The sequence below is a fragment of the Symsagittifera roscoffensis genome, chromosome 9 (genome assembly GCF_963678635.1).
Source record: "Symsagittifera roscoffensis chromosome 9, txSymRosc1.1, whole genome shotgun sequence".
In the NCBI taxonomy this organism is placed as follows: domain Eukaryota; kingdom Metazoa; phylum Xenacoelomorpha; order Acoela; family Convolutidae; genus Symsagittifera; species Symsagittifera roscoffensis.
In genome coordinates this window covers 46,621,556-46,693,644 of record NC_087070.1, presented here as the reverse complement: position 1 = coordinate 46,693,644, position 72,089 = coordinate 46,621,556, and the positions used below count along the sequence as shown (strand labels likewise).

The window sequence follows — 72,089 nt, the reverse complement described above, 5'->3', positions numbered from 1 at the left end:
GTATCCGAAGAAATAAACATGGACTCATCCGAAGCAAGATGACCTGGGGGGGGGAGGGGTTGTTGACTTCTTTGACAGGCGAGTTTGCCTCCGAGAGGATTAAGAGGAGGGCCTCGGCACACGTGTCCTTATCAAATTGTCTGAGGATCCTATTTCGACCTGTCTACGGGTCCTTGGTTGTGGCTTTCGGGGCTTAGATTTACGTCTTGAACTCTCCTGCTTCTGACCTACTTCAACATTAGGGAATTAAATATTTCCTTTAAAAGGTCTAATCTTAGTCGAGTTTGATTTAGGAATCGCGATGTCTGATTTTCGGATTATTTTTCCGTCGGATAGTTCTACTGTCGAAGTAGACGAATTTATGATTCTTTTGTTAAGTTCCTTATAGAAAGGGTCTCTGTTGATGGTTCCGTTTGTTTTCTGAAGGATTTTACCTTTGAGGGAACTCTGAAGGGGTACTCTATCAGTAAGGGTTTTCGAAGTTGTGGCATAGTCTGTCATAACCCTTCTCTGATGCTGGTTGATTTTTCTTCGAAATCAAATCGTCTTTCTACCCGTCTTCAAATCTATCATCCGTGTTTCAATCATTCGCCCTTTCCTTCGATAGTATTGATTCTACTTTGTCTGAAATTCCAATGGATGATTTACCGGAAGCTAATTGTTTCCAAATAATATTTGGTTTTCTATTAAAATGAATTCCGAAGGGAGAACATTTGATTTTAGCTTGATAAGATGATCGTAGGTTCCAGATAATTTTTAAAACTGCGTTTTGTAATGTACATTTTTGTTGTTGTAATATAGCTAACAGTTTGATTTTTACAGTATGTACAAATTTTTTAACTAATCCGTTGGAACGATGGTCGCCTACTGTAGAAAATATTATTTTAATATTGTTAGAATCGCAGAATAATTTAAAACCTTGACTTGTAAAGCAAATTGCGTGGTCTACTCTTATTGAATAAGGTATACCGTGTAAGAATATGTAATCTTGGAGAAATTCGATAACTGTTTTTGCAGAGGTAGATGAAGTAATTTTTGCCGAAGAAAATTTTGAAAATCGATCGATGCAAAGTAAAATATATTTGTTTGACCCCCAATATGAGTCTAAAGGTCCAGCGAAGTCTAGGTTAAGTTCTTCGTTTGGTTCTAATAGGGGGAAAGTTCACTGATTTGCGATTTTGGGATTTTAGTTTTCAAATTCTTACCCGCCATTGTGCATTTTCAGCAGTTTATGCCGTCGAAATAAATTTGCCTGTTAATATGAGGCCAGCAGATGTATTGGTCTGAATACTTCATTCCAAATTGACCAGGATGAGTTTCATGGAGAGTTTTCATCATAGCATTTCTCAGGGTAAAAAGTATAACAAGTTTACCGTCCATGTATAATAATCGGTTGGATTCATGTAAATCTCTGGCAAAGTGCTTGAAGTAAGAGGAATTTGCGTTAATCGCCTCCAATTTATTTTGAAGTGCCTTTACGATAGGGCTCAACATAGGATCATCTTCGGTTAAGAGAGCTACAAGCTTGGCATTAAAAAGAATATTTAAATCCAATTGTGGATCTGGCAACTTCAAGTTTTCACGGTATTTTTTACGAGACTCGCGTGATCTGGCAATAAAGGGAAATCCCATTCTAATGAAATACCGGCAGTAGAGGGATTATTAACAATTTTTTATTATCCATATTAACAGTGTCTACATTTTTTTATCTACAGGCGAGTTAATTAATCTACAATTAAGAGTTAAGAAATAAAGAAATGCGGAATTAGAAATGGAAGTAATTATTGGGTTAATGTTCGAATAATCCGTTGGAATACAATTTGGAGTGCAAAATTCGGTTCTATTGTGATTAGATGAACAAATTGGAAAATTCGAGTTAATTAGTTTTAGTACTGACGCTATCAGGTAATTACGTAACTTTGCGTAATTGGAACTTTCCAAATTTGAACCAATGGCTGAGCAGGTAGTTCTTTGTTTCTCCGACGGATTGATTGATTTATTCATCGTCAAGGGGTATCGGGAGGGCTTTTCCAGATGGAATTCTAGAGATTAGATCAGTGAATCCCATATCTTTTCCTGCGAGATGTTTAATTGTAAAATTGAAAGGTAATATTCTATCCACCCATCTTGTTAATCTGCTATGATATGTTTTGTTTCCGTGATTAGGTGATAGGGCTGAAAGTAGTGCTTTGTGATCTGTGATTATTTCAAAATCTGATCCGTAAAGGTAATTTTTATAATGTTCAACGGCCCATACAACTTCTAACAGTTCGAGTTCGTTAGTGGAATATTTTGACTCATGCAGGTTTAAAAACCGAGAGGCAAAAGAAATCGTTTTCCAATCAATCCGGTGGAGTTGTTCAAGGGAAGCCCTCAACCCATTGTGTGAAGCGTCAGTTTTTACTTTAGTATTACGATTTACGTCGAAATGGATATTTTCCGTGAGGTTAATGATTTATTGTTTAATTTTCTCAAATGCTTTGGTATGGTCGTCATTTCATCGACTTCTTATTTAAGAAAGGACGAAGTGGGCTCCCTAAGGAAGCTAAGTTCGGAACGAATTTGATGTACTGATTTACAGATCCGAAAAATGATCTTAACTCTTTCAAATTTTTTGGAATAGGTAAGTCCTTTATTTCCTTCGTTTTATCAAATAAAGGAGCGATTGCTGTTTTTGAGATTTTAAATCCCAGCCATTCGGTTTCTTTTTGAAAGAATTTGCATTTTGTCCATTTAACTTCGAAGTTATATTCGTCTAATGTAGATAAAATTTTTAACACGATATTTTTGTGGTCTGAGAAAGTTCTTTTGGAAGCAATTAAAATGTCATCTAAGTAACAATTGGTAAATGGGAGAGAACCTAACGTTGAGTCCATTACTCTTTGACATTCGTTAGGCATATCGACTATATCTAAAAGCCAGTTAAAAATTGGTATGTACCAGTAATATCGCCGCCCAAAATACTAAAATTACATTGATTGCTGGTAAACTTGTCTAATGCAAGATGGCAGTATGCATTTTTTAAATCCAGGTTAGTAAACCACACTTCTCCCACGGATTCACTTGTAATTGTGCCGCAAAATTGTCTACCAATTCATGAATATTCGGCATTTGGTATTTGTTCTTGTATGTTTGTTTATTAAAAAACTTTGAATCCAGAGCTAACTTGATAGATTTGTCTTTTTTACAAGTAATAACTATTGGACTTATAAAACGATCTTCGTCGTAGTTTTCTAATTTCTTAATATGTCCTTTGTCTTTTAGTCTGTTGAGTTCGGTCGTAACTGAATCCAGTAAGTGAAGGTGGACTCGTCTTCCTTTTAATTGGATCGGTTTTAGAGGTTCGTGAAAATGGGTAATTTTCATCTGGTTTTTTTATTTTTCCAATCCGAAGGAACACTTATTTAAATGTTTTTGATATGTTTAGGATTTCACTATCTTTGTCTGTTGGTGAAATAGAATTTATGGAGTTACACTGCTTGTTTGTCTGGAAGTGTGGGAAATACTTCTGCGAGACTTCTATCCCCACTTTGGGCAGGTTGTCATTTCCGAGAATGTTTCTCTCGTGTCCCTCGGTCAAGACGAAGTGACAGTCGTTGTGTGACCAACCTTTAGAGAAGATCGGAAGTATCACCTTTCCAGAAATATTTATAGCGTTGTCAGTAAATCCACAGTAAAGATCCTTTTCAAGTAAGGATTTCGAAGTTTCAGTTCGTGTAATACATTTTTCGTGAGAAAACCAACCGGCCTCGTTGAGTTCACTTGTATATTTAAAATTACTTGATTTTCTTTTCCGAGGCCAATATTTAATAACTTTCAGTTCTTTTCCGTCGTTGTCGAAGATTGTAGTGACGTTTAATAAAGAGTAATCATCCATTTCACTTTGTCCAGATTCCGACCATGCGTTTATGACGCCAGAACGTTTTCTATTTACATGGTCTGTATTTACATCCGGAATATCCGACGGATTAAAATCTGTATTTTCTACAATTTAATTATTTACAATGTTTACATTTCTACGACGAGATTTACAAAGTCTGGTAAAATGGCCTTTGTATTTACAGGATGTACAAGTAGTATCTTTCGCTGGGCAAACTGCTAGATGTTCTTTTGAGAAGGTTCTGCCGCACTTCATACGGGTGTTGTTCGTTTCTATATTGAGAGTTGGCTCTTTTTCTACAGTAAAATGGCTGTGCGGTTTATGTACAGATGATTCGTTGAATTTCAAATTGTTTGTAAGTTTTAAGTGGTTTAAAATTCCCTTTTCGTCGATGAGTGCTACGTTTAGTGCTTCACGTGGTGGAATAGTTCCTGTTAAAAGCTTCCGTTGAATGTCATAGTTTTTCATGTTGTTTATGAAAACATCTCTAATCCATTCTTCTTCTCCCGCGGCTATGTCACACTTTTTAGCCATTTCTGCTAAGGCTATGTCGTAGTTTTCTATCTGCTTCCTCTAGTCGCATTCCATTGAATTTCTTGGTTTCTGTTTTAATGGAAGCCGTTTCCTCTTCGTCGTAACGTCTCTGAACGTTCCTGTCAATTCTCGACTTTCTTTGGTTTTCCGTTTCGCCATCCAACGGATTTTCCAAATTTGGAGGTTGACGATGATGTCTCTCCGAAGGATTTAATAGATTTTCAATATCTATATTTTCTTTAGCGATGATCGCTAAGTGAAAAAGATCGCTCCAATCTTCCCAGGGAATTGGGGGATCTATGGTATGGTTTTGCCAAAATGATGGTATTCCTCTCACGTTAGATTTGTTATTTGACTGCGCCATGATAAAATATTACTTTGTTGCAGCTAATTCTACTTTATACAATTAAAAAGCATAAAAGTGAATTAGTCTTAAGTTAAAACATTAAAAAGTAAAGAGAATATTCTCTCCGCCGGTAAGTGACCTGTTAACTGATTAAGCTAAGTAGTGTTTGCAGTAAGTGCAAGATAAAGTACGAATTACAACAGTTTCAAGTTTTATTTGTTTTGTCCGGATAAATTAAAGCAGCACTGGTTTAATTTATCCGGACAAAACGAATAAAATATACGTCTTGCCTTTTCTTGCAAGATTTTCCTTCTTTCACATGAATCTGCGCGCATAAAGCGTGAAGCAGAATGATAAATGGGCACAATTGTAGTGATAGTCCCTACAATTGTCGGTACTAGTTTACTTGTTTGGTCCCTCAAAAATGCCGTAGTCCCAAATAAAAACCGTGGTACAATATGTGGCTAATTCTAACAGTAAGCATTTTTTTCTCTACCACGCTGTCGAAAAGTGCCTAGTTAGTCTAGCAGGTACGAAACCGGTTACCAACACAAAGGCGTAGGTTCAAATCTCGTGCTGGTTGTTTTCTTTTTAGAAAATAGGCGGGACCATTCATCTAAACTAGTACCCAATTGTCCCAACGACCCGATGACGTTGAAATGCAATGCGTTGAACTTCAACATTATCGGATCTGGGGAAAAAAACGGATCCTTTTACTAATTCCGCCCAAAATTGTTGTTTCAAATTCTTAAATTGAAACTATAGTGCTGGAATTTGATTGACTGAAAATAACTGATCAGATTCAAGCGCCAATTCGAAATTTTCTATTTGCAAATTGTTGAAATATTCTATTTGCAGGCAAATAAATCAGTCAAAATGACCAAAAATGTTGATGTTCTGTCAAATTATCCAATTTAACTCAAATCATCTGTTTATTCTGGTCTGGGAAATAGTTTCGAGAGGAAAAAATCATTTTGAACACCCTCACATCTGCTGGAATACATTAGCTAGTTCGGCCATGTTGGCAACCGGCTAAATTTAAAATCAGCGATTTAGTATTACCGTTGTTACTACTATTATTAGGTGGTATAAAACCAGCCGAAGTATAAACCAGCCAAAGTATCAACAGTCGAAAACGTCAAGTTTATACAATAGTGATGTAACAATTATGTTACAATTACGAAAGTTATGCAAAGTTCATTCACATGATGTAACTCTTCGGCTGGCTCATATACTCCGGTGCGCAATTTCGGTTGGTTTATACTTTGGATGGTTTATTGTCTCTCTATTTTTACAAACAGTTATACATTGACATCACAAATTACAAAATTTGGGCCGAATAAGTAAAAATACCCGAAAAAACTTGAAAAAATAAAACGTACCGCGTTTTCTATCAGAGCTGTAGATATGAAGTTTGATACTGCTGCGGCAGAAAATTTCGATTAGCAAGACGCCTCACTTTTTATATAACTCCAATCTATATCGACCTTCAAATATGCCAACGCACAGCTTGAAAATAAGGAAATCACGAACAGTCGAAAGTACTTAGCTGTTATTAGTGACTGTTGTGTGTGAATATTTATTTGCGCGTGAAGGGGAATACAGGATAAAATTTCGGCATGAACAATAAAACAGGATACGGAATAGAGTTGGAACGTAAACTAGCCGAAGCTTCAACCAGCAGAAAATGCATTTTCGGCTGCTGTGTTACACTTAAAGGAATTCAGCTGCAAAACAAACTATATTAACAGATAAGTGTTCTGTCTACTTTTAGAGGCAGCCAATAAGCAGAAAAACGTGCGGACAGAAACAGAAAATAACGATCTGGAACTTACCTGAGGTGAAAAGCCTCTAATTACAATAAAATTAGGCAAAATTACGCATACAAAACCATTTCTAGCGTAAAAACAATTGGCGAATTGGAATATTCGAAGCGGAGCATTAAGGCAAAACGTTTCAAATAACAAAAAACTTATGTTTTCGTCAAACTTTTGATTCCAAAAAATCCAGCACAAGATCATTTACTTAAAAAACGGATGCTGCAAGTTATTTTGCAACTCTTGGAAATCTCTTTTCTAAGAAGCTTCTGCATCTAGACCGCAAATTGTTTCACTTATTCAAGGCATTTGTCTTTTGTTCCTAGACCCCAAATTGTTTTTCAGAATAAAACGTTAAAAGAAACGGTGTACCAGACAGATCAATACAAAGCGAAATCTATTGTGCATCAATTATCCCAAATTGCTGGCCGAAATTGTAAGCGATCATAACTTTACTTTCAAAAAAATCACATCTTTATCACACAAGTAACATATCTTTTTAAACTTGAGCTCAGGACATTAGCTTTCGAACAAAAATCTACGCAAAAAAAGGTTAAATAAACTCAAAGTTTTTCTGGAGAAAAAAAACCACCCCAAAAAATACTCAGTCACTTTCTTCGGAAGTCGGAACAATGATAGATTCATTTACAATCGATTGCATTAATACAATTTATCAATGTCAAGTGAAAAATTTTTGTAGCGTCAACTCGAACTAACAAGGTAAGGCTACTAAAGCCTGTTTAAGAGAAATTTGAAAAGGAAATTTCTAGAGAAATTTAAATTAAATTTAAGAGAAGTCTGCCATTTAAGAGAAATTTAAGAGAATTTAAAAGAAACTTGAAAAATTGTCTCAATTTTTTTAGTCGAATAAACTCTCAGAATTCATGAACACGGTTTTTGCTGAAATGGAAGCAAAGATACAAATTGGGCAGTTTAGACAACAAAATAGTTTCCTAAATATCAAAAAAGTAGCGTATTCAAATTTTCACCAAAAAAGTTAACACACAGTTAACTACCTCATAGATATAACTCTATTATTTTTTATACCAGACGATGGACAATCATAATCTGGCATTGTAAGAGCTACAAAAATAAATAATTGTCAAAGCTTAAAAAATTTTGAAAAAAGTCCGATCAACCGTGTAGTTGGTGAAAAGTACCATTACACATTGTTCTGATCCATGTATAGCATTCAACGCACGTTTAATAATATCTTCAGATTTTCAGATAAAATACATCTTTACTTAATTGCAGTGTTTAGAGATTTGATGTATGCTATTTGCACGTTGAAGAAACTTCGTTTTCTTTTTGTCAATCATAATTCTGCGTTTTTTCCTTTTTCCGGTAATTATCACATCAAGAAAGTCAGCGCGTTGTTTTGGCAGATGGCCTAGATTTTCTTGAAGTGGAGATTTAAACAACTATTCCAAGATGATAAAGTGGTTTTATGAAGCTGTTGTACACTCTTACATAGGCGAAACGGAGCTCCGCACCACTTGCGTTACAGCAAAAAATGGGACGGTGGCTAACCCAACAGTTTTTTTTAACGTTTGTCTGGAATGCGGGTAAATTTAAGGGAAAATACAACTGCCAGTGTTAAATAAGCATTAAGAACGAAGTTCACTAAGCGGATACTGAGCAGACAAAACTTGGGTAGACGACTGATGAGCCGACAAAAATCAAACTTGAGCTATAAAACGTTTGAGCCAAAAAAATCCTAAGTTTATCCCCCCCCCCCAAACCACCCTTCCGTAAGCACAAGACCAATTTGAGAAATTAGGTGCTTCATACAAAGAATTAACAGGCAAATAAACAGAAATGCATTCGCCGAATTCATTTCAGTCAAAAACAACTTAATATTTTGAATGGAACGGCCATTTAAAAGGCAGACATGCTCAGAAAAAATCTCCTGACAGGCATTCTGTTCTGTTGCTATCAGCTATCTTGGCTGTGGCTAACAGCCGAGCTAACTGATTCGACTGGTTTTGTTAAACTGGTTGCATACTAGAAAAAATCTATATTCGTTTAATAACGCGTTGCTTATAGCAAACGTAATAAATTGTTCATTGGTCAAGTTCTGGTTTCTCAAGAAATGAGATAAAATTAGCCAGCTTTATTTTTTTAAATCTTTCTGGTCATTTCATTTAAGCTTTATAGTGTGATCACACTAAAACCCAAAATTGTTCACTCCATTTTTTGATAGGTTTCAAAATCTTTCAGATAAATCCATTCCAAAAACAGATCCATTCCAAAAACATAAATCCAAAAACAGATCAGAGTTGTATAGTTTTTCTGTTAGTTTTTTTTTCATATCCAGGTCTTGCTTTTTTCAAAAACTTCCCCATCTTTATGTTAAGCCGCAAAAGGGACTGTAATACTTTGCTACACAACAACAATTCAACAATTGTTGATCCGCGGATCTCCGAATTTAATCTTCTGCGGCGTTTTTCAAATTTAACGAAAACTAAAGATGGTTAATTTTAGTTTAAAAAGGAGTTCATTATCCCTCTCAATCAATGTAGTGGGCACTTCCGGAGCAGTGTATCCTATTTTAGACTGTTCAACTTTTGCGACAAATCAAAAAGGGCTTAAACTATTTATCCTTTGGAAATAAAACTGCTAACTGATAAAAAATAACTAGTCATACTTACGTTGTCAACTTTAAAAAATTCGAAAATGTTTTCTTAATGTTATTTTTTATGGTAAAACTCAAGAAAAATCCACTGCAACAATTCTTTTTGAAAAAGTTTGTCAGTTTTGGTAGAAAGACCATTGGTCCAAAATAATAATGTTGGTTTTCTTCAAGTAGTCCATTAAGTAAAACTGTTTACGTTGTGCAAACTTACTTTTCATTCTAAAAAACAAGATTTTTGATATACATAGGCAGAATCAGAGGAAATCCGAAGAAAGAAAGGAATAGTTTATGCTTCTAGAGACTTTCACTGTTCAGTTCGTTCCTAAATCTTCAACAATTTTGAGGATTTGGGTCCAAGCTTCGGTAAGAAGTTGGTAAAGTATTTGATTTTGTTGCGTAGGAATTGGGTATTTTAGGGGGCATATCGACAAAACTTTGATGCAATGTCATGTCTTCAATGAGTTAATGAGTTTCCAAGTAAACACTGGTTTAAATGTTCATGATCAGTTCATCTGCCAAACCAGGCAACTTTATTTTGCTGCATCTCAAACAGTGTTTCAATAGCATGTTGCGATTAATATTGGACTGATCTTTGATAAAATCGTCATCCAAATTGGCGAGGAAAAAGTCGATCGCTCTAGCTGAGCATACTTTGTCTGGAAGGTTGCAGCGATGTCGCGGGATATATCCTGAGGTTTCTGTACGGGGTATTTTTATTTAATTATCGACAAAAAAACCTCGCACCAAAGATTTCCAGCTTGTTTCGAGATCCAGTATTTAATGAAACAACGTTTCCAAGGACGTATCAAATGAATGTAGTGACGCTTTATATAACACTAAAATTTCAGCTTTAGTTATTCATCATGAGTATATAAATTCTATCAGATGTTTGTGATACAACTTCGCAATTCAGACCTATTCTTGAAAAAATTGCTACTCTTTAGCATCCCACGATTGTTCTAGTGACTTGTGACATAACTGACTAGTGTCACTAAGCAATTATGTAGGCTCATTATTGGCGTGCGTCACTTAAGAAATTTTGTAGACTCAAAGTTTTACTCAGTTTTTCCCAGTAGCGTTATCGGTCATATTTTTGTTTGTGTATGCGAAGTGCAACTTCGCCTATGTGTAAAATATCTACATGCACGTTCACTAGATTAAATATGAGATGCATAAGCGTAGCTATTTTTTTAAAAGAAAAGGTCTGATTTGCGAAGTTGTTTCACAAACATCTACTGATAGAATTTAGATACTCATGATAAATAGGTGACAGGACAAAATATCCCATACGAAAGTATTCTTTTACAAAATATCCCATACCAATATTTCACAATAGGCACAATAACCATGCCAATATAGCCTACGTCAATTGAAATATCCCATAGAGGATTAAAATTTAACTTATGATATAAATTACCTAAAATTGGTGCATATATCTATATCGCAATTAAAAAGAGACTTAATTCAACTGCCTCAATTATTTCGAGACGCCATATAGAGATAGTGGTAATGGTAAAAGACTCTTTTCTAGGGATTAAATTTTGTTTTTCAACCTGTTAATGGAGTCAAAATTGAGAAAATTTTGATAATGAAACACAACGCAAAGACATCATTACACACATAGCACCAATACAATGAACACCAATATGACACAATTTATCCACGGTAAAACTCAACAAGGCGAAGCGCTGCTTATCTTGGACAGACACGAGTTCACTAAAAAGGTTACCCAGTACAGGGGGGTTTAGGGAACAATTTTTATCGATTTCGTCCTGATACTTTTGATCCACCGTGATAGTCTTTAACTATATTGCCAAGTGAGCTTAGAAAGTCAGATCTTTATGCTTTGATAGTTCAAAAGATTGGTAGATTTAAAACGTGCGTTGAAACTTTCACGCTTTGAACTGAATTTGATTTCACGCGCTTTTTCAAATGTTAGCATTGCTTTGATCAGTTTGTTCAATTTCGGCATCTTGGGTTTTAATTCCTTTTATTATTCTATTGTGATATTTTAATTAATTCGATTAATCAGATGGGACATTTTAATTTGCGTGGGCTACTTTGTCCTGGGCTATTTTTACTTCTGAGTTATTTTTGACTGGGATAACTTCGCCTGGGATAAAAAGGAAAGGGATAATTTGTCATGAAACCAATCTATATCATAAATTAATTTTTAATCCGCTATGGGATATTTTAATTGACGTGGGCTATATTGGCATGGGCTATTGCGTCCAATGGGATATATTGGCTCGGGATATTTTGTAATGGTATACTTTCGTGCGGGTACTTGTCCTGTTTCTTAAGTGAACGCACGCCAATTATGTCACAAGGCTACATAATTGCTAAGTCACAAGCCAAAGTGCAAGCAAATTACGACGCATGAGCAGTACGAGTCAATTTAAAAAAAAGAAATTTAAGACCAGGTTCGAACCCTCTTATTTTGTTGCGGGTCCCCTTCCCTACCTCTACGCTACAGATCCATGATACCTAGAAGCTCAAGTGCTACTTGTAACATAATAGTCTGTCTTAATATCCTTAGCATTGGCTGTACTTAATAGCTGTTTATTGATCAAAATGAACACATTTTATCGCAACAAAATATCCGTCGCAACAATATTTACGACTTAGGTTGGAAAAAAAGTTCACACTATAAAGAATACATATTTCAAAAATCCTATGTTCAACTAACTATTTTATATTGCCGTTGAAACTAAAGCCACTGGTCTTTCAAGATTGTTCACTTCTGCTTCAAGTATCCCCAAATTCGGAGATCATGTGCTCCGCATCATAGTGTTATTTCGTTTCATTAATCGTTACATGATCCTTTTTCTACACTAATTCGGAGATTAAGAAATTTTTCTGGACAAATTTCATAAAAATACATCCTTAATTGCCGTGGTTTTCAACTAAGTGTCATTAAGTGAAAACTCAATCATTTCAGCGAAAAAATCTGCAAATACTTATTACTAAAGAGGTTGAATTTAGCCTAGAGGTGTGTAAATCCTTACTGTTTTCAATTTATTACCGTTGATTCTACTTGGATATCTTTTTTTAGATGGGCAATTTTTTGCGTTCGATATCAAAACATAACTTGGGTCAAATAACCAAGTTAGTAAGCCAAGTTTAGAAAGCTCAAAACAGTTTTTATTAGGAATTTGAATTCTAGTAAAATTTATAAATCTATGCAGAAAAATATGATCAAATAACCCTAAAATGTTATGAAAATATGGCCACAATATTAAGAAAATATACAGCAAATATAATTTTAAAAATTCGGGCAAAATCATTGGGCAAAAGAAGCAATTAAAATTTGTAATCGCTAAAACTGTAATCGCTAAAAATTCACTGGCTCAAAACTTGACCTCTATTTTTACAAGCTTCTATTTTTTGATGAAAACATTCAGTGTAAGTTTTGATTAGCCTTGAAAATGTTAGCTGCTAATATGAATGCGCTTAACGAACAACTTGAACAACAAGTTGACCGACCATACTTAGGTAAACATGATAACTTCACTGATTATTTTTACTAAACTGAGAAACTTTTCAGTTTCACACTTCATGTTTGCCTCGGAAGCATTCATGCGCGCGTAGCAATGATCGTAGAAATGTATCATAGTTGAGCAAAATTTGAAAATATAGTTAGAAAAGTTACGAAAAACAGGAATGTCTTTGTCTGATTTCAAATCTTGAAACGAGGGTCACAAAACAGCAGCTGGTAATCGGCTTCAGTATTCATAAACAGCTACTAACAACAGCACAACGATTATGAAGAGTCTGCATTTGTATTTGTCGTAAACCATCAAATGTGCCACGGGGGAGGTGGAAAACTCCAAAGCCCCACAGAAACTCAATGAGGCTGATGGTATTTGTTTGTGGGATGTCTAGTTTGAAGATGTTTTCGGTGATGCAGCTGATGGTTTACTGCCACACCTTGACTGAGGCATCGCAGCTGCCTGAGAAAATGAGGCCCCTGGATACTGTGATGCAGGTGACAGCACCCACGTGTCTTATGAGGTTCTGGATGCAGATGGCTCTTTCCAGAGACCACACCCGGATACTTCTGTCTTGGGAGGCACTGAACACTCGAGTATTTCCAGGCACCTAAAGACAATTTACTCTATTAGAATTTCATTTGCTTAGTTCCCACCTTCATCGAAAGAAAACGTTATCGAGACACGAAATGAAAATTTCAACAATTGTCTAGTTCATAATGCAGCCATCAGACAGTTGGAAAAGAATCATAACAGCAAGGAAACAGAAAAAAAACTCACTTGTTTTTTTTTTGAAAAAAAAAATATCTTTCGAAAATACTCACTTGCTTTTTTTTGAAAAAAAAAATATCTTGCGAAAATACTCAATTGTTTTTTTCAGAAAAAAACATCTTTAGAATTTCAAACAAATCTTTATTCCCTTACAACTCTTCGAATTTCAACAAATTGAGAACGCTGGATCAATACGCAATTTTTTTCTTCCGCTGGAAAATCTGACAACTAAAACCGACTTTCGAATTAGAACTCGATCAGATTTTTTGTGACCTTAACGTATTTTCTGTTCAATAGTGGAGTTTGCCTTCCTTTCAACAAAGGAAATGAAGTAAACTTATAAAGAAATTAAAGTCAAACCGCTAAAATTCAAACTTTTTCATGAACAAATTTCCTTAAAAAAATCACCAAGACCAATATAAGAGTATTGACTACGTTCATAACACTTAAAAAAAATTTTTGAATAAAAAAGGTAGTTTAATTGTAAGCCGTAAGACAACAAATCGTCGCAAGCGACGATTCGCAGCTATTTTAAAAAGCGACAATTCGCACCAAGCATCAATTCGTAGCCAGCGAAAATTAGCAGCACGACTAATTTTGCTAACTGGGGGGGGGGATTAAAAACGAGATCAATATAAGAGTATTGACTACGTTCATAACTTTAAAAATATTTTTTGAATACACAAAGTAGTTTAATTGTAAATCGTAAGGCGACAATTCGCTTTAGCATCAATTTGTACCAAGCGACAATCAGCACGAGTAATTGCTATATGGGGTGATTAAAAACTATCCGAATTGAGCAAAACGTTTTGCGGTGGTTGTGTGGGGGTATTAACCTCCAGCAAGCAATCAACAAAATTTTCAATTTAGCACCAGTTTTGAATTAAAATGAAATGAATTAACCGTAAAGATAGCAATTGATGCTAGTATTTTCTAAAACACCTTTGTTTCAATTTTACTTAGCAAATCATTACACTTACTGATACCATTATGCTTTTAAATTTTGTCATGAGTGAGCGAGGAAAATAGTAATTTGTCCACGATGGAGAAACTTTCTATCTAAATCGCCACAACAATATAATTATAAATCCAACTGGCGATGCGCGAAGAGACCGTGTAAAGCTTCTGTTGCCCCAATCGCAGATAAAACAGTCAGCACATCTGAAGAATATGGCCACAAAAACATTCCATGAAAATAAAAAGTTAAAACACGAGTGAAAGTGAGAGGAAGAACTTTCACGTGGTACGTCTAGAACTTTCACGTGGTACCACTATTGCAGCCGAAATTGGCCAGGCTGCGGTAGACCTGAAGCTAGAGGTCAAGTGAGAGCTCACACACTATCATTGCCATGGCATGGGATCGAATACACGATCTGACGATTTCAAAGTGAACGCCTTACCACAATGCTAAATGTCTCTTCTAAAAGGTTGTTGTTTGAACTAACAAAATTCTCAATAGGGTCATGAACTATTAGCCATATCTTGATTTGCATGATGCATAAATATAATTTCTGCTTTCTTTTCTGTACGCAAAGTAAATTGTATAGATCAGAAAGATCAGAATAATGACCTCAATTATCATTTTTCAGCTTATTCGCGACTCTGAACCCGCGGAGCAACTAATTTTCTAAAAATTTTGTGTTACTTGCTTGCACTGCAACCAACCCATTACACTTCTTTTTCATCAAAAAAGTATATTTAAATAACATGGAGGTCAAAGTATACAGGCTACAAGTTAATATATAAAATCACTGTAACATTTCCGTTTCAATCAAATTGAGTAGTAATGTGTCACCTGTAGAATTCCGACAGAGTGCACAGTAGACACATGACCTTCGAGAGTTGCCTTGGACTCGAACGTAGAGGGGTCATAGATGAGGACTTTGCCGTTCTGGCAGCCGGCCACCAGCAACTCCGAGCTCAGATCCAGACTGTAGATGTAGCCGAACTGTGTACCGAGACTACGCACACACGGCACCTAAAGTCAATTTTTTGAAGCTTAAATAATTAAAATCTTATTTCGCGGTTGATCGAAATGAGTTAGCAAAATTAGTATCCTATCCATAGAGGACTCCAAATTCAGTTAAGTTCTATTTCTAATGAATTAAGAAGAATTGTTCATTTTCTCTCAAAATGCTCATCTTGAACATTTAAATAAATGAAGTATCCAATCCATAGAGGACTCCAAATTTAGTTAAGTTCTATTTCTAATTAGTTAATGAGTTTCAGATACAAGAATGCAGCTCTTTCTTCACACATTTTTGGGTCCCGATAAACATCACAGATGAACAAAGCATCAAGCCTTTTTCGCATTGCATTGACGTAGCAAAACTTTGACGCAGCAAAACTCCGATATCATAAATTTAAACGCAGAGGCGAAGCAACCCTTTGCAATAGTTTGACATTAGCTAACAGTTCTCAATGAGATTTCATTTGCTTGTAAATGTAGTAAATTTTACGGTTTTACGGTGAATGGAATAAATGTAAATTTTAGTGAATTATTATTATTATTAAGCAGGGGCGGATCTAGGATTTTCTCGAGGGGGGGGGGGGGAGTTTGGGGGCCCTGTTATTAAGACTAAAAAGGAAGACAAACACACTTTGCGTAAAAATATTGACTGTTGACTGTAAAAAGCTGCGACATACTTCATATTTTTCAAAAATTTAGAATTATTTCAAGATGAGGCAAGATCCAGCCACTCTCTGACACAACTATGATTCCAGCTCATTCCATAAACACGGCTCAGGCGGAGGAATCATTTGGTAAAAACTGAACTTTTTTCTAATTTTAGCAATCAGATAAAACCATGGTTTCTACCGATCTGATTATGGCAAATATTAACATTTGAGGAAATTTCGTGGACCTCAATAGCCTGCACCATTAACAGAATGCATCAAAAAAAATCAACAGAGGCGAAGCTGAGCTTCGCATCACCTGCGATTCGAAAAGCATATTGCGCTACAAAATAGTGAATGCAAAATTACTTGAAAAAATAACTTAACAAAGTTGAAAAATTACAGCTACAAAAATTTCATATTTGTATCAGATGAATTTCATTAACAGCCCTTAAAAAAATGGAAAACCTTTACCGACCGACAGGGACGGATTTAGGGTGGGGGGGGCGGATGCCTTCTCTCAGGGATTCGACCCCCTGCCGACCCAAATGGTCCACCCTTTGTACTATTCTGAAATATCCATTCTTGGTGACGTACCCTAAAAGTTTTCTAAAGGCGCCAAAACACACTAATTTTGAGGGGGGTGGGGGGAGTGCCTAAAAACGCCTGTTTTTCAAAAACTTTTCTGCGGCGCAGAAATTTTGCCTAAAAAGAGTCTTTGTAGTGCTAACATGGTTTTACCGAACATGGTAAAAAAATATCGACAAAATTTTCGAAATTTTTTTGAAAAATCCGCCCCTCTCTTCGAGAAAATCCTAGATCCGCACTTGCCGACCGGCATTAAATGCGACAAACTTTGGGTCGAAACCTGCTGACCCGAAAATGAAATTTTTATTAAATTTTTAAGTTTTTACGACCCATCCAAACTAAAAACTTTACGACCCATCCAAACTTTGAATTGGAACAAAGCCTAAGCGTCAAAAAATAAACCACTAAAAAGCCTCCCAGATAAAAACATGGCGTTTAAAAAATGAAAAATAAACCGACAGAAACTAGGACGAAAACCAGGAACCCAAAAAAAAAATTCGGAAAGATAATAACCTGCAGCGGGCTTGAAATAATTACTAGCTAAGGGATAGAACTTTTATTTGAAATTTCAAAAAACTGAACATGTCAGATGAAAGATCCTCTAGAAGTGAAGATCCGTTGGACAAAGTTGATTACAGGAAAAAAGTCTAGTACCCTATTGCAATACCTTTGCTTATCGCAAGGGTAACTAGTGAACAAAAAAAGAATATCACAAGAACTTTGAGTGAAACTCTTGTGATTTAAAATTAAAAAATTGAAAATTTAAACCAAATGTTTGCTGTAGAAACCTATATTTTACGGTAAAAGAAACAAACTTTTAAGACTGGAAATCTTAGCTCGGCCCACGTAACAGCCTGATAGTAAACTCAAAAATGATCAGAAAAATTTCGACGTCGTGCTAATGGAAGTATCTTGAAAGCGTAAGGCGAAATATTTATACACGTCGAATTATCCCGCACAATATTGCTCCAAATTGAATTGAGGCTAGCTACTCGGTAGTATTAACAGCGTACGACTCAAACTTTGATAGCTGATTTTTGATATTATCCAAAAGTAATTGTTTTCCAATATTTTCTTCTATCAAAAACTATATATCAAAAACTATTCGAGATCAATTATGGGGCAGTCGGAACATTCAGGGCTTTGCCCCGACAAACGAGTAGTCTTCTATGTCTCTGTGCACCCCTTTTTTGAAATAATAACAAGACTGCTCGTATCGGGGCGAAATCTGAATGTTCCGACTACCTTTTAAGGTCTATGGAGCAGTAATAACAAGAAAACATCCCCCACACGTCATATTAAGTAAAAAGTGATAGATTTTATTTCTATTAACAAATCAATAATGGCATATCACCTTCCTTGAACCAATTTGGATAGATTTCTAAGACGGATTAAATCTCGCTTACGCCTTAATAGCGCGAAATATATCGCGCGTTAATTTTACCAAATTGGCAATCTTTAAACCCCCATAACTTTACGAAAAAAGATCACAGGTGAAATATCTTTTCAAAATTAAGCTCAGGACAACAATAGCTTTCGAATGAAATAAAAAAACTTTCGTCAAAAATGGCTAGTTTAAAAGTCGAAATTTATCTGAAAAAAACCCAACCCGAGCACAAATATTCCGTTACTTTCGTTACGAAAGTCGGAACAAAAAAGTAATAATGGGATACATGATATACACAACTATTTAGCGCAACGAAGCAGTCTAACAAAAACAGAATTGGTTATTTTGAACAGCCAAAATAAAAGACAAAACTATACATAGATGAGAAGCTTCGCACCACTTGCGATAAGTCGGAAGCATAGCATGGCGAGCTATTCAACAAAACTACAACCATTGAAACTTTCATACCATGATTCGTCCTGAATTAAATTCATGTTGGAAAAATCATATCGAATAGGACAATTTCCTACCTAAACCTAGCATTAGAAAAAAAGTGGTACCTAAGCCGAAATTACATAAAAGAACTTACAGCCGATTGCAATATTCTTGCTCCCACAAATGACATCACATTCATAAAAAAAGAATAACACGCAGCAACGGACAAGCTAATAGACTTCGCTGAAAATTTCTTGAGGGCCAAAACTGTCTAAAGTTTCAACACACGATTCGCAAACAAATTTGACCGCGCGAAAAATGTTTTTTGGCTCTTTTTCCTCCCTCCCTCCCTCCCTCCCTCCCTCCCTCCCTCCCTCTCCTCTCCCCCCCCCCCCCAACCTACCTACAATTTTTCACTAGTAGAGTTTCTGTTCACATTGTCCGATCGTTCTGAAAATTGACATCAATTTTTTGACATGCGGACTAATTAAGCGGTGCCAAACATATTCGGTTTGCATAATTAACCTTGTAAAACTACTCGTTACACCATAAAATTGATGGTCGTGTGAGGTGGGTGGGGGGTTGTCTTTTCCCAGTAAAAACGATGATTCGAACTTTTTTCTCTAGAAGCTTTAGCATGCGTACTAATTATTCTATTACAAACACACAGATCTTATTTATTGTTGTAAAACCACTCGTTACGCATAAAGCTGACGCAGCAAAGTTTTTAAGAAAAATAAATTGTTTAAGTAAAAATTGTGGAGTGGGGGAGAGGGTGAGAAAGATTTGAAAAATTCAGTTTTGAAAAAATATATAGCAAGATTTTTTGACAATGAACTGAATTTCAGTAATTTATTTATTAGAACCACACGCGGGAAATTGTCAATTGATTTCTGAGCCATAGCAAAAGTCAGCAGTGACATAGTACAGAGCGTCTGTTGATTGTTTAAGTCGCCAGTCGTTGTACAGTCGACCACTCATTTCTCATCATTTTCTGAATCTGTTAGCCGGTCCCGAAAAAAGTACACTACTTCAAGGCTCGTTTTCAGTCTTCGGATGTTTATAGTGATCGGAGGAGCGAATGGTGATTGATTTCCACTCGGAGGAGCGAAGAATTGTTCTAAAAACCGTGCGTCAAAAAAACGGTAATGAGTACAATTTCAAGGTAGAAATCTCAAAACTGACAAAATAAAACATTGCAAGTATCTATTGTGACATACCACTTCTTACGCCCTTATAAAATGATCAAAACTGTCTAGTTTCATTGACCCTATAATAAAAAAAATGTGCACCCATACGTCGCGTAATTCATTTTGCCAAAAATACGTCGGCAATTTTTTATGGCTTCTGTCGAATCATGCATGATGCGACGTATGGTTGCACATTATGGTCAACTCGGGGCCCCTTTAGCACTTATGACCACCTATTAAAACTATGGAGCATATTTTTATTCAGAAATGAAGTTGAAAATATTGTTTGAACTGAAAACGAGCTTAGTTGTAGACATCAGAGAACCCAATTGGAATCAAAAAGAGGCAAAACGCACAATATTACAATATCAGCAACAGCAACAACTTACCAACTATGATGGCAGAGCATGTGAATATTACCATGAAAAAAATGAATCCATTTGCTCTGCCTGTGTCAAATCTGTCCCGTCTTAATTTGCCGACTGGAGGTGGAAGCAACGCCATATTACGCAACAATGCAATACACGTAAGTAACTTGGTTTTTCAATGGAAAGAGCCTATTAGTTTCAATTTCGTAGTAAAGTCAGTGTCTCTCAAGAAAGTCACGAAGAATGGGCCCTTTTCCCCAGAGTGCAGATGATATATTCTCCACGCCGATTTCAGTAACTTAATATTCGTCATAAACAATGAAAATAAGCCAACCAGATACTTTATCGACCTCAATAATTAGATTTTTCCGCACCGACCCCCCCCCCCCCCCACATCACATTTGAATTTAAAAAAAAATAATTGTACGTTGTCGTAATGTAATGAAATTTTACATGGTGAACAAAATAACAATTGTGAACACATTTGCTGTTTATACATAATGGCTCTTTTCCAGTTTCCCACCCCCCCTCGTAAAAGTACAAAACAAGCCGTTCAAAAAACTTTCACACGCATTTTTCATGGCAGAAATGTTGTAAAAATGTGTTCACCTGTTCACGCTGACACGTTTAGATGCAGTTCCTAACATGAAAAGTCATTTGAAATAGACTTTCATATAATGAATTTCAAAAAAATCAAGGGGTGAACTGGAAAAGAGCCATTATATCGTAACAGCACGCATTTAGCCTTTTAAACACGTTAGATAATTAATTACAGATAAATAATCGACTCTAGGATAAAAAATTCTATGGAACTATGATCAGGCTGCATGTAAATTTTCATAGCAATCGGAGGCTCTTTTCCAGTATCACAACCCCTCGAAAATTACAAAACTAAGCTGTTCAAAAACTGTTCACACGGCATTTTGCATGTAAAAATTTGTTCATCCGTTCACACTGACACGTGTTAAAGCAGTTTTTTTACATGAAAATCAATTTAAATACTTTTAAATATTGAATTTAAGAAACAATCAAGAGAAGGGACTGAATAAGAACCCAATCGGACGAGGTGAACAATGATTTTATATGTTAAAATTCGCACTGGGGGAAAAGGAAAAAAACCCATTTGAATGCTTTTTTCCACTACCCACATTTAAAGTTCATTTAAAAAAAAACCTTTTAAAAGTTGTCATAATGCAATGACATGTGGAGTGGTGAACAAAATAACTACTTTGAACAGATTTGTTTTTCATACTTAGCATCAAAACATCACGAATTAGCTAAAAGGGCTCTTTTCCAGTCCCCCCCCCTTTTCAAATTACCGAGTTTTATTTTTATTTTACGTGTTATTAGGGCTAAATGCGTGATGTTACGCTGTTAAGTATGAAGAACAAATCTGTTCAGAATTGTCGATTTGTTCACCACGCCAAATTTCGTTGCATTATGACAACGTTAAATAAGCTTTTTAAAATTGAATTTGAAAGGCGGGGGGGGGGGGGAAACTGGAAAAGAGCCGCTAAAATAACACGGCAAACTAAAAAAAATAGATCTTTTAAAATGTGGGGGAAAGTGGATAGAAGCCAATTTTAATATTAGTTCACCCTAATTTTCAAGTAAAATTTCTTTCATTTTGCTTCATTCTTCTTGGTTTTATTGATCTATTCACCACCGGATTTGAAGGTATAATACAAAAAGTGGCACATCATCATCATCATTGCCGCCTTATCCCGTTCAAACGGCGGCGACGGGGCATGCCTGAATCTTCGAGCGCCAGTTTGCTGTCGTGGGCGTCAGCTTGTCAGTCTTAGCCTTCAGATTCGCTATCAAGACAAGTCTTGGCCTGCCTTTGGGTCGTTACTCAATCGCATTACTCGCTCGAAATTACACTAAACCTCAAAATCTATTTTTCAAACCAATTTTTCTCGACACTGGGACAATTTTATGAAATGAATCACCACTGAAAGGACTTTAATATGATATATCACTCGATCCATTCCGATGACTACTTGTTGTAGCTGATATTGCGGGAAAAAAAATAAAACACATCCGAAGGCAAAGCTCCTCCCCTTTTTCAGCGATCGGAACAAAAAAAAAACAGGTACTACGAGATTCGAAACCCTGCTTCCGGTGCAACAACCACGTGTCTCGAAATTGTGTCATGGCGCTCTAACTTCCTCTACTTTCCACATGCTTTATTCTTAGACATGAGGCAGTTAAGAATGCGCCAATTCATATGCTGTGTAAATAACCCATAAACTTTGCCCAAATCTTTGCACAAAAAGTGGGCTGACCGAATAAAACTACGGTCGCAAACCAAAAGATCGTAATAGGCGATTCAAAACTTTGGCGCTGTTCGAGAACTGAACTTTGATGAAACAGGTGCAGAAGTGGTTACCTGATTCAAACTATTAATGATGATCAATTTTTTTTTTACAAAACTGACGTTGAGTAACGTGGGTTTTTGATCGCAAATTATTAGAGTTTGCGACGACAATAATTCGTTTATTTTGTGCGGTTTTTTACCCCTAAATGTCTATACTTTTAAGAAACATTTACCCTCGAAAGAACTAATTGAAATGACTTGCTGTTATAAATAATTCTAAAATATGTCAGAAGGAACAAATTTTTAGATTTTAACAACATTATTCCCTTAAGATGCAAACTGTCGCATAAACAACTTTTGACAGCTTTATATTGTAATTTAACGAAAACCCGAAAAAGCCCATTGAGTAAAAAGTATTTCAGCTGACGGAAAATCAAGCCTACTATCAGAGCATCCTTGCGACGCTGTTAGCCTTATTTGCTCAGAGTCCGAACTCAACAAAGCCAGACACCTCAAGGATCACAAATAACATAGAAAACATCAGGTACCGTTTAACTAAACTATGCTTTGTACAAATATCCAACAAAGAGAAGCCGCCTTTTTATAATCCGCTCAGCTTCGTTTTGACTAGATGGTAACCAAGGGCGGAAGGGGCGACCGCTTCACCCTCTCAATTCTGGTTGTCAAACTGTTCCGAAAAAGTATTGCTTTTGGTAAAAAAAATTTACAGGCACCAATTTCCAAATTTGATTCCTGTTCAAAGTTTATTTTAAAAAATGACATTTCCAAAAGCTGGCTTAGGAAATGCACTTTTTATGCAAGGTAAGATCAAAAATAAAAATCCTCCGGCACAGGCTGATCAAGTTAGCGTTGGGCCGGGCAGGCTTAATGGTGTTCTCCCATACGATTCAGATTTATTTTATACGAGTCGATGAACGTAGTTTAGACTCATCTATAGGTCGCGATGATGTTTTTCGTTTTTTTTTTTCAGGAAAAGCATTGTTCAGGCTCAGGCTCAATATTACTCCCCCCCCCCACCTCACACGAGCTTCAATATATGAGTGTAACGAGTGGTTTTACGAGGTTGAGTATGAAGACCAAATATGTTTGTCGTGGCCTTATCAATCCGTATGTAATTTTTCGGCTCTTTTTCCTTTTCCGCCCCACCTCACGCCAGTTTCAACTTATTAATAGTGTAACTAGTGGTATTACGGCGTTGAGTAGGAATACCAAATATGTTTGTCGTGGCCTTATTGGTCTGTATGTAAATTTTCATAACAATCGGACAATGTCGTCAACAAATTTACATGTAAAAATTTGCAGGTGGGGGGAAAGGAAAAAGAGCCAATTTTTAATTTTTCAATACAATCGGACAATGTCAACAAATTTACGGCTCTTTTTCCTCCTCCCTCCTCCCCCTTGCAAATTTTTATATTTGAAGTTACTGTTCACTTTGTCCGATTGTCTTGAAAATTGACATGCATACTAATTAGGCCATGACAAACATTATTGGTCTTCATAATTAACCTTGTAAAACCACTCGTTAGACCTTAAAAGTTCATGTTTGAGTGAAGTTGGAGGGGGGGAGGGGGGGGGGGAGGAAAAAGAGCCTTACTTTATTGCGGTTTGACTTATGATTCTTTTAAAGTTCACTTCATTTCCTTTGTTAAAATGAAGGCAAACTCCACTATCGAACAGCAAAAGTGCATTGTCACGAAAAACGTGATCGACTTCTTATTTCCAAAATATAATTTAATTTTCAGATTTCCCAGCGAAATGAATACTTCACCTATTGATCCAGTTTTCTCAATTCGGGTTAATTTTATCAGGAATAAATTCAATAATAAAGTGTTCTAGTAATTCAAAATGTTTATGGCCATCTATTTTTTCTCGGAAAATCGGATTTTTTTCTGTTTACTTATGCGTCTGTCAGTCAGCTATTTTGTAAATTTATATAAATAACTCTGTAATTAGATATCGTTTGGAAACAATTTATTACTGGATAGTTCATGAGATTTGTCTCTTTAAAGAAATTATTTTTATGATAGCTTCTTTGGATGGGGTTCCGGTGACTTTGCTAAATATCGTGACAAAGACCTTCAACCTTCTCCAGAAACAGGAGCAAACAATGACGAAGAGGGAGCTGGTATCCATTTTGGTGGCTGGGATGAGTCATTCGTGTATGCACTGAGTGGTCTATCCGATCTGATGACGGATACTATGGAAAAAGTTGGACTGGTTAACTTCCTCCTCCTTGTCATGGTCATCTCTTTGCTCTTTTCCATTTCAGCTGTCGGATTCATATTCCTATGCTCCTGCTTGGTGAGATAAACTTTTCAAAAAATATTAAGATATTCCTTTTTCTCCCCAGCTGCGAATCTTTAATATCTGTATTAGAAGAAATCTTGTTCGCATGGTCGGAGTGTAATGAGTTTTGGCACGTGAACCTATTATTTCACTACAAACATATTTGTTCTTCATACACAACCGTGTGAAACCACTGATAACATCGTCATGTCGATGTTTATTTGTGGTGGGTAACAATATTTGTCTGGAAGGGACGTTCTTGGTGGAAATTACTTTGTATCGTTACCCCTTATGCAACTAGAAACAGTATAATTATATCTTTATTTGCACGAGTTTAGTTGAAATGTGACGAGAGAAGTGACTCGGACAGTAGCAGCAGCCAATCAGATTCGGAGGATGTAGAGGATCGTCAAGCTAGTGAATCAATTTGTACTGAATCCCCCGCCGACTCAGATTCTGAGGCCAAAATACAGTACAAGAAAAAACTACAGGCACGAGTCAATAATTCAAGACGAAAACGAATTCATCAGAAGAAACTTAAAAGAGCTGATATTTCTTGTAGCTGAAATTTCATTTAGGGAATCTCATTAGGGATTTTAAAAAATAAGGACTAAAATGTCTAACATCTGTCATTAGCAAAACTCATTGGTTAGTTTACAGCATTTCGAAGGGGATTTTTGATGGGTGATCTGACAGAACATCAGCTGGTACTAAAATAGCGAAAAAAATTCACCCCAAACCTGACTTTTAAATGAAATACAAGAAGTTCAATTTGATTATTTCAAACTGTTTGATTCAATCAAAAGATCATGTTTGCAGGAAATCTTCACCAGAACCAAAGTGACTTTCAAGCAGGAAAAGAAATCGCCAAAACCAACCCGGCAATCTTTTGTCCGGCTGCCAAAGAAAAATGTTGAGACTGAAAAATCGTGTGACACCGAAATAGCAGTAGCAGGGCAAAATTATGCCAGAAATCTTAGAGAAATTCAAAATCCACGAATGCAAGAAGAGTCAAAAGCAAAGCCATCTGCAGAGAGAAATAACACAAATCATGCTTCCTGTCCAAAGACTCAACCGATAGTGGAACCGTTGAAAATAATCAAAAACGAGATGCAATCAGATGCCAAAATATCCACTCAAGTTTGACTGTTCTTCGATGATAGCATGGCGAAAATATTAACCAAACGTGCAGTTCTGGCAAGTCAGTAAAGTCAATCAAAAGAGTCATTTAATGAGAAACGGAAATACCTTCCCAGAGAACTTATCGTAATGGTGAGACAGGAAAATAAAAGAAGCTTTGGTGATCAATTTTAATCAGCTAGCTTATAATCGAGTATTTGAGAAACAAACCAAGAATTAATTTTGTTTCCAGCCGCCTATAAAACTAATTGCTTGTCTTATTAAAACACATTATTTTATTTTAACTCGAACCCGAAAAGCCAACCTCAGAAATTCGTGATCAATGAGAAAGGCAAATGCATGATTTGTGGGCAAACTTAATTTTATGGGTGGCTTTTTGTTGGCCGAAATAGCGCTAACTTATGACTAACAAACCTAGATAACATAAATTCTCAATTGAATTGACTTTTGAAAAAAAATGTGCTTTCAAATTTTTGTCTTAATTCTTCAAAAAAAAATAAATTTGCATTCGAAAATCTATTCAGCAGAAAAAGCACAGTAAATATTTACGTTTCGTTCCCAAATCTCGCCCTTTGGAAAAACTAATCTAAGCTAATCAGCAAAGCATCAACAAGACTTCGAAGCAAAAATTATTGAAACATGTTCACGATCCTTTTATTGCATAAATTGAGCAATATCATTCCTGCGTTATTTGAAAATAACTCGTTTGAAAAAGATATTTCACATAAGGTTTGCTAATCGCAAGCGTAGTAAACATATAATTTTTCTAAGATAAGAAAAAATTGAATGACTATAAAAATTTTCAAGCTTTAAAATTCATCTTTTTTAAAATTCATCTAGACAAAATTTATGTCCTCTATCAACTTCTTTTGGCACTTTTCCGCTTGTTGGCTATTCTCCACTTTACATTTCCCATTTTCTATTTAAAGCCTTTTCACGGCTTTTTATGTCTAAACTCGCAATTTTACAATGTAAGTTATGACACAGAGGAGAAGCAGAGCTTCGCGCCACCTGCGATACAAAACAAGAAAGCCGCAAAGTCTGAAAAACCGAAAAAACTAGAACGATAAAAATGAATTATAAAGTCAAATTGACCCTCAAAACACAAACACACAAAACTTATATGCTCGTCAACTGAAACAATCTGAGGTCACTAAGCCGATATAATATAGGTCGAACTCCATTAAGCCAAAACATAAATGAAGCCTGAAAAAAAATCCCAACATTATGGCCATTAAAAAGTTGATGCGCACACTCGCACATAAAATCTTTTTTCGCTTGTTGAAAGACGCAATATGAGTGACTTAAGCTAATTTTATAAAGGTCGAAACCTCTCATTTGGAAAAAGGAAAGGAAAAAAAACGAAAATTTTCATGAAAAAATTAAATTCTACTAAGATTTTTTGCGTTTTGTGCGATCCAAAAGTGAGCATGAAATTACTCAAAAGTAAGTGGATAAGCCGATAAAAAAAAGCCGAAAGCATTTGTGCAGAAAAAAAATTTCAAACGAAAGAAAAAATACAGGAAGTAAAGGCTAGTCAAATTACAAATAGAAGAAAAATCAAAACACTGAAAGCAACTACAATGTAAATTGTACATTAAAAAAATTAACATCTAGGATGTGCAAACTACGCCGATGAAACATAAGCAAACTAACAAAAAGCCGAATTTTTTTTGAACGAAATATTTTCCGTGTTAAAAGAAAACCGGTCCTGTCAGATTCGAACCCTAGACCTTTGATATCCTAGGCGTATTCGTTACCTCCACAGCAAGTAAGGAGGAGACGCAAAGAAATATGAATTTATTATGAACTGATTTTAAGCGCAAGGGTAAAGAACATCTCTATTCACATTTTTTAGTTTGTTCATTAATTCAAGTTTCATTGAATTATCACAACGGTAAAGTAGTTTTAAAAAATTTGAATTGGAAAGTGGGAAAAAGTTCACATTTCTAAAGTTCACAAGTTTAAATCTGGTACATTGCAATCATGTTTTCAATAAAAATATAGTATTGATTCTGATGCCTCAGCTCTGTTTTAGTTTATTCATTTGACAAAATTCTTCATTTGAAAACAGGCGATTTCACTAACTACTGCGTGAAACTTACATATTTTTATATGGCTCAAAAGAAAATGCGCAGGAAAGTTAGCCACAAAAAACTATGGATCTACTTAACCGTCTCCCACCAATCGTATCTACTTACGAATCTCTATCCCTCTAAATAAACACAAAAAAAATAGCACTAGAGCGTTTTATTTAGATCACGAAATGTGATGCATTCTGATTGGTTGGAAATCGACTAACTTAACCAACCAAACAATATAGTCTCTTTCTTGGAAGGGGAAAGTTAAGTAGATCCAATAATACGAAAACATAAAAAACCTATTCGAAAAATTCAGTCTAATCAAAATCATTGTTGAAACACAAAGTGAATCAAATTACCATGAATCAGCAACAAGATACACTGGCACCGAAATGTGAGAACTGCTGACAATGTGGTGCATAATAAAAAAATTGTCTAGCCCTCTAGCCCTGAGGTGCATACTAAGCAAGCATTAAATTTAGAGTTCTATCAAACCAAAATCAACTACCGGATGAGCCTCGGGCAATTGTAGTAAATAATTAAGGCCAAACTTGAGATTATCATTCTTCATACTTAATCGAAAGTATTTTTAAAGTATTTTCATGCTGGAAAAAGCGCTCTGTTGTGCAGACCGTCACGACGACGGTGACAACGATCTGGAACAAAGCAAAAATTACTGGCATCGCTGCTGTGTGGTAATTTCTCAGTGGATCAGAGAAAAAAAAACACAATTGGCAAATCAAAAGTAAGTGGATAAGCCGATAAAAAAAGCCGAAACCATTTGTGCAGAAAAAAAATTTTAACGAAAGAAAAAATACAGGAAGTGAAGGCTAGTCAAATTACAAATAGAAGAAAAATCAAAACACTGAAAGCAACTACAATGTAAATTGTACATCAAAAAAATTAACATCTAGGATGTGCAAACTAAGCCGATGAAACATAAGTGGATCAGAGAAAAAGTGAAACATAAGTGGATCAGATTTCTCAGTGGATCAGAGAAAAAAAACACAATTGGCAAATCGATCTACAGGACGAAGCGCAACGGATTTTTCGAAGATTCGAAATCGCTGAGTCAAACATCTGGAAGAAATCTTTCGCATAATTGGTCCCAATCATCTCCGCTTGACTTTTCTTCTGCATACTTGTCAGTTATCCAGTGGGATAGCAGCCTGTTGATATGTTCGTATAAAGCAGCTGCTCCAAGAAAGTGCTCGTGGGGTCTATCAGTATGAAAAGAATTATTTAAAGATGTGGTCCTAAGTGCCGAATATACGGAAGGAACCTGTGTTCCAATTCACTTGAAACCTCAACCACTGGTAAATATATATATATATAGATTGAATCCATAAGAGTTAGTTTCAGGATTGAGATAATCAAAAACATTGGATGCAAGTGATTTCGAATCAGTTTTGACAAAACAAAAATGGTTGAGAAACGCGCTTAAATTTTTTGTGCAAGACGTGAAGTTACCTTGGGGATCGGATTCTTCAGGTCACTTCGGCGACCGAATAGAAAAAATAAATATGCAGTTTAAATATGCCGTTTAGCATTGATAATAAGTATACATATTTCTGCCAGTGACTGGGTTACCCCAGAGTACCAAGTCGAAAAGCGACAGGTTAACGGTCTGTCAAGGGGTCTTAAGCAGATTATGCTATCTGAAGTCTACATCTTCGAGACTCAATCAGCGCGTCGCCTAACTTGGCTCCGATGCGACTAAAAAACTTGAAGAGTCGCAGGCGTTGACGGTCCTGGGTTGCGAGGCTCAGGAGTGAAAAACTGGACGAGGAGGGCGCTTTTCGGCCACTGGTAAGAATGCCTTTAGCGTCTTGAAACCTGAAGCCTTGATTGCATGTCGCTGAGACATTTCGAAGATGGAAGGCGAAGTAGAGTCCAAAATGCAGTAAGAAGTCCAGATAAGAAAATTTCAAAATGCGCAAGGTACTAAATATCCTCTTGCAAAAAAATTTGTCTTCATACCAAGGGGGATTTAGGGGGGCAGAGCCCCCCCCCCCACGCCTCAAGGATTTGTTTAAGTCGCCTTTGGCGCTATTATACACTTATTTTGAACGGGTGCACGTGCTGAAAAAGGCAATTTTTTGGTCAGTTTTAGAGAAAAAAAGTATGCCATTACCTACTTTTTCAAATAATAAAATGGAAAACATCTAAATTCGTTCGCAGAAAAGTTTTACAATTCTTTTCAACATCGGCTCTTTTCCAGTCCCCCCCCTTGATTTTTTCTGAAATTCAATTATGGAAATCAATTCAAAAAGCTTTTTCTCATCAACTTTATGGTGTAACTAGTGGTTTTGTAAGTTAAGGCATGAAGACCAAATATGTTTATAATCGCTTAGTTAGTGCGCATGTCAACTTTTATAATAACCGGAGGCTCTTTTCCGCTCCCCCCACATTTGAATTTCACGTTTTAACGTGGTCATAATGCACTGAAATTTCGCATGGTGAAAATATCAATAATTGTGCAAATATTTGTTCTTGATACTCTACATCGTAATATCATGCATTTAGCCGTTATAACACGTAAAACCATGAAAACAGAAATTTTGAAATGTGGGCGGGGGAGTGGAAAAGAGCCCCACCAAATAATGCAAACAATAATTTTACTTGTAAAAATTCGCGAGCTGGCGAAAAAGAAAAAATAGGCAAAAGTTTGGGTAAAATACAAAAGAGAAGAAAAAAAACAAAATTCGACGTACGCAGTAAAACGGCACAATCATTGGCTAGCAATAAACAGAACTGCTTTGAAAAATGGTCAACTTAAGATAAACTTAGAAAAATCTTTGCATCATTTGTTAATGCCTGCGTCAAAAGAAACCAAAAAACGGGCAATACTTTATGCTGCTAAAAGTCACTCTTTGACCTTTATACAACGACTTTTGTAGACTTTCTCAAATATGCGTAATGCAATTTATAATTTCGCACGTTCAAACTTCAACTCGTGAAATTTTCTGGCTGAAGTAATTTTTCATTCACGTGAAGTTTTTTATTGCATGTCTGTCAGTTCGCGACGAACTATTCGAAGGAAAAACGAGAACCAATTAGCCCAAAAGTGAACAAATCAATCGATTTTCAAGCAATTTGCAAGATGACCACGATTTTTCTGGTTGCAATGGTACTTGTGCCTTTCGTGCTTATGGGTATTCTTGTTCCAGTCATGTCATGTGGAGCTTTGGTGGCAGTTCTTCTAGTGCTCCTATTCCAAATGCTGGTAAAATTAACATTTCAGGCTCTTTTCCAGTTTCTTTTTCAACCAACCAAATATGCAAACTATCCCATTTCAGTACAGTATCCTTTAATTATACTTTATCATATTGAATCATTCTGGAGCATTCTTAGTTGGCTCAGACATACAAATCTTGCCTAAGTATTTTAGTACAATGAAGCAGAAAATCTAAAAGAAAAGAAACTGGAAAAAAGCCAATAATTTTAAACTAAAATTAATCAAGCAAAATGACACTGATTTGCTTTTAGAAAGAACGCAGTGGAAAAATGTTGCAGTTGGTCCCGACAGAGGGGAAAATTAAATCGGCGGATGCGCGGGACCGATTTACTATGGAGTCAAAAATCAATATTGACCGTTTAGTGACACAAAATAAGCCCAACTATCAGAATAACATCAAAATTCATAATGCAATTACTACAATCAACAAACAAAGCACTAATTTGCCGAAGATGGAAAAATGCACCTCTATAAATGAAGATGAAAATGATCCTCTGAACTTTGAAGAGAACGAAAAATTGGAAGCACTATTTCTGGCTTATCCAGCAAATAATTTGCCACAAATGTAGATGAACTGAAACTATGAATCAGAAGACATGCTTATGAAAATCACTCAAAATCAGCGTAGCGAAGTTATACGAACACAACACTGAAAGGCAAAAGCGTCGAATAAGAATGAACAGACGGTGGTTTCACATACAAATTGAAAACGTGGTTATGAACGTCGTTTCATCTTCAAATTTGTTAACTCGATCGTCGAAACAGGAACAGAAGAGATACTTTCGGGCAAAATTGGGCCAACGAAAGGATTGAATTAAAAGAAAAATTAGAATTGAAAGTTAATTGTCACTGTTTATGAACATGTATAACCTCGTTTTGTTATGAAAAAATAGTTCTTAAAAAACCGTTTTCGCATTTGTTTCGGGTTCTTTTCCAGTTCCCCTCTTTCAAATTCAATTTTGAAAAGCCTATTTAACGTTGTCATAATGCAATGAAATTTGGCGTGGTGAACAAATCGACAATTCTGAACAGATTTGTTCTTCATACTTAACAGCGTAACATCACGCATTTAGCCGTAATAACACGTAAAACAAATAAAAAACTCGGTATTTTGAAAGGGGGGAACTGGAAAAGAGCCTAGTTTTGCTATATTTTGCAAGGAAAATGCAAAAAAGAGCTCTAAACAGGCAAAACAAAAAGAAAAAGGAAAAGATTGAAATTTCACTTTGAAAAAATTGAATATCAATCTTGAGACTAAGAGTATCACATTCTCATATCTGCTCAACGGCCGCTTGTAATTTTACTAATACAGCAAAAAAGCAGCTAAATGTTCCGGATTTGAATTTCCGACCTGATGATTAGGAGTGACATTCACGTCCTAGCATCTGCGCCATGTTCACTTGGAAGTGAATTATCACAACGGTAAAGTAGTTTTAAAAAATTTGAATTGGAAAGTGGGAAAAAGTTCACATTTCTAAAGTTCACAAGTTTAAATCTGGTACATTGCAATCATGTTTTCAATAAAAATATAGTATTGATTCTGATGCCTCAGCTCTGTTTTAGTTTATTCATTTGACAAAATTCTTCATTTGAAAACAGGCGATTTCACTAACTACTGCGTGAAACTTACATATTTTTATATGGCTCAAAAGAAAATGCGCAGGAAAGTTAGCCACAAAAAACTATGGATCTACTTAACCGTCTCCCACCAATCGTATCTACTTACGAATCTCTATCCCTCTAAATAAACACAAAAAAAATAGCACTAGAGCGTTTTATTTAGATCACGAAATGTGATGCATTCTGATTGGTTGGAAATCGACTAACTTAACCAACCAAACAATATAGTCTCTTTCTTGGAAGGGGAAAGTTAAGTAGATCCAATAATACGAAAACATAAAAAACCTATTCGAAAAATTCAGTCTAATCAAAATCATTGTTGAAACACAAAGTGAATCAAATTACCATGAATCAGCAACAAGATACACTGGCACCGAAATGTGAGAACTGCTGACAATGTGGTGCATAATAAAAAAATTGTCTAGCCCTCTAGCCCTGAGGTGCATACTAAGCAAGCATTAAATTTAGAGTTCTATCAAACCAAAATCAACTACCGGATGAGCCTCGGGCAATTGTAGTAAATAATTAAGGCCAAACTTGAGATTATCATTCTTCATACTTAATCGAAAGTATTTTTAAAGTATTTTCATGCTGGAAAAAGCGCTCTGTTGTGCAGACCGTCACGACGACGGTGACAACGATCTGGAACAAAGCAAAAATTACTGGCATCGCTGCTGTGTGGTAATTTCTCAGTGGATCAGAGAAAAAAAAACACAATTGGCAAATCAAAAGTAAGTGGATAAGCCGATAAAAAAAGCCGAAACCATTTGTGCAGAAAAAAAATTTTAACGAAAGAAAAAATACAGGAAGTGAAGGCTAGTCAAATTACAAATAGAAGAAAAATCAAAACACTGAAAGCAACTACAATGTAAATTGTACATCAAAAAAATTAACATCTAGGATGTGCAAACTAAGCCGATGAAACATAAGTGGATCAGAGAAAAAGTGAAACATAAGTGGATCAGATTTCTCAGTGGATCAGAGAAAAAAAACACAATTGGCAAATCGATCTACAGGACGAAGCGCAACGGATTTTTCGAAGATTCGAAATCGCTGAGTCAAACATCTGGAAGAAATCTTTCGCATAATTGGTCCCAATCATCTCCGCTTGACTTTTCTTCTGCATACTTGTCAGTTATCCAGTGGGATAGCAGCCTGTTGATATGTTCGTATAAAGCAGCTGCTCCAAGAAAGTGCTCGTGGGGTCTATCAGTATGAAAAGAATTATTTAAAGATGTGGTCCTAAGTGCCGAATATACGGAAGGAACCTGTGTTCCAATTCACTTGAAACCTCAACCACTGGTAAATATATATATATATAGATTGAATCCATAAGAGTTAGTTTCAGGATTGAGATAATCAAAAACATTGGATGCAAGTGATTTCGAATCAGTTTTGACAAAACAAAAATGGTTGAGAAACGCGCTTAAATTTTTTGTGCAAGACGTGAAGTTACCTTGGGGATCGGATTCTTCAGGTCACTTCGGCGACCGAATAGAAAAAATAAATATGCAGTTTAAATATGCCGTTTAGCATTGATAATAAGTATACATATTTCTGCCAGTGACTGGGTTACCCCAGAGTACCAAGTCGAAAAGCGACAGGTTAACGGTCTGTCAAGGGGTCTTAAGCAGATTATGCTATCTGAAGTCTACATCTTCGAGACTCAATCAGCGCGTCGCCTAACTTGGCTCCGATGCGACTAAAAAACTTGAAGAGTCGCAGGCGTTGACGGTCCTGGGTTGCGAGGCTCAGGAGTGAAAAACTGGACGAGGAGGGCGCTTTTCGGCCACTGGTAAGAATGCCTTTAGCGTCTTGAAACCTGAAGCCTTGATTGCATGTCGCTGAGACATTTCGAAGATGGAAGGCGAAGTAGAGTCCAAAATGCAGTAAGAAGTCCAGATAAGAAAATTTCAAAATGCGCAAGGTACTAAATATCCTCTTGCAAAAAAATTTGTCTTCATACCAAGGGGGATTTAGGGGGGCAGAGCCCCCCCCCCCACGCCTCAAGGATTTGTTTAAGTCGCCTTTGGCGCTATTATACACTTATTTTGAACGGGTGCACGTGCTGAAAAAGGCAATTTTTTGGTCAGTTTTAGAGAAAAAAAGTATGCCATTACCTACTTTTTCAAATAATAAAATGGAAAACATCTAAATTCGTTCGCAGAAAAGTTTTACAATTCTTTTCAACATCGGCTCTTTTCCAGTCCCCCCCCTTGATTTTTTCTGAAATTCAATTATGGAAATCAATTCAAAAAGCTTTTTCTCATCAACTTTATGGTGTAACTAGTGGTTTTGTAAGTTAAGGCATGAAGACCAAATATGTTTATAATCGCTTAGTTAGTGCGCATGTCAACTTTTATAATAACCGGAGGCTCTTTTCCGCTCCCCCCACATTTGAATTTCACGTTTTAACGTGGTCATAATGCACTGAAATTTCGCATGGTGAAAATATCAATAATTGTGCAAATATTTGTTCTTGATACTCTACATCGTAATATCATGCATTTAGCCGTTATAACACGTAAAACCATGAAAACAGAAATTTTGAAATGTGGGCGGGGGAGTGGAAAAGAGCCCCACCAAATAATGCAAACAATAATTTTACTTGTAAAAATTCGCGAGCTGGCGAAAAAGAAAAAATAGGCAAAAGTTTGGGTAAAATACAAAAGAGAAGAAAAAAAACAAAATTCGACGTACGCAGTAAAACGGCACAATCATTGGCTAGCAATAAACAGAACTGCTTTGAAAAATGGTCAACTTAAGATAAACTTAGAAAAATCTTTGCATCATTTGTTAATGCCTGCGTCAAAAGAAACCAAAAAACGGGCAATACTTTATGCTGCTAAAAGTCACTCTTTGACCTTTATACAACGACTTTTGTAGACTTTCTCAAATATGCGTAATGCAATTTATAATTTCGCACGTTCAAACTTCAACTCGTGAAATTTTCTGGCTGAAGTAATTTTTCATTCACGTGAAGTTTTTTATTGCATGTCTGTCAGTTCGCGACGAACTATTCGAAGGAAAAACGAGAACCAATTAGCCCAAAAGTGAACAAATCAATCGATTTTCAAGCAATTTGCAAGATGACCACGATTTTTCTGGTTGCAATGGTACTTGTGCCTTTCGTGCTTATGGGTATTCTTGTTCCAGTCATGTCATGTGGAGCTTTGGTGGCAGTTCTTCTAGTGCTCCTATTCCAAATGCTGGTAAAATTAACATTTCAGGCTCTTTTCCAGTTTCTTTTTCAACCAACCAAATATGCAAACTATCCCATTTCAGTACAGTATCCTTTAATTATACTTTATCATATTGAATCATTCTGGAGCATTCTTAGTTGGCTCAGACATACAAATCTTGCCTAAGTATTTTAGTACAATGAAGCAGAAAATCTAAAAGAAAAGAAACTGGAAAAAAGCCAATAATTTTAAACTAAAATTAATCAAGCAAAATGACACTGATTTGCTTTTAGAAAGAACGCAGTGGAAAAATGTTGCAGTTGGTCCCGACAGAGGGGAAAATTAAATCGGCGGATGCGCGGGACCGATTTACTATGGAGTCAAAAATCAATATTGACCGTTTAGTGACACAAAATAAGCCCAACTATCAGAATAACATCAAAATTCATAATGCAATTACTACAATCAACAAACAAAGCACTAATTTGCCGAAGATGGAAAAATGCACCTCTATAAATGAAGATGAAAATGATCCTCTGAACTTTGAAGAGAACGAAAAATTGGAAGCACTATTTCTGGCTTATCCAGCAAATAATTTGCCACAAATGTAGATGAACTGAAACTATGAATCAGAAGACATGCTTATGAAAATCACTCAAAATCAGCGTAGCGAAGTTATACGAACACAACACTGAAAGGCAAAAGCGTCGAATAAGAATGAACAGACGGTGGTTTCACATACAAATTGAAAACGTGGTTATGAACGTCGTTTCATCTTCAAATTTGTTAACTCGATCGTCGAAACAGGAACAGAAGAGATACTTTCGGGCAAAATTGGGCCAACGAAAGGATTGAATTAAAAGAAAAATTAGAATTGAAAGTTAATTGTCACTGTTTATGAACATGTATAACCTCGTTTTGTTATGAAAAAATAGTTCTTAAAAAACCGTTTTCGCATTTGTTTCGGGTTCTTTTCCAGTTCCCCTCTTTCAAATTCAATTTTGAAAAGCCTATTTAACGTTGTCATAATGCAATGAAATTTGGCGTGGTGAACAAATCGACAATTCTGAACAGATTTGTTCTTCATACTTAACAGCGTAACATCACGCATTTAGCCGTAATAACACGTAAAACAAATAAAAAACTCGGTATTTTGAAAGGGGGGAACTGGAAAAGAGCCTAGTTTTGCTATATTTTGCAAGGAAAATGCAAAAAAGAGCTCTAAACAGGCAAAACAAAAAGAAAAAGGAAAAGATTGAAATTTCACTTTGAAAAAATTGAATATCAATCTTGAGACTAAGAGTATCACATTCTCATATCTGCTCAACGGCCGCTTGTAATTTTACTAATACAGCAAAAAAGCAGCTAAATGTTCCGGATTTGAATTTCCGACCTGATGATTAGGAGTGACATTCACGTCCTAGCATCTGCGCCATGTTCACTTGGAAGTAAACAAGTGACCCAGCTTGTGCTGGATGTACCTGTTTTGATATTTTAAATAATATATTGTACTGATACAGAAAAGCGAAAACTGCAAAAATCAAAAAATGTACTTTACGCAAAACCCCAACTCTTTCTCAGCTTAAGTGGGAGATTAGCTGCTTATTTAAAGGAGAAAAATGCGGGTCTAGAACAACAAGCCGACGGGACTTCAAGCCGAAGGGACTAAAGCCAAAAATTAAACATAACAAGCACCTAAAAACGCTAAATTTTTACCAATAAAAAGTTTATTTTGAAAAAAATTTACTTCATCCTAAGCGTTCTTCATAACAATGCTTTTTAAGAGTGGCATCAGATACTTAGATCAGCCGGATTTGAAATGCATAACTTATACACATGAAAAATCCATCAACAATGTTTTAATTTTTCATATTCCTAAGCATCAATTAGAGGCTCAAAATTATGAAAAAGCCAAAACTTGTTAAGCAAGCTGATAAAATTGACAAATTCTATAAAACATTTTTCAAATTAATCATATTTCGTAACTTTTTGTCAAAATGCTCGGCTTGAAGTCCCTAATTATACGATTTGGCTGTAAGTCCCGTCGGCTTGATGTCCGGCACCAGAAAAATACTACTCGATCTTTCAATTAAATTCTTGATTTTTTGAAAAAAAGTGAAAAAGATTCCAATCAACGATCAAAAATCAAAATTTTGAGAAAAATTAAAAATGCGAAAAGTGTTAAAAAAAAGAAAAACAACAAATCCCATACATTTTCACAAAACCATGTTCTTTTTTTTCAAAACCAACCTAACACTAGCCAAAAATAAAGCAGCAACATATGCCATGAAATTGGTTATGATTAAATTGAAATATAATAAAATTGCCACTAAATGAGCGACCTAAGTTTGAAACAAAAAAGCTTCGTAATAATACACTACGCATCGATTGTGTAAATACCCACATGGTAAACAATGCAGTAACGAGCAAACTTAGGTTGCAAAAAATTGTCTCTTCATTTAATACAAGCTCTTGGAGCTCCGTTTGTGTAAAGATAAGCACCACAATTTTCAAACTATAGTACTTACCTAATTTATCATTTTCCAAACAATTAAATTTTAAAAACGAAATTTTGGCAGTTTTAGGCTGAGTATAAAAGATAAGAAATATTTATCCCAACGGGCTTATCTCCGATTATGAAATCAAACATTTCAGAGCTCTCTTTGAATTTTCTATTAACAACTTACAAAACTTGATATTGACTGCTGATATGATAAAATATGATAAGATAGTTGTTGACGGCTAAAACAGCTAGTACTCAATTTTGGAGAACTTGCTCTTGCAGATGTCCACACTACATTAGCATATTGTTCAACAACCCCATAAACCTAACACACCGAATTAGGTCACGAAGTCGAAACTTCAACGACTTCTGAAATAATAAAACTGAAATAAAATCTATTTCTTGGTTCACCTCATCTTTAGTTATATCGTACACTTTGATCTGACCGCTGGTTCCACAGAACAGGTGTTTCTCGTTTGTCTTCAGGGCTTTCACCCACTGGGCAGTCATGGGGGGCATTTTGATCCTCTTTCTCAGATCCCACGGGTCACTGAAGTTGTAGACCCCTATGAAGTTCTGACTTCCTACAAACAGCATCCCATTGCCAGTGGCGATCGCGCCAATGCCGTACTCGGACGCATAGAGCACCTACAACACAACCCAATGATTTCAGATGATTGAAAGAACTCTTCTTCTTCTTCAACCTTTATGAGGTGGACAATACTCGATACATTATGAAGACGCCACTCGGTAGACAGGTAACTGGCATTTCAGTGTTCTTCCAGTGATACGCGCATCGACATAAGATTTTTTACGTTGACTATTTACAGAAAAAATATTGATCACGACTTTTTACACAGAGAAGCGGAGCTTCGCACCACTTGCGATACAACACGAAAATTTAAAGAAAAAACGTATTAAGTCGAAAAAAATTAACAAAGCCAACAGACAAATGGAAAAGAGTAAATGAACGCAAGGAAACTGAAAAAAGGCAGACTTGTTTTTTGAAAGAATCTCAAACTTCAAAGAAAGAAAAGTAGATGCCCTTAAAGCTCTTTGATTTTTAGAACAATTTATGATACCACTTTTTTGATAAAACTAACCCAATTTGAGAAGACTGGATCAAAAAGTATAATTTATTTCGCTTTCAATTTCAATAAATTCCATTTTCAAAACTAGAAGCCGATCACATTTTTTGTGAAGTTTACACTTTTGCTGTTTGATGGTGGATTTTGCCTTCCTTTCAACAAAGGAAATGAAAAAAAAATGAAAAAAGCAAAAAAAAATGCCTCGAAAACCAAAAGAATTTGAGTAGTCATACTTGGACGCCAGATTTGCAGTCTCTGAGTGTAACCTAGCAGCACCCAATAGAGGGTTAAGAATTTCAAGATTGGTAAACTTTTATAACTAAGATTTTAGAAAAAAAAACTATTGAAAAAATCATAAAAACACCATATCTCAAAAATAAACGGATTTGAGCAGTCATACTTGGACGCCAGATTTGCAACCCACTAGTGTACCCTGACAGCATTCCACTTTAGGGTTGAAAATTTAGTTGAATAAATTGTCAAACAAAAATTTTGATAGTTTTACGTTCGAATATCGGAAAAATGTAGAATTAAAGCATTCGCGTTCCAACAGATTTTGTAACGTCGATTTGAGTAAACATTTCAAACTTTGCAATGTTTTGGCCTTTTAACAGAACAACATAGAGACTTCTTTAACATGTGCCCAGTGAAATTTCTTAAGCATTACAATATACGATATAGCTTAAACGTGCAAAAATCTTTCGTGAAAAAACATGTCAACATAGGGACTTCTTAAACATGTGCCATGTGAAACGCCAATTAAATAATGAATAAACAGATAGATAGATTACCGTGGGTCACACCGCAAAGTCTACACCACACTACAGCCTGGCACAGGACTACAGCCTGATCGAGATCATTAAAACGCCATTTCAAAACTCGCACAATTATCCCCTTCACATTTTAGCAAGTTCAAACTATTACTTGGAAAACTGGCCGGATTTTAAACGAATATCTCTCCTTCTCTTATTAGTGAATAATTAAATTTTGATTAGTAATAATTAATTAATTCCTATTTACACCTGTTTAGCATTTCATCACTTTTTACAAAAACTAACAAATTAATTCCCATCTAAACCTTTTTAACATTTCAACACTATTTATATTATTTCTCTTCTTACTATAATCAGATCGTTTTGGTAGATGTGCATGTTCACAATGTTAACTTTTGTTTGACAGCGACCTCTAGCCCAGACTGACCTTGAGTTGTTCGAACGAGTCCAAGTCCCAGATGATGATGAGTCCATCTGCAGATCCACTGTAGAGATAATGTCCACATGTGTGTAGAGAGAACACCTGACTTGTATGACCCTCCAGACTTTGCAGACACTTGAACGATGACGACTTGTCCCACACCTGCAAATAAACAAACACAGAATTATCTTAGTGAGATATAAATTATTAAGTGAGTTGTAGTTCATATAAATAACAAAGTCTTATTTTAGTTCAGTTTATTTTGATGATATTTCTTTAACTTATAGTCGGTACCTGATTATGTTTTATGGCTGCTCCATCTTGTCTGTTTTAGATTTTTCAACAAAATGTTTTTTATATATAAATTTGTGGGCAGCGATTGTTTCCATTTTATTCTTTAATGATTAGCAAACAAAGACAAGCCAAGACTTTAAACAATACTGTTCTCTTTAAAATGGTACCCAAAATGCGCACTACTAGCATGCTCGTGATATTAAGAGTTGTAAGTTTAGTATTTTTGCGCCATCCAGTCTGTTTTAACAAAAACTCACATCTCGTGTCCCATGTGTCAATGGCCCATGTGTCAAAGCAAAAAATTTATTCCCAATTAAAGATGGCTCATCCTGCTCGTCTCACCTTGATAGTTTTGTCAGACGACCCCGTGATCAAAATATCTCCACACGTGATCAGACACCAGATCTCCGACTGGTGACCCACAAAAGTACCTCTGCATTTATACTGATGATGGGGATCATATGGACCCAAGACGCCTGTAGTTAGTTTCGCATTTATCAAGGTCACTTCGTCATTTAGAAACTTCATGTTTCGACGCAGTTCGTTTATCTGCTGAATTGAACCCATATGATTGTCCTCAAGCGTCTTTACTTTGCTATTGCAGCGCGTCTCCATTTTGCGTATTGCATCGTTCAGTTTCACAATCTGTTTAAAAAAGAACACAATAACACCACTCATTCATTGCCATAATTTCCCCTCAATAGAAAATGAAAAGGAAAATTATCAGATGCGGAAAACAAACAAACCGATAAGCCTAAAACTAAGCACCATTTTTTACAAAAAATGTTTTGCTATGTTAAGTTAGACTCAATTGTTAAACTTGACGCTAAGAAAAAAAATAATAGCTCCCACTCCTCTTAAGCATCCATTCTTCCACTTACTCTCCCGTTAAAAGTAACAATGGATGCTTAGCGGGTACAGACAATCAATGCTAACCACTAGTAAAGACAATCAATGCTAATTATAACAGTGATATCCGGTTGCTGGGCAATCAGCACAGAATGTTCCGAGCAAACTGATTTCAGAAAACAAAGTTAGAAATAAAGAATACTTGGTTGCATCAAGTGTGGACCAGTCTATTTAGACTTCACCCCAAACTCACGTCGCTTTTTAATGCCGATATTTCGCCCTCTTTCTCTTGAAGAATGTCTCTTATCTTCTCAGACTCTTTCGTGCTCTGAGACAAGTAGCCTTTGATGGGTTCAAACTTGCATTCTTCTGCCAGATGATCCTGAATAGTATCCATTGTACCAACGAAGGAGCATGAGTAAATAGAATTGGGACATTGTCTGTGTAAGCAATGGGTAAGATGCTCTTCTAGGTGCATTTTGCGCATGTGCGGGCAATTCGGGTTGTTAGAGCAGGGGACCAACTCGTAGCCACAGCTCTTTTCATGCGATAATCGGTTCCTTAGTTTAATTATCTGCGGACACCCTGTAAAAATCATTTAGTTAATGACAAACTGTTGGCAATACGGATGGTCTTGAACCACTTTATCGGTCGAAAACGGTATAAATAACTTTGTAACTATCGGTATAAAACACTGTAACTAGATATTGTTTGGAAACAATTTATTATTATTATTATTATTATGCTTTTTCGGATAATGTGTGTTTTTGACATAGTTTTTTTTGTGCTTAAAGGTTTGAAAATTGGTTTACGTTAACACGAGCAATTTTACGTTAATATCTTCGTTCAGATTCGTTGACCTAAAAATATTGCCAACAATTTGGTATTAACTATACAATTACATCGGTATAAATCACATGCAACAAAGTTATGATACAATCATTATTGATATCTTAAGATGAAAAAGGCTTTTCAACTTTAAGAAAAAATTTAAGAAAAGCCCCTTTTCACGAGCTATGAGTTTTTCAAACATAATACGGATAATGAAATGTACCTTCCATTGGTGAAAGTACATTTTGAAAACAGCTTTGTCGATTATACAGAATTTTTTGTATCTAACTTACCATTTGGATCAGAAACTTCAGCTTCGGTGAGCCCATAGCGACAAAGAATTTCAAGTTGTGAAACTTGTTCACTGACCGCCAAATTGCTCGTCACAATCACAAGACCAGTTCCGTCTATCGGACAACACTTTATCGCCGCCGTCATCGATGCAACGTCTACAAAAAGTGTGTCCACACTGAGAAATAACAGGATCGAAAAATACTTTTGAACACAAAGGGCAGATAAGTTGTTCGCTAGGCGGATTAGGAAAGACACAGGGAAGGTCATTGATTGCATTCGGAGTGGGACTCGAGGACATGTAGCTTGGCACAGAAACGTTTGATGGGCTTGAATTAATAACATCTCCTATTTCCAAATCTGCGCAACTGTTTGACATAGCAGACTCCAAGTGTACGTTTAAACCAGAAGAGGTTGACTGTCCGTGAGTTGTCAAACTGGCGTTTCGTGAATGTGCCGAAATAAGGGATTTTCGTTTCCAATTTTTAGAGCTTTCAGGTGCTGTTTCGGTCCCCAGAGGATGATCCGATAAAGATGCGACTGTATGATGACCAGAAGTAGCTCCAAAAGGATCCGGCACGCTATTGGCTGAGCTGATTCTACGAATCATTTTAGTTGTTCAAAAAATTGTACGTAGAAGTTCTATGGAGCAACATATAAAAAACAAGAAAAACGCGCATTGTAACCTGGAAAAGATTTTAACAGTTAACAGACGTTCTAACGCTAAAAACAGTAGTATACAAAAACCCAAATTTCAGTTAATACTATTGAAAATTCCGAACTTCGAGGTCAATTTTGGAAAACATTTACTTGCGAAACTAATGTAACAATGATGAAACATGCACAGCAGCCAGTGTCCAGCAACCCAAAAAGGTTTTTTTTTCTGTGAAGGCAACCGACATCCTCGTAATGCATGTCCTGCTAGAGAAACTACAAATATCAAATGCCAGAAGAAAGATCATTTTGGTAAAGTTTGCAGTAGTTTATCAACTTCATACAGTTCTGTGAGTGCTGCAACCTTGCCACACTTAGCATCAATACCGCAATCTTGCCACACTTAGCAGCAATCTTCGAAAACAAGTATTTAGATGAACTCGAATCATTCCACAGTTCAAGTTCTAACCGATTTGGTTAGTACTGACAACTTCATTGACGAAGCATGATGCACCAAACATCAATTGTCTGTGCATGCATATGCAACTATTATCGCTATGACTGTTAATTACATAGCTTTATCTCTTTCCTTACGATTTTTATGTTTCAGTTGTGTATGTCGGTAGGTTTTTAATATCTCTTCTATAATATTCAATCTTTTTAACATTGGTAGCAGGAGGTATGTCTTCCAAGAACCCACCGGCCTTGCGCAACTCTTCGTCGTACAAGACGTGGAAGGTAGAAATAGAGATCTGGAATAATCTCACCGATATTCGAACAGATAAGAGAGCTCTGGCAATCACGTTTAGGTTGACTTGGCGCGCTAGAGACGCTATAACTCAATTTGGAGCTACGCATTTCAACAACGAAAATTGCATCGCCAGTGTACTTGCAGAACTTGACAAGAAGTTTGAGAAAGATGAAGTTGATTTATCGTATTCGTCGTATTCAGTTTTTAATAACTGCACCAGACCTGGAGAAACAAGTATGAATGACTACATTATTGAGTTCGAGCAGAAGTACAATCGAGCAAAACAATACAAGATGGAACTCCCAGACACAGTCCTGGCATTCAAATTACTTGAAAACCCAATGTTGAATGACAGTAGCAAGAAAATGGCAAGCACCGCTTGCTAAGAGTTGAAGTTTAAGTCAATGAAGAGTGTATTGAATCGCCTGTTCAGTTCCCATGTTGAAAGGACACCGGAAGAAACAGCAATACACGTCCTATAGTACCCGAGACACCGACATAAACATTTTGTGCCACAATCAATAAACATTCCTCATCGAATATCATTCCAGCATAAATTGTACACTTTCAGTATTTCTCTATACTTTATACCGATTGATTATGCTTTCAAAAAAATTATGACCTTGAAGTCGTCTAAAGGGTACGGAGTTCCATAGTTTCCAAACCAAAGTTCCCATGTTGCTAGTACTGCAAACACAGACACACTTGTTGTTAAAGAAGAAGTTCTATTCTCAAAGTCATCTGAAACTTATGGCAGAGGATGTGGAAATCGTGGTTGGAATCGCGGACATCGTTATAACAATCGTTTTCAAGCCAGAGGAACGACGAGAGGAATAGTTATCGGCTCTGGGAATAGATGCAATATTTGTGAGTCAACGCACCACTACATCAGAAATTGTCCGCATGCAGGAAACCAGTTTGTAAACCTGTCAGAGCATTGTGACTGTGAAAGTCTCGAAAACACAGCTGAAAGTGTCAACATTACATTGCTAAAGGAAGTTCTGTTGTGGGAACACTACGAAACTTTCGTCGCAAAAGCGTCTTTCTGTCTTTCCGGCTATCATTGTTACCGCATGTACGAAAACAGTTTCTGGATTCAAGTGGTTAGCTGAACACTTGTTGTTGTTGTTGTGGACCAGTTCTGTCTTGTGGACCAGTTCACACGTGGACCAGTTCTGTCCTGGGAGCCCCGTAGAAGTTACATGGGAACAAAGCTCGGTTCTATTCAGATTCGGTGACGCTCCTGTAGTACCGGCCGTTGGCAGAGTTGAAATTCCTGTTTGCATCGGTGAAGTAAACTGCAATATTGTTGCTGAAGTCGTTGATAAAATATACCACTCCTGTTGAGTAAATGGTCGCTGAAGAGAGCTAAGACAAACAAAAATATAGAGACGGATGTCGTCGAGATGTCTGGGAAGAATTTGGGAGTTTTCCAGACACCCAGTGGACACTATGCTGTTCCCCTGTGCAAACAAGACAGAATTCTCGACAAGAATTTTGTAAGAGTTCTCGTGAACGCAGTCGGTTTGGCACGAAGAAAGTGGAACCAGATCTTAACTACATTTTATTATTGTTCCGACTTTCGATACGAAAGTAACGGAATATTTGTGCTCGGGTGGGTTTTTTTTTTCTTCAGACAAATTTCGACTTTTTAACTAGCCATTTTTGATGAAATTTTTTTATATCATTCGAAAGTTATTGTTGTCCTGAGCTTAAATTTGAAAAGATATTTCACCTGTGATCATTTTTCGTAAAGTTATTGGGGTTTAAAGATTGGCATTTTGGCCAATTTGGGACAATTAACGCGCGATATATTTCGCGCTATTAACGCGTAAGCGGAGAGTTAATCCGTCTTAGAACTCGTTCCAAATTGGTTGAAAGAAGATTATTTGCCATAATTGAATTGTTACAAGGAGCGAAATCTATCCTTTTGTACTTTATATGGCGTGTGGGGGTATGATTTTCATAAAAAATTTCAAAATTTAAAAAAAAAAATTTCATTTTGTTTTATTACATTTAACTTTTTAATGTTATTACTGCCCCATAAACCTTACAAGACTATATTTATTTGACCACGCGGATTGAAGAGCATCACAAGGAAGATTCGCCAGTAGGGCAACATTTGAGAGAATGTGACAGGGATGGTAAGAGCGCTGAGCTTAAGTCTGAGATTATAGATCAATCAAGTAACATACAGAAACTCCTCACTCTGGAGGCCTTACATATTTGGAAAGAACGCCCCAGAATTAACACGCGCGAGGAGTTCAGGAGCAGGGAGCTGACATTAAAATTATAGTACATGTTTAAACATGACTAAAATTGCAATTTTTGAAAAAATAAACTGACATGTCAGTTTGGATAAAACATCAAATCAAAAAATTATGACTCAAGTAACAAAAAAGTATGGAAATTGTCATAATCGATGAAATAATGATTACGTAATAACAGATCTAAGAATGTGATTGGTTAAAAATTTCTAACATGTTCTTTTTGAATTTCATACATGATCTTTCATCATTTTATTGTAGAGACGATGCACAAAATGTGCGAAAACGTTTGAATTAACAAATTTTAAAAAATTCTTACTATATTTATTCTTTGGTTATACATTGGATATTTTATCACTATAAAATATTTAACATTAACCAATCACGATCCATCTAACTAACAATCCATTGATTTGTAAGTGCTGAAATTACTTGTAATTTCAGCACCAGAGAGATTTGAATTTAACTTAGAAATTAGTTACCTCTCCCAGAGAACTTTAGCAATCGCAATAAGCCAGTATACTCTAGATCTATTGAGCCTTGCAGAGACTAGTTAAACACCCTGCGACTAGGAGATATAAGAGTAAGATTAGGATCGGTATTAGACTAAGAAGTTGCACGAATCTTTCCGGCCGAAAATAAGATAGCGTGACGAGCAGACGGTGTACCCTATCCGAAATTACTCTATGATTTAGACAAAAGAACTTAACTGATCTGGTGCGACCATAAGTCTCGAATAAGACCTTAAAAAACAAATTAGCTTAGAACTAACAAGATAGATTAGAAATAGACAAACATTTTCAAAATGTTACTGACCCCCCCCCCCCCCGTTTGTTGGACAAGATAGATTAGAAATAGACAAACATTTTCAAAATGTGATCCGACCCCCCCCCCGTTTGTTGTTGATAGATATATTGTTGTTACAGGCATTTATATCAGTCAGGATCGTTACGATCAGTTTTGTAGCCCGTTTGTGAGGCTTGTACTGTAGGGTTATTTGAGCATTTAAGCACGTTAATGATAAATTGCGCTCAATCCGGAAGGGTCAGCTGATTTGCGCTCAATTCGGAAGGGTCTTGGGTGAAGACCGATCCGGCAAGCAGTACAAGGAGCAACAAGAAGGGGCTCAAAGACAACAACAATCGACTGTTGGGTATCGTTAACAAGTTTTGTATCCCTTTTGGTACAAAAAGTAAGATAGTAATCTGTGGGGGCTCGACAGTGCTGCACTGTAGTGACCCTTCACCGAACTGCGAATATCCGAGTTAAGCACCTTAATTCGGATATTAAACAAACCCGGAGGGTAAAGTATTACTAATATGTTTACTTATATAGCCTATATTAATACTCCTATACAGGGATGTCGAATACTCGGATTTTTTGGTATTCGTTATTCGCCGCGGCCCAACTATTCGATATTCGACTTCGGCCGAATAGTGCCCTTACTATTCGGATTCGGCTTCGGCCAAATGTTACTACTCGAACGACTATTCGGATATTTGGTTATTTTCCCAAAAAACTTAGCATAAAAGTTTGATACAACAAATTCTATAAAAAGTATTGAACATAGCATTTTTCAAGTAGAATTGGCTGGGACTTGCGTAATAATGTAAAAATCGCGAGAGTGAGTAAATGTTAAAAATCAGTCACAACTCACAACTCACATCAGACTCTTCTACATTAGCCATCTTAAAAAAAACAGAAAAATATTGTGAAACAAAACAGTAAACCAATATTCGGAATATTCGGGTTTTTTAGCAGTGGACCCTGGATTATTCGGTATTCGGCAAAAAAAAAAAATATTCGGATTCGATATTCGGATTTCAAAATTTTAATATTCGGATTCGGCTTCGAAGTGCCGAATACTCGGTATTCGGGTCGAATACTCGGATTCGAATCGATATCCCTGCTCCTATATCGTTTTTCAGTGAAAAAAACAGAAAGCAGACCGGTTTTTAGGGTCAAAATAGCGATATTTTGATCCCCCCACAAATCGCGATTTTTGAGATATCGATATTTTTTGAAACGGAAAAAAGCGCTAAATTAGTGTGTTAGATTGTAACTGCACTACTATAATAGATAGAACCGGTTAAGTTTAGTTCGGAAAAGGTTGGAACTATTTTGGAACCAAAAACCGAATTATCTTCTTTTGAGAAAACGGAAAATTTAAAATCAGAAATTTTTTGAAATTTTTGAGTTAGGACAGTAAAAATAGTTGTTCGGACAACGTCCACTAGTGAATCTTCAGATTTTAAAACCCGCTTCCCGAAAGCCTTCCGGGTTGCAGAGAAATCGAACTTAACGTGTTTGATTTGGTGGATTCATCAATCCGGAGGGGTACAGGTAGCATAGTTTTTCGCAAATTTTTTCAACTAAAGAGTTTTAGATCGGGTCTTTTGCATTGAACAAAAAAAAGTATAGGCCTTCTGAGCTCAGATCAAAAATTTTTAGGTCGAAAAGAACAGAATTGCGGGAAAAGATAGGCCGAACCTACAAGAGAGAAATTTCTTGACTTTAGAAAAAAGACGTTTTTGTTAACAACTTTGGAACTACTGGGCAGATCCAGTTGATCTTGGTACTAATAGATCAAAAATTAGCTGAGCTTACTGATAGGGATAAAACTTTTTCAAAAAAGTAAGCGTAAAAAGTTTTTGAGATTGTTTTTTAGCAAATTCACCAATTCGCGAGGGTAGACCCCTCACGTTTTATAAAGTTTTTTTAGGAAAGCCCTTACACCCCTACCAAAGGGCAGAAATGATTGAATAAGGCAATTTTAAGCTGTTCCAGAAGAATAGGGAAGGCTTAAGGCACCGGAAATTATTAAAAGAGCCGAAATTAGGCTAGCGATAAGACCCTTCACCGTTAGCGTGAATTGTCAAATAAGAGGCTTAACTTCAATCCAGAAGGGTCTAGGAAAGGATCACATACCCTTCCTAGTTAATTTAAAAAGCATAATAACATCGGAGAACGTATCCGGAGGGGTATAGGTTGAAAATAAAGGAAATCTCCGAAAAGCTACTTTTACAAAACCAGAGGGCTCGCAATCCGGAGGGGTCTTGTTTTCACAAAACCGGAGGGGTCCCAATCCGGAGGGGTCTTGTATTTGCTAACTCAGAAGGGTCCCAATCTGGAGGGGTCTAAACTTTGCCAATCCGGAGGGGACTCAATTTTGCCAATCCGGAAGGGTCCTATTTTTGCCAATCCGGAGGGGTACTATTTTATTAAAGGACTTAGGCAAACAGAAGAAAGACTACAGTGAGAGGTATTAGGTTATTAGCAGACAGGCTAGGAATCAGTGGCTGCACTGGTAACTTGCCTTTCAATAAAGACCAGACCAAAACAAAACAGGTCCGAACTCGGATATTCGCGACACTAAGTCAAAACTAAAAAGAGCGTAATTCATTGGTGTAGATTGAAACCCAACACGTTTTTGTGAAAAATGACTGCCCTGAGGATTTTAGTAGGTCTAGCTCAGGCAGTCGGAAGGCAGATAGGTAACACAGTACTCGGTGGGTGCAATAGACGCCCACTTGAGAAAATTACTGCCTTCAAAGATTTTTCTGTTTGGTGCAGCACCAAGCAGGGAAAGCTTTTTCTTTAAAATACAAGTTCGACTATTGTACTGCGACCGGCTAAAAGTACAATACACAGACGTGTTTCATAGAGGTATTCTTATTCTGTTATTTTTTATTTGATTTTAAATCAACATAATTTGTGCTTGATTGGGTAGTGAGTACACTATCTTTTAAATTGACTGATAACATCATATTGTGCCAGTTCTCAAATCTTACGACCGATAATCGGTTAGTGTGAATAAAATATATTCAAGCTGTACTCTGATAACATACAGGAATTCGTGGTCACTATTTAATAGAATCTTGTGAAATTTATTGTGTTGTGTCATTATTATTGATAGCCAAACTATAAGGTCACTAGCAATCGAATTGAGTGTATAGGCATTAAGAAGTGACAAATTGAGAATGAGTCTAGACAAGTCAAGGACACCTAAACGAGGTAAGAGCTCTAGGAAATTCATACCTAAAAAGCAAAGAAAAACAATGACCGACCCTTTTGTGGATCGGATCAAACGAGCCCGGACCGACAAAGGGGAGACGGTTTCAGGCAGAATGGTTGAAACTAGGAGTCAGAAGTCCTCAGAAGAGCAAAAAGCTATGTTAGAAGTGGAGGTCCATACGGACCAGGCCATGAATGAGAACCAGGAAGTACATGGACCGGAGGGGAGATGCAGAAGGCTGGCGAGTGAATCTACTCCGGTAGAACAAGGCCAAGTTTTTGCCACTTCCACCGTGACATTGGACCGAGAGGAGATGTCGGAACTGTCCGACATCTCAACTGAAATAGTGGCAACTAGAAGATCCCCAACAGACAATACCATGATGGTAGGCGGGACTGAAAAACAAACAACGTCTTCATCGTTCTCGGAAAGAATGAGGAATACCTTAGGAAACATCTTTCCATTCACCATGGGACTGGGCACAGGAAATGAAGGTTAATCCCAGGAGGAAGAAGAGGACGAAGACGAGCAAGTGGACTTTGGATCTCAAGTCAGCCTCAATAGTTAGACCCAGAAGAACGAGGCATACGTCGAAAGAGAGACTGGAACCATGGACAAATTTGGTGTGGTGAGAACGATAAGCAAAGACACGAACACACCAGGCCAGTTGAGAGACTTTGCGAATATGACAAATTCAGAGCCGCGAACTGGGGAGAGTAGGAACAAAGGGCTAGGCAACGCATTGGCGGATCCTGAAGTGGATAATGAAAAGACGTCGAGGCAGAGAGTCAAAGCCCGAATCTCGACCAGCACGAAGCTACCTGGGACCGACAGGGTGACACCGCCACTAGTGACGCCACTCGTGGATAACGGGGCAGCATTAGAAGAAGCCTTGAACAACATAGTGGGCAGTATAGGAGAACAAAATGAACAGATGTCCATAAGAATGAGTGAACTAGAAAGAGCAGTATGCGGGAAGAAATAAACCGCAATAGACAAGAAGTTGGTAGGAGCGAAAAACGCTTGAAGGAAAGAACGGACGAGCACATAGCGAAGAACTTGTCGCGAATGACAAGAGAAGCGAAACAGAGAGAGTTACGCTTAAGAGACGACATGGAGAAGTTAAGAATTCAGCAAGAGCAGTCTCTTGGGACTCTTGACACAAAGATTGATGCGATGATGGAGAGGCGAACTCAGGCTATCATGGATAGGTTAGACGGGCTACTAGGCAGCAAGAGTGGACCAAAAGAAGGGGAACCGAACTCGGGAGGTCCCAGCAGGGAGCTGAAGGTGAAATTCAATGACCATCAAAGGAGGAGGACATATGGATCCACTAGAGGTAGGGGCAGTTCATCAGGCTACGCCACAAGGGATAATAGAACATGGGGCCCGAACAGTAGAGCAAGTTCAACGGGGAACAGACAGACCTCTAACAAACGACCAACGCAAGGCACACATGCGACTGGGAGATGTGATTCCGGTAACAGGAGACATGCGAGCCCAGGGAGGAGTCATGTGGGCCAAGGGGGAAAACACTCACGGCCAAGGGGGAATAGAGAGCCTTTAACAAGGTGTGATGACACTCAGGCGGGGCACTCGAGAGATGCTGCGGCAATGGCCACAGCCTTTGAACCCCTAAACAGGTCTTTAGAGACATTCCTTACAAGGTTATCCAGAACCAATGAACGCAGTGAGAAGTCCAGAAGAGTCTTTAAGAAACCAAGATGCTACAAAGACGAATCTGATGGCTGTACTGATACCTGGATAGAGGTAATGAAACTGCATTTCGAGGAAGAGGACTTGTCGGAAAAATGCAGCGCGCTCACCAGTAACTTGCAAGGGACAGCCCTAAACTGTGTCATGGCCAAGAAGCAATATCAGCGTGACACAGCTGAGAAATTCTTCGAAATCTTGTAAAACCGTTTTGGATCAGGGGTGCAGGGGCACCAAGCAATGATGCGCTTCGAGAAATGGAGGCAACGAGAAGATGAAACGATAGACAAGTTTCTTGATGACTTGGAAATGCTGAGAAGACGCAGCCAGCCGGGTGAGTCGAACCGAAGGATGAACCCGGCAGTAGCCTCAAAATTCATCGATGGTGTGAAGAATGATGAAATTCGAACAATGCTAGCAACGCATTACACACCACTATCAACCAATGCGCCCACACCAGAGGAGTTGAGGCTCAAGTCAAAAGAATATCTTTTGTTGAAACCTCCTTCGAGATCTGGATACTATAAGATCAATTTTGGCAATTTTACCAACGGACCAGCAAATCAAGGGAACAACTGGTACAAACCGAGGGATGATATGGACAAGAGACGCTCCTGTGCCAATTACAGTTCAACGGACCCTATGTATCAGCATGCCCAACTTACAAACAAGGCATGAAAGCAATAGGCTTTAGCAGCGAGGACGAAGATGCGTCAGAAGTTGACCATGAGGATTTCATGAGAGGAGTAATTGCAAAATTCGGCCCGAGGTGTTTCTTTTGCAACTTGGAAGGTCATTTTAAATCAGATTGTCCGCAAATCTGGGATGCAGTGGCAGACATCAAGCATCCAAGGCATGAGGAAGCTTTATCAGGAGTGAAAGCCAGCAAGGCTCGCCTGTTGAGTGAAGCGGAGGCGCGCAGAAAAGACAAACCGCAAGAGCAAGTTCAACGGGGAACAGACAGACTTCTAACAAACGACCAACGCAAGGCACACATGCGACTGGGAGATGTGATTCCGGTAACAGGAGACATGCGAGCCCAGGGAGGAGTCATGTGGGCCAAGGGGGAAAACACTCACGGCCAAGGGGGAATAGAGAGCCTTTAACAAGGTGTGATGACACTCAGGCGGGGCACTCGAGAGATGCTGCGGCAATAGCCACAGCCTTTGAACCCCTAAACAGGTCTTTAGAGACATTCCTTACAAGGTTATCCAGAACCAATGAACGCAGTGAGAAGTCCAGAAGAGTCTTTAAGAAACCAAGATGCTACAAAGACGAATCTGATGGCTGTACTGATACCTGGATAGAGGTAATGAAACTGCATTTCGAGGAAGAGGACTTGTCGGAAAGACAAGAATGCAGTGCGCTCACCAGTAACTTGCAAGGGACAGCCCTAAACTGTGTCATGGCCAAGAAGCAATATCAGCGTGACACAGCTGAGAAATTCTTCGAAATCTTGTAAAACCATTTTGGATCAGGGGTGCAGGGGCACCAAGCAATGATGCGCTTCGAGAAACGGAGGCAACGAGAAGATGAAACGATAGACAAGTTTCTAGATGACTTGGAAATGCTGAGAAGACGCAGCCAGCCGGATGAGTCGAACCGAAGGATGAACCCGGCAGTAGCCTCAAAATTCATCGATGGTGTGAAGAATGATGAAATTCGAACAATGCTAGCAACGCATTACACACCACTATCAACCAATGCGCCCACACCAGAGGAGTTGAGGCTCAAGTCAAAAGAATATCTTTTGTTGAAACCTCCTTCGAGATCTGGATACTATAAGATCAATTTTGGCAATTTTACCAACGGACCAGCAAATCAAGGGAACAACTGGTACAAACCGAGGGATGATATGGACAAGAGACGCTCCTGTGCCAATTACAGTTCAACGGACCCTATGTATCAGCATGCCCAACTTACAAACAAGGCATGAAAGCAATAGGCTTTAGCAGCGAGGACGAAGATGCGTCAGAATTTGACCATGAGGATTTCATGAGAGGAGTAATTGCAAAATTCGGCCCGAGGTGTTTCTTTTGCAACTTGGAAGGTCATTTTAAATCAGATTGTCCGCAAATCTGGGATGCAGTGGCAGACATCAAGCATCCAAGGCATGAGGAAGCTTTATCAGGAGTGAAAGCCAGCAAGGCTCGCCTGTTGAGTGAAGCGGAGGCGCGCAGAAAAGACAAACCGCAAGAGCTGGCGACGAAGAAAATGCAAGCGGTAACTGAAGAGACACGTGAACCGGAACCAGTGACTGCGGCCGATGACTTCAAGATTGATTATAGGGCAGCCGCGAGTGATGCTCTAAATAGAGTGCAGCAGGAACTGATGATCAAAGTGATCGAACAAAAAGTGAAACTCGAACTGGAGAATGAGAAACTACAGGAGCAACTGAATACCTTCGAAGCAACGGAGGTCGAAGTGACTAAAACTCCAAGCAGTTTGAGCATGAAACTTAATGTGATCTCCGGTCAGAGGTTCGGCATGGTGCCACAAGGAAGCAAGATACAGTCGATAATCTCAGTGGCTGGACACCAGGTAATCAGAAATCTGAGTGAACCATCCGAGCTCACTTTGATGCATTTGGACACATATGCAGATTATCTGAGGCAGGTGGAGCCACGCACTGAGTCGAGGGCTGTGCGAGCACTACTAAAAACGGTAGCCCTCGCATAAAGAAACTTCATGGACGCTACCTGGAAGTCTATGGGCCGTATCAGTATCTACACTAGGACTTATGTAACAACAGACAGTGACCAAATAGGGCAGATCTATTTGGGTGAGGAGGAACTCAAAGTCCACAGGATAGGCCATGACGCCATGATGGAACAAGATGCAGTACACTTTGGGTATGAAGCAGATGTGACCGCACATCTGCTCGACACCAACGGGAAGAAAATCGGAGTCACAGGGCTTCTGGACACAGGAGCGGTAGTGAGTGTGATGCCGATAAAAACTTGGGAAAGAATGGGCTTCACGAGAGAAGATCTGATTCCAACGAATCTCCGACTTTCCGCCGCCAATCGAGGAGCGATTTATGTAGCTGGAAGTACAGCAATAACAGTTCTCCACATGGGAGGACGGGATCTTTGGATGAGCTTCCTGGTGGTAGAGAATTTGGACGACGCCGACCAATTCATCTTGGGCAGAGATTTTGTCAGGAATTTTGACGTGATGATTGACTTGAACAACGGTCTGATACGGATTAGAAACCCGGACCGGAAGTATTTTAAGAAACCGATTAATATGATAAAAACAGACAAAAGCAAGGTACCAATTTTTTTAGATAGAAAAGTGAAACTACAGCCAGGACAGGCTGTGGTGGCAATTTTTAGAGTGAGAAATTTAAATTCGTTGAGCGATAGTAAACAGGTTTGTTTAGTACCGAAACCAAATAGTCAGAGTTCGGTGATTTTAGGCCGGAGCTTCTCGGTAACGCGAAACGGACTGTGTGTCAGTGTGTTATTCAACACACTGGACACCACGTTTTCAATCCAGCGTGGAAAGAAGCTTGGTTACGCTTTGCCGATGAGGCCCGACTACGGGGAGACACAAAGCTTGAAGAAACATAGTGTGAAAGACTGTCCTTATCATGCCAATAAAGATAAAATTTTAAAGAGGATTAATGAATTAAAATCTATTCATCAATTGTTTTCAATAAAATCCGAAACGGACGACGGCTTATCAAGCTAATCGAATTTTCCGGAACGCCCCTCTTCATATGAACTAGAATCTGACAAACCGGTTTTGCCAGAGATAGAACATTTAAAAGGGAAAATAGGTGAGGGAGATTTCAAAAAATTGCGGGACCTCTTAAATCGGAACGCAGCTGTATTTTCAAAACATGATGCGGATATCGGTTGCTGTAAATTCGTCGAACACGAAATCGAACTTGAAGAGGGCGCCGTTCCCCATAGGAAAGGCGCAAGACGAATGACGCCACACAAGTCGGAAGTGTGCCGAGCGGAAATAGAAATGTTGCTTGATTACGACATGACAGAACCCTCGAAATCGCCATGGGCTTGCGGGGTAGTAATGGCGAAAAAGAAAGGGGGCAGCTCAGGTTTTGTTGCGAATTTCGTTACTTGAACGCGGTAACGATAAAAGATGCGTACCCGATACCGGGAATAGACGAGAGCCTCTCTAAGCTTGGTGATGCCAAGTTCTTCACCACATTGGACTTGGGTTTTGCCTTCTATTCCCGGCAAGAGAGAAAACCGGATTTGCGTGCGAATTAGGGTTGTACCAGTGGAAGAGGATGCCCTTCGGCTTGTGCAACGCAACGGCCACTTCTCAAAGACTGATGGCTCAGGCTTGGATCAGAGTGACAAAGAATTACGGGAACCTTGTGATGTGTTATGTGGACGACGTGGTCATAGCGACACCAACCCTGGAAGACCATATTGATCGGCTCGATGAGGTCTTTGGATGCATGAAAAGAGCAGGCTTGAAGTGCAAACCATCGAAATGTGAAATCTTTAGGGATTCAATCATGTACCTAGGAAGAATGGTGGACAGGCATGGTGTGAGGCCGGACCCGGAAGCAGTAGAAGCAGTGTTGACATGGAAGGCTCCCAGAACGGACACACAGCTCCTGAGCTTCCTAGGGTTTGCCAACTACTACCGGGAGTTCATAAAAGGATATGCGGATAAGGTGTATCCGATGCAGAAGCTGATGCGCAACAAAGGGAAAAGTTCGAATGGAACGATGAAGCATAAGTTGCCTTCGGGAACATAAGGCGGGAACTGTGCGGAGCGCCACTGCTAGGCATGCCTACAGAAAAGGGCATTAATGTTCTTGACACAGACGCATCGGTAGTAGCAATCTCAGGAATATTGCATCAGGAGCAAGAATGGAATGGAAGAATGGTTCTCCGTCCCATTGCATACGGCAGCAAGGTCTTGAGTGACACTGAGATGAAATATGGCGCACCAAAAGCAGAAATAATTGCAGCAGTCACATTTGTGGAAAAATACCGCGCATACTTGGGGAGCGCTCCGTTTAAGTTACGCGTAGACAACAGAGCGTTATCCTGGTTGAAGACCTACTCGATGGATCAGAGTTATATTGGTAGATGGATAGTAAGATTGGATGGCTACCATATGATAATCGAACACAGGATGGGTGATAAACACCAGAATGCTGAAAGCCTCAGCAAGAAAACTGAGTTCTATGAAAGATTGGAGCAGAAAAAAGCCAATCAGGCAAAAATAAAGGAAGGATTTTTGTTTCTGGACAAAGAAACTTATGAAGCGCTTCCCTTAACGAGATGGTTGGATAAGTCTGGACATCCATTTCCATGGCATCCTGAGTTACCTGTAGAGAAAGCAGCCGAGATAAAGATCCTATCCAAGGAGGACCCGGTCCCCTTGGATCTGTTGCTGCGCTCAAACCTGGTCCAACAAGAACTCTCTCGCATGAACATAAACAGCCTCTCATTATTGGATAAAACGGTGCAGGACACACCGCAAGTGATGCGGATGCTGGGTGGATTGTTAGAAAGAGAAGTGACCAGAGATGGCCCCGAGTGGACAGCAGCAGTGGCTTCACTAACAATCAGGGAGAAGGTGAAGATCATGCCGTCCAGACGACAACACGAAGAGAACGAGAGGGATTCTAGGACAATAGTTCAGAAACTATTATCCTCAATACCACACGAGGTTTTAACCAGTACTTCTTACGGACGGAAAGAACAGGGGAGCAGTACGCGAAGAAAAATCTTGACCTCTGTGGACCAGGATAAAGAAGGTGAGAAGATAGAACAAAACCTGTTGCAAGATTGTTTGTCCGGGGAGACTAACGATGAGAAGAGCCAGCGAGTACAAGATCAACACCCGGGACAAGAAAGTTTGTCCGGGAGTCTGAGATAGGTGAAAATGTTCCTGATGAGAAACAGGACCTGGGGAACAAGGTTTTTTCCGGGAGTTCAGATGGATGCGAAGAAGGCACAGACATGATCTGGAGGAGCGTGCACACTCCATCACAACCTCTTCAACAGATGACAATTCCCGAAACTCAGGAATTGACACCTATTCAGACAGGAACTCGAGCTCGAGATCAGAACTGTCCGAACTAGCGATCCACACACTACTAGTGGAAACTCGTGCAAGGGATCTGGACAGAGAGGTGTACGAGGATCCTGACAGTGATCGCTACCTTATACCAAGCGAAAGAGTCTTTGACAAGGCAGCGGATGATTTGGAGACAATAGCGGTATCAAAACGTTCGATAAGTCTGTTGCCACAAAAAGAGGTAGTCAGGACTGATCTTCAGCCGTTCAAGCAAGAAACACAGCCGCTGGCGAAGATTTGGTGCGTTAAGATGGAAGAAAACACACACCAGCCCAATGAGTTGAATAGTCAGATGAGGGTCATGAAGACGTACTTGAAGGCGAGATACAGACTCTCGGATCTTCTAAGGGCGCAGAGAAATGATCGCATGACAAGCAACCTGAAAAGGTGGATCGAGAATGGTTCTCCGGATAAAGGGGACCTCGAGGAAGACAGTTACCGTATCCTGAGACAGTACTTCATGCAGAAGGAGGGGAGGTTATATTTGAACAAGGACGGAATTGTGGCTTGCAAAAGAAGAGAAGAAGACAGAGTCCTATACAAGTATAACGCGATAGTGTTGCCGCAACTCTATCAGACAGAACTGTTATTCAGGTCGCATGATCAGATGGGCCATCAGGGGGTCGACAAAGTATATCAGAGGATCCTGAAGCGCTTCGAGTGGCCTGGAATGAAAAAGGCATGCGAGAAATGGGTAACAGGATGTCTGTCATGCCAACAGGTCAAGGATCAAAGGAAGTTGCGATTTCCTTTACAATCGATCGAGTCGTCTGAATTCAACGAGGTGGTCCAGATAGATCACCAAAAGATATGCATGACAGACAGTGGTTATAATCAGGTGTTGATCATGATAGATCATTTCACGAGGTATGCAGAGGCCGTGCCCTGCATAACTGCCTCGGCGGAAGAGACATGCGACCACCTGATCAATACGTGGATAGCGAGACATGGTTGTCCGATGACGTTTCAATTGGATAATGGAACAGCTTTCGTAGGAGAGCTTACGAAAGAGCTTATGAGACGCTCCCAGGTTGCTCAGGCTCACTCCACGAGTTACCACCCCCAGAAGAATGGCTTAGTGGAAAGACAGAATAGGACGTTAGTGTCGATGCTGAGAGTATTTTGTTCCAGGTACATGACCGATTGGGACAGATACCTTCCACAGGTGATGGGAGCCTATAATAGCACGCAACACTCCACCACTGGAGTTAGTCCACACATGATGCTAACTGGACACGAGAAGTCTTTACCCTTAACCTTTTTCTACCCAGAGTATGAGGGAAAGAAAACGTCTCCACAGGCCTACGTGAGGGATGTGATCAGACGTCAACAGGAGTTGAACGATTTATGTAGACAAAATACTCAGCAAGCACAGGCAGGGCAGAGGAAAAAATTCGACAAGAAAGCAGGTGGTGCAAAAGCTTACTCGCTGGGAGATTACGTATGGGTATTTCAGAACGTTATACCACCGAAAGGAACAAAAAAGCTCCTAAAAAGTGGAGGGGACCCTTCATGATTACGGAAGTGCATCAGGAGGGACGCTTTTATAGACTGAATACTTGCCGAGCCGCTCAATACGAAAACATTAAGCCACACAATCCATCGACAGAAGACTGGTGTATACCTGCAGACATGGAGGAAGGGGATTATCTAATGATGGATCCTGCTTGTGAGGTCAACGAGAAGGGCACGAGGGAGAAGAACGATGGAAACGAAGTCGTGGAGGAAGGAACGAATACAACGCTGGACCTGGATCCAAACGAGGTGATCGAAGCGGACGATGAAACCTTACCCTACGCAGAGGAGGATTGGCAGGATCCCGAACAGATGGAGGTTCCCAAGAATTTGGAACCGGATCTTCCGTTCACGATACAGACTCGTCAGAATGACGGGACAAGACCCAGAAAGAATTATAACCCTTACGGTGACGACTTTGTAGTGGATAGGATAGATCTGAAGAAGATAGTGGAAGAAGTAGTGGGTCTAGAAGAAATAACTGTGTCACAAGACATTGACAAAGTCGATGATCACGACGATGAGTGGGTCGACAACCGGTCGAAACCCGAGGTAGAATTCGACGACGAGCAACAGCAGTCATATGAACAAGGCTTGACGAACCTGCTGTCTTAGAATGGCTGAACGAAATGACGTCGGACCCAGAGGAGACCAGTGTCACGATTCAAGAAGTAGATCGTGAAAGCATAAAATACATGAAGACCGAACGAGATGATCCTTCCTGGGCTGCCCAGGAAGGGCGATTACTAATTCCGGCTTCCAATCTCGATTTGAAACCGATGGACGTCGATGGATATTTTTGTCCGGGGAGTGGGGGTAGGACTTACCCACACTGAAAACTTGATAACAAAAAAATTAAGAATAGCAAGAGAGACAGGAGACTTAGAAGCAGAAACAAGCAAAGAACCTAAGAAAACTGACATAGGGAGGGTAGTTGAGTCATATTTTAACTTACCAAATGAATACTCAAGTAACATAATACTAACAGACGGTGATTTCATACTCACAACAAATAGAACATGTGCGATAGCAATCACAGCAGACATGAGTTTTAGGACAGCGTTAGCGGCAGATTTTAAGAGAGAATATAAAAACATAGAGTTCCTATGGAAACAAAGACCAGGGGTAGGGGGCGTAGCGGCCTTACCTCCGGCGGCGTCACAGATACCGGGAAAATACCTATGCTTCTTGGTAACGAGGGCGACGGAGAAGCAGCAACTGGACCCAGAGAACCTAGTCTTGTCCTTGACGAGGATGAGGGACTTCCTCGTGGAAATGGACGTGAAGGAGCTCTCGCTTCCAGTGTACGATCCAAACAGAGGACGACTGCATCCTCGGGAATTGTACGCACTTGTACACGTGATTTTCTCTGATACTATTATACAAGTACATTTACATAAGAAATATTACTTAAGTATAGGCTGAGTGACGTGCGAGAGGGTGTTAGGCTAAAGACTAAGTTGTGTGTAGTGTGTGATATGTGTGATATGTTATTAAGATCTTGGGTAAGAAGGGGTTAGTGACCATGAACAACTGAATGACGATCTTAGGAATAGATCCAAAGTTTGGACTGTCCAATCTTAGGTCGAATTCCAAAATTTTAGAGACCGATTGATTTTAATAAATTTTAGGACAAAAATCTTTTTATCTGACTGTTTTTAAGTAAATTTTAACGAGAAGTTAAGGTGAAACTGACAAGTGCGATATTCGTGACCTCTTTTCTAGATCCTGATTGATCATTTAATTGCTCACTATCGTCGGCTAATGGACCGAGACTTCGCTCTGGAGGACCCAGAGGTAGTCATGTTGCTGACCGCACTGATAAACATCTTGGGGCATGACAACCGTGGGGACCGCCCCACGGAAGTCCTATTGATGGCAGCATATGGAGAGAGGGGATTACTAGACCGCCCGAACATGAGAGTAATGAGGTGGAGAAACGGGGCTCTCTCAGGAAGTGACTTGGCGAATGAGCCTGGATTGGGAAGTTCTAGGACTTACCAACCAAGTGAAATGCCTATGCCCTCCAAGCCCAAACCTGGGCTGACGAGAATGCATCAGGAGATGAACAGCGAGGCTGACTCGTCTGGCTCACCACTGAGAGCAGCTGTGACACAAAAGAGGGCGAAAGTAGAACAAAAGGTTCAGACGAACCAAACCATGCAAGAACTGGATGGGATAAAGGACGAACTGGAAAGGACAAAAAGGGAGCTGGACGAGGTGACTAAGACCAGGCTCATTGCGGAGGACGACAGAGGCATGTGGAAGAGATTGTTCGAATACTGCAACGAAAAGCAGGGTGAAGAAATTGAGCGCTTGATGCAGGACTACAAGGAGCAGTCGGAACGGATGGCGTTGACAATGGCCGTGGAGACGGTGATACCTGCAAGGAGTATTTCTCGTGGGCAGTCCCCGATGGAGCTCATGACTCCTCGAGAAATGAGTCAGACAACGGAGACACGGCTCCCGACAGCAACAGATCGAGTGACAATCCCGGACCCTAGTGGAACAAACGGTGAGGTAGCTGATAGAGACAGCTGGACGACTGGTCGCCAACAAGAATGCGCCAGGTTCCGGGGTGACTGCACCCTATGGAACGATCGACGACACGGGCAGAGTACGACTCTCCCAGACCGTGATCAGACAGGGGATAAGTGACGTGACACCACTCATGGGGAGCTCGAGGGCCCCAGAGAGAAGAATACGGAAGATGCCAGCGAAGAAAGTGTCTCGCATAATAGACGTGCAAAAGAATAATCAAATGAAATATAAATTCACGGGAGTTCCGGAGACAGATCCGAGAGCTTGCTTCAATCGAGCGACTTCGATCCCGGCAGTAAACTGCAGCAACCACCACTCGGGACATCTCATCTGATACTGGGAGACAGCTTGGTTAGAGTGCTGTCGAATTTGAGGACCTCGTGGGTCACCACGGTGATGGCCTTTGGAGGCGCGACGATAGCCCAGTTATATCGAATGGTGGAACTGATGAATCCATGGAGGATCCCCAATGTGATGATCTTGGTTGGGGCGAATGACATCTCCAGAGGTTCAGATGAGCAGGAAGCACTATGGGAGTCAATGATGGTGTGTTTGTTTACTACCCTCTGGCAGAAATTCAATTGCGCGGTACTGACCGTTTGCACTGTGCCAATGAACACGAGAAGCTTGACAGCAGTAGGAAGAAGGCACAACGAGGGAGTCGTCAAGTGGAATAACATCTTGAGGAACCTCGCAAGTCGGAACTCCGGAAGAATGATCCTCATGGACATCGAACATGAGTTGAGAGCTATGGATCAGGCCAGATTGACCACGGACGGCATCCACTTCGATAGTATCGAAGGACAAGCTTGGTTGAATCGAGTCTTCCAAGAGCGGTTGGACGAGCTGGAAGCAGAACTCTTTGACACAGGAGTGCTGAAGGAAGAAGGAACAGTGAGTGACGCGATGATTACCACCTTTGTGCCTCCTAGCTTGGAAACACGCTTGGGTACGGTCCCGGCCGCCACGAACTACTGGCAACAAAGCTCCAGCGAACCAGGTCAAAGGACAGACGTTCAAGACCGATTGGGAGAAGCGCCAGTGAGGAGGACCATTCATCCTAGGAGAAGACTAGGGCCAGTCAACCCAATGGAAGAGGCAACTGGCACGTCCAGATCAGACACGACATCGGAGACGACAAGTACCAGTCGAGAGGAGAGACGCCCGGATAGAGGCTCATTGATGTGGTCAAGACCCATACCATCTCCCTGGCATGTGTACAAGGACGAACTAATGAAGCTGGATCTCCAGAGGGTGAGCTTCATCGAGGATGCCAGGAGGATGCTGAATGGAGCGAGGCTATCCGTCAGTAGACTGTACTCGATAACAGGCGTAGACTGGTTAATAGCCGCTGGCATAAATTTCAGCTCCACGATGGCCTTGAAATTTGCTGACCTAGAGGGACTGCCCTCTAATAACACAATGGGACCAGTGAACGCAAGACCACTGCAAGACGTGAGGTTGAATCATGATGAAGGGAATCGAGAAGAGAGACCTGGAAGATTTCTGGTAACAAGGGCGCCGATCGGACAACATGTGAAGTTGTTCAGGCAGTTGAGCTCACCCCCAGGTCATGTGAAAGATAGAATTTACTCGAAACAAGTGAGTCAAGTTGGTGACGTCCAAAGGTACGGCGGATTGAAAGCGATAAAGAAAGATGAGACCATCTTTGCCGCGTACGACAAAGCAGAAATGAGGAAGACCAAGATTATGATAGTAGCGAATTCAGAGTTCGTGTACACTTCCAAGTCTCTGTTTTGGCCGGATTTCAAAATGTTGGCAGCGGTCGACCTGGACCTACTGCAAGCCGTATCTCTGGCAATAGGGGTACAAAGACAGACGGACATGAACCCAGTCACGATAGTGTTTGCTGGCATCAATGACCACTTGCACAGTAGAGGTTTTCTGAGGAGACTCAGAGATCCTGCAATGGCTTAAAATGCAGTGTGGCTAGCGATAAAGGATATCCTGGAGTCAATGGGTGAAGTGGTGGATGCGACGAAGGAGGGGTCGTTCACCAAGGTGACACCGAGAGTAGTGTTCGCGCTGTCTCCGGGGTATGCATGTCTCCCGGATGGATTGAAATTCGTGTATGCGATCATGACTTTGCTTTCGGAAGAGAAATATGAGATGATCATATCAGCCCCAAATCGCACGATAGAGATGGAGAACCTGATACCACTCAGGGCTGAACTACCTGCGGTGTGGTCAGATATCTCGAACGCGATGAGAAGATTCAAGGACCATGCGCTGCACATGTTAGTGTTGGATGAGGTGCTGGGGTTGGAACTGTCCAATTTCAGTCGACAGCTCAAACTTAAACCGGGAATAGACGACGACCATCGAGTGGTCACAGCGATTGCGAACGACTTATGGTTCCGAGCAATGGAAGTAACAGGTGAAAAAGCGAGAAGGAAGAATTCACAGGAGACTAGAGCTCATTTGGAGGCGATGGTCTTGAGGACCAAACCGGAGGACAACCAGTGGTTACATCTAAGTCCTCGAGTAGCGGCATTGGGTGCAGATGCTTTTGAGCAAGGCCCCATAATGATTAAGAAAATCCATGCCTACTTGTTGAAGGAGGTGAACCTAGCGGAAAATGCTGAAGAAAAGACAGCTGAGTTTGTGCATAGAATGTGCCAGATTACCTTGGAAACCTTCTGGACCCAGGAAGTGAAGGGGGAAAGAGACTTTGAACGGACAGATAGCATGCTGGAAGGGTTGGGAACCGGATGGACCGCGTCCTTCTCGGCGAAAGTTTACCCGAAAGTTTCTCATTACTTGATAAAGGAATTCCTCCTTTAGTGGAAGTATCGATTGCAGTAGTGGAAGAAGCAGTAGTGGAAGTATCGATTGTGGAGCTACTGGCCTTGTTTGTGACGTTTGGAGCAGAGAGTTTCGTGAAAAGACCGGCGGTACTGCTCACCAAAGGAGTTCAGAAACTGCGGTTAGATGGACTTCTAACGTTGATTGCGATTACTCACGGAAACTTGGGAGGATTAATGAAGCTGACACGATGTCCAGAGCAGATGAAAGAGAAGGTGAGAAAATTGGACATGAAGAAAGTCACGGACTCGTGTAATAAGATAAGAGACCTGAGACACACTCTTATCCAATATCTCTTACAACAAAATCGCTTTGGAACGGGAGCAGATGAGACTATCGAGAGAGAAGAAGATGTGAGACGACATGTTGGGGGCATGCCCCTACTAACCGATCTGTGCTTGGCCATGAGGACCGATCCCTTAGCATTGCTCAGAGGGGCCACGGAGTTTGTGACAGTGATCTATGGACCAGCAGTCACATTTGCTTTCCCTGATGTCAAGGTGGAGGCGTACAGGAGGTCGGTGCTACACCTGAACCTCATATCAGCAGTGGAAGGTAGTGCGCTGAACTGGTGTGAGCAGCACGTGTTGCGGGAGCTCATGAGCGAAGATCTGTTGTTTGCGAAGATATCAGAGCCAGAAATGACGATCATCAATTTTGACGATCACTTCCGTGATCGCATGGGAGAAGTAGAAAGAGGACACATCGAGGTGTTTCCGAAGCTTTGGAATCTGAGACCCTATGATAAAACGAATGGTGAGATAACCAGAGTGCCTCGTCTCACTGCAGCATATCACAAGGTGAGAGAAGAGACGAAAGATTGGGGTGATTACGAGAAGCTACCGGAAAAAAATCCCCCAATTCCCTCTGATAAGAAGGATGTTGCTCGGAGCAGTCTCCGTGGTACAAACTCCTAGGTTGAGAGCATTTGAAACCAATGAAAGGAGAATAGGGAATTTCGTGGGAACGATGGATCCATACTTTGTGGGGAGAAATGCCGCCGTGTTACAGTACACACGATTTGCCTATACGCATCAAGCGACGAGAAGGCGAATAAGCAACGCCGCGACTCCCGTGCCTGGAAGATTTGACGAGGAATGGGCGGGATTAGGCTTAGCGCCTATGAAGATGAGAGGCAGGACCGAACTGTCTGAGGCCTCCTTGGTCCTGACTAGTCTGAGACCGGAATTGAAAGTAGGAGGAACGCTGCAGGCGAGAACCTTCCTAGCACCCTTCGGCTGCGAGGAAATCAAAGTGGTCCCTGGAGAAGAGGAAGATGGATCAGCTGGCACACTGATCATACCGAAATTTCCGGAAGGTGCCGACAATGAAAACGAGGACCCTCAAGCTCGAAGATGGATATGTCAGAAGGAGATGACGGACAGGGAGGAAGCCGTCAAGCGGAAGAACCCATGCAACAATATGCAAGTCAGTCTGGTGGGGAAGACGACAGGGCATCAACAGGAGGAATATCCAGCCTGGATTTCAATATCTTCAGTGATCTTGAGAACAACGCGGATACGTTGGAGGCGACTGAGCCAGCAGATGAAGGCATTTCGACACTGGAACCTCCGTCAGCCTTTACAGAAATGAAACTGAATTTGCCGGAGAGCAGCTCGCCTGGCAATTCGAGAAGTAACGAATGAAGAATCCTCATGGAATCACCTAGGAGAAGAAGAATAGAGGGCTCAGCCAGAGTACCTTTCTTGGGAACGTTGCCCAAAGAAGAGTGGGAAGTACATCATCGAGACCATGAAAGTAGGACGGGATGCAAATTGGACAGAGTGGCGTTCATGGAAGAAGTATGGACAGTGGTTCAGAGCTATGGGACCCAGTCCATTTTGAAAATAGGTCTCAACCGACCATTGATGCGGGAAGTCCTTGACAAACTTGATGAGTGTGAAGGGAGATTGAGTGAGTTGTTGATTGATTCAGCCACTGATGAAGGTGAGGCGAACTCTCCCATCAAGATGACACCGCAGGATGATAAAGGAGAGGTGGTGTATCTGTCAAGAACCAGGAGGGGAACTATGCGATCAAAATTGGTGATTGATAAGATCAATGAGATGAAGATGAAGTTAGGCAGCAAGGTGATGCCGAGGAGAGTAGGAAAGACGAAGGTGGATTCAGAGATATCAATGAAAGCTGTCAATTCAGCGAAAGGAAAAGGAGTCGAAGAGGCCATGGATTTGGGACAAGGTGATTATCAATTACCTGGCACGGACAGAATGTTAACCGATGTAGCGATGGTTCTACCCATTCTCATGGCAGGGATAAAGTCAACAGGTTACAAATCCAAAAGGAGTGACCGCACTCTGACTGGAGCAACCTTAGAAATGGAAATACTTAGCCAATGTGGAGAAAGCACAATGAAAGACTTTAAATCATCTCCCATGAACCACGGAAAGGGAAGTGTCGCAAGACAACTAGTACCAGTGGAGTATAACCGACTGACAGTGTCGGAGACTGTGTCAATAGATGAACCCGCTAGTGGATACATGGAGATGTTCGAATACCGAAACTCGGCTAGAGGGTATGTGATGGCTCTGGAAGACAAGGGTGCCATGGAGGGTTATCTGAAGACGATGTTGCGAGGCACCACCCTCAAGCAGAAGGCGTATGGAACTTTAGCGTCATGCGAGATGCAGGCGGAAACGATGGAGCAGTTAGTGAGCCTTTCATGGAAAGCAGTGGTGTTGAAATACTTCGAAGAGGAAATGAGGACTGCGCCGAGAATACACGCTCTCATGGCAGTACCCTACGTAAGAACCGGATTACAACTGAGGTTCGCCTGGTGCATGATGGGATAAACTCGCGGGGAATATGACTCAGAAGAAAGGAGAAGGTCAAAAGAAGAAAAAGTTTTCCTTATGACGAACCTGAGGGATCTGATAACCCAAGAGGGAGCAGCAGTAGCGTGCGCGTAGCGGAGAGACGCTCTCTGTTTCATTCGATTCCTGATAGAGCAGATTTCAGTACCAGCATTGAACACCTGTGCCAAGATTTTGAGGGAGGGCGATGAATGAGCAAAAGCCTTACTCTTGCTAGCACTGCTGGAGATGCATCAAAGCAAGCCGATGAGAGTGAATATGAAAGAACCTGAGGAGTTAGAGCCCATGAGAAAGATGGACGAAATCAGGAGATTTTCAAACAAGGAGCTGAGACTCACTAAAGAATTTATGGGAGCACTACCGAAATCCAGTGAGTACTGTGGACCAATCAAGAAAAATTCGTAAAGCTACGTGTCCGGAATCATAGGGATAGCGTACAACCCTTTCCTGAGTGAAGACATACGCTATTGCTTCTTCGATTACGAGCAGGCAGTGTTGCTAAGATTCTGGACGTCGAGAATTGTAACGATTAAGAGCGCTAATAATCCACAGACCAAATTGGGACTGGTCTTGGAAGAAGAGGTGACTGCACCTTCCGTACCAAAATCTGACAAAAGAGTGGAGATTGGGTTGGGATTCTCAGATGAATTACTGAGAACGAGCTTGATGGCAGTGTGGGAATTGATGAGACCATCATGGTGTCCTAGTCCCAACGCTGACTCAATATTACGGGCGACACAAGACATACAGAGGGAACTGAATGCAGACTGTAACCTGCGTGACCTCAACATCATATATAATGTGATGATAACAGCCTCTAAGAGCAACGGAGAAGATAAAGTGGAGTTGCCTGGCTGGGGACCAGAAGACTGGGTCAAACCTGGTAGCTGTCTGGCGGAAGTCTGTGGACTAGAGGGTCACGTTTGTGGAAGTCTAGACTGTGTGAAAACCCTGGAGAAACAACACAAGCAGTTGACAGTATTGTTTGGAAATGTAGTGATGAAAGCAAGAACGGAAACGGAACTGATAGCAGATTGCCATGGAGGAACCGATGTGAATCTAGTGACAGCACTAGGATTCTACAGCATGTTTGGTTCTTTAGAGTCACTATTGAATCTAGAACAGAAACATGATATGGTCCCAGCCATCAGTGTAGAAGTGTTCCAAGGAGTTCTGCAAACTGAGCAAAAGTACATAGGAAAATTGAGGGAAGCGATCGAGACGGAAATGAACATCATACACAGTGAGTCTTATTGTAGACCATCAGGAGCACGATATTTAGTGGGATCGACATTGGCTCCAATGTACAAGAGCAGATACCCGGTCCATTTCGTAGCTGTGGATGTAAACAGTACGAGAGAGATCGTGGATCAAGCCTTCTCAGTGCCAAAGTGTGTGAGACTAACGAGAATGTCCGAAAAATCTTACGAGGTGCTATGTAAGATGTTCTCAGCATTTCCAGAGAGAACAAAGGAGAAGTTGGAATCGATACTGGGAAGGAAGTTCATGGGATACGTGAGTGGGAACTTCAATGACTTTGAAAGACAGAAACAGAGAGGATCAACCGTTACGGATTACAAAACAGTAGACGAGAATGATGAAGTCCACCGAGTGATGATGGAAGTGGAACCATTACTGGAAGCTTCGGGAAAATGTAATTGGAGGAGCATCATGTTGACACATGACGAGTTTCCCTGCCACTGCTTGCTGCAGACCTGGTAGTATCCCGAGCGTAGTAATCTGGTGTTGATCTGGGACTCTGGAGAGCTGCTCTCCATGGGTTTACCAGACTCATCACGGCCCATAACGATAGTCATAGTGGGAGTTATGATGGCGCTACGATGGCTGGAGGCTCATGTGAGAGAAAACAATAGACAGGAGGCACCGACGAGAGAACAGTTGCAGAAATTGGATTGTCTAAAAGACTTAGATCTTTTTGAGACAATGTGCAAGATTCTAAACATTCCCATGGAAGTGAAAAAGATATGGGCAAGAAGACGATTGATGCCATGGTTCAGAGCTAACATGACTGCATGGTTGTACGAATATGCCAAAAAGCATATGTCGAAGCACAGCAGAGAATACAGTGGATATCACCTGGACATTGAAGCAGGAGTTTTCAAGCGAGCTTTCGTGAATCATCGGAATGCAGTGACCACCGCTGTAAAGAGAATTTCTAGGACGAGTGAGCGTAGTTGAAATGAGAAGGAAGAGATGTTGAAGGAAGATTTGGAGAGAAACGTGACGTTGTGTCTCCACAACAGCTTCTGCCGAAACAGAGAATCTAACATGGATCCCCTACCTTGTTGCAAACAGAGGGTAGAAGAGCAGAAGTGTTGGAGGACTGCTTCCAATAGCGTCAGAATAGCTAACGATGTGTTGCAAGACACAAACTGAAAGTGCAGAGTCAGTGTCACAGGAGGAAGAGATGGAACATTGACAAACGGTCGAAAGAACAAGAGGCAAAAAGAAAGAAAATTGTAAGAATTTAGAAGTTTTAGAACTTCTAAACGACGAAAAGAAGAGAAACAAAGGAGTGACGAAAGAGAAGAAGTTAAAACTCTGAATTGTTTTATGTGTGTGAAAAAACTCAAGTGAGAAACCAAGCAACCAAGTTGTAATTGAAAACTGAAACATTTAGTTGAGTTTTAAATTGTTGCATTTATAAATTTGCATTTTGGTTTTAGTTGAGTGGCTTTAGAGACGTTCACTTACTATTTATTTAGAAAGGCTTGAGTGAAGGAGTATATTTAAATATTCCAGCCTACATGACTGTTTTTAATCAGCTAGGAGAACTGATCACTTTGTGGTGACGTGGAAGGCTTGGGTAATCTCTCGAAGAGGGAGATTGTTTCATTGTTCTTTCTAACCACAGAGTTTCTTAGTTTTAATATTCAGGACAATAACAAGCAAGATTTCCGAAGAGAAGAAGCATAGTAGGATAATTTTAGCTTGTTGGTTGACAGGACTGTCCTGCAAACCAACATCTTTTAAAATCTAGGAGGAAATTTTTTTAATCCGGGCTTTGACATTGGAAGTCAGAAAAGATGTTTTTGTCTTAGATCTTATCCTCAATGTGCAGATTAATGAAAAAATTTGAAGGCTATAATGATGTAGTATGATGCCATTTATATTCTGCAGTGAGTCGATATGACGCGGATAAAAGAAATTTCGTGCATTTTGTAAATTCTGTTCGATGACACTGTACCAATTTTACGAACATTGCGAGATTCAATGAGGACATTGACCGGACTGTCCGGGGAGTATGTGACATTCGACCAACATTAGTTGCGATAGCGATAACGACGAAAATTGTGATTGGAAAACAACAAAAAATTGCGGAGTTAGCAGAGACCGTTCCGAGTTGCAATTATTGTGTCGCTACAATAGTTGCAAGGCCGTTGCGAACAACGGTGAAGGGTGGAAGACAGCCTTCCGGAGGGAAGATAACGGTCTTATTTCCCCGGATTCAAGAATCCGGAGGGGTCTTGGGACTGGAATTGATAGTGTTTTATATAAACTTTTAGCTTCCCTGTCATGTCCTGATTTGAATTTAATTAACATCTGAAATCTTTCTACTAAGATGAGAAGCTAGGAGTTGGGGGAAAGGGTTGATCCATCTTCGATGGAGATGATGATTTTTATCTACTGAACAAAAACAATAATAATTCAATAAGTAGTAGTAGCCCTGTTTTTAGGAGTGACCTCGTGGTCTGGGGATACTGAGACCCAGCCATGAGCTCACTATTTCTGCATGTAATTAAGTTAATTTGAGTGTTTTGACCGAACCTGAAAGCAGTAACGTTTTTGTCGACCCGATGTTAGAAAGACCACCAAAAGAACTGGCTTGGTAGAGACGGTGAAAAGCATGTAGAGCTCTGTTTAGACGTTAGCCAGTCGTCTTA

General features: G+C 39.4%; 1 protein-coding gene across 1 annotated transcript; it reads right to left on the bottom strand.

The window, feature by feature from the left end:
* Positions 1-12,432: 12,432 nt before the first annotated feature.
* On the bottom strand, positions 12,433-43,703 carry LOC134853951 (E3 ubiquitin-protein ligase TRAF7-like). Its single transcript, XM_063869968.1, is given in 8 exon segments — positions 12,433-13,313; positions 15,270-15,452; positions 38,861-39,097; positions 40,738-40,893; positions 41,368-41,670; positions 42,128-42,459; positions 42,999-43,125; positions 43,127-43,703. Coding segments are annotated over 8 exon segments (2,001 nt in total). The 5' UTR covers positions 43,607-43,703; the 3' UTR covers positions 12,433-13,130.
* Between the last annotated feature and the right edge of the window lie 28,386 nt (positions 43,704-72,089).